Genomic DNA, 72,089 nt, shown 5'->3' on the forward strand with positions numbered 1-72,089 from the left:
ACAGTTCCATTTTTCTTCATATCCTAGGAACTTTCTTCCCTGGTCAGAGCTCCTAAGATATTTTCAGACAGGCAAGCAGAAGAGAGAAAAGGGTTTGGAGGCCGAAGAGAATCAACAGAGGAAAAATACAAGCAACTTGACTAAGATTTGACAGACATTTTCTTGCAACACACACACACACAAAGAAGTTATAATGACTGAAGACGGTAACTCCTGCTTATAATGTACACTTCCAGTTGTTAGCAAGATTTTGGCAACTGTACTTTACTGAGAAACAGCAAGAGGACATCGGAGAGGATTTTTTTGTCTCATTGGGGAGTGCTCTGAGACTCCAGACTTAATTCCAGGGGGTCCTGCTATACTACTTGGTATCTCCTTTTGTTCTCACTTTATTTTTGCCTTGCTCAAAACAAATATGTTTGATAAGCATATCTAAGTCCTAAGACTGATCATTAGGGAGGAATAAGCAAAAAGTGAGGACACTTCTGTCTGTCTTCCTAAAGTGTGAGTTTGCCAAGAGAGACCTCGCTTAGACTCATCCAGCCGACCATGAGTATAATGACTGTAATAAAAGCCCTACGGAGGGCTAGGGATCAAATCCTTGGGGATGCTGCATGAACCCAAAATGGGCACTTGAGCTCCCCAAGCTCCTGGAAGGGAATTATTCTCCAAGGAGTTGGTCCGCAGTCTCCTTCCAAGGAGTAATGATGTCATGTTTGCGGAGTACTTTGAACCCACACAGAAGAAAGGCAACACACAAACTTAAGACATTTTTCTCACGCTATGTAAGACATAGTTATCATAGTTCTGTTCTGCGCGTAGAAATAATCTGTCCCTCTTGCAAAGTCGGCTCTATAAAGTCACTACACGAAGAGACAGACGATCCTCCATGGCCCTCCTACATTGTTGAGGCCTTTGAATAGTCTCTCCTTCTTTTCCTCTCCCTTGTTCTCTCTATTCCAATCCCTCTGCTCTGTCCTTCCCTCTGCCTCTTTATTTCTGTATTTTGTTTGTTTGTTTGTTTGTTTGTTCATTTGCTTGTTTGCAAACCTTGGCAAAGGGGGATAAAAGAGCAGAAATACAAAGAAAATCAAACAATAGTCTACCCTCCTCATAGACACCCTCTGAAAGAGGGCTGTTCTAGAATTCACCAAAAGAACCTGATGAAACATCTCCCAGTACTTTTATTTGATATTACACAAACATGTATTTTAACCATAAGTTCTGGCCTCAGGGTATATATACTTTCACGGATAGCAAAGGAGTATGTTTTGATTGCAAGGAAATATTCTGATGATGTTAGGACAATATGATTGAAAGAATGAAAAGTGTCAGAAGAAAGAGACAAACCTTGAAAATGCTATATAGCCCAGGCTTGCCTAGAACTCAAGATCCAGCTTCTGCCTCCCAAGGGTTGGCATTATAAGGGTGAGCCACCACACCTAGGTTCTCTTTATGATTTAGCAAAAATAACCACATTATTGTGATGTCTGCTGAATGCATTATTCCTTTATGCTCTGAGAAATAATTTATTTTCTGTAGAGCTCATTGGAAAGATCTTTAAACCCCCAATGGAAGATCCAGCTCTTGCTAAAAGAGCTTCTTCCCTAGTTGTAAAGAAATCCACCCCCAACTCTTTGATCCATCTGTCTATTTGTTGCAGACTTCTGACTCGAAGAATCCTTAAGCGGTCTTTCCTTTCTCAGATGGCAAACCCTGTCATGCCTCATAATTGAGTGGGCACTCGATAAATGAATGCTATAGAGCTCTGCAAAATAATACACTTCCTATTGGCAGCAAATCCAAGAGAAACTTCCTTAGAAGAAAGGACTGTCAGTTACCACTTAACAAGCCGGAGTTGGCTCCCATAGAAAGAGCAAACAGAACAATAGCAACTGCTCCCCAGCAGCAGCCCCATGGCTATCTGGTTGCTGCCTCAGTCACCTGGCACGATGCTGGTCCCACAGAAGGAGCTCAACAAGTCCTTGTTGTTAGATTGATTCAGAAAGGCATGCGACTGGTGATACGTAATCCATCACCTGATAGGTGGACGCCAGCTGTGTTTCTCACAGCCTGGCTGTGCCCAGCTTTTGACCTCCTGTGGTCTTTGGCTCCCTTACAGCTGACAAATTTAGCTGAGTGTGAGATGCCAGGCCGGGAGCAGGATGCCCAGAGCAAGGACTGGAAGCCTGTTCTGGAACTCTGATGGCCGATTAGCTTTTGCAAGACCCTCATCCTCTCTATGGAAAGTGTCACCTTCAAACTTTATCCCAAGATGTTCTCTACAACACTCCCGGCCAGAGCTTCAGATTAAACAGGAGTAATTCAGAATTTGAACGTACACCAGACTTACCTGGGAAGCCTGAAGACGCTAGTGGGCAAACCCCACTTACAATTATTGCTATTCTTCCCCCCCCCCCCCTTTTTGATTTTTCCTGAGACAAGGTTTCTCTGTGTAACCTTGCTGTCCTGGAAACCCTCTGTAGACCACACTGACCTTGAACTCACAGACATCCATCTGTCTCTGCCTCCCAAGTGCCGGGATTAAAGGCATGCGCCACTATCGCCCACCAATTACTGCTATTCTTAAGAAAAACACCAACACTGAAATTTTCATAAACCAATCAAAAGGGCTAGTGTGCAGTATGGATCAAAAGCAATACCTTACATTTTTGCAAGGTCTGACTTCCCTCTGCCTCCCTTTTTACATTATCACAACAATAAACATCACTATTGTTGCCAATTGGAACCTTTTATTCATAACTTGCTATGTGCTGGATGCTGCTATGAGCAGTTGTTTGAATGTAATTGATCCTTGTAAGAAGTGGGTATGCTTGCTAACCCACTTCCAGGTCTGGGAGGGCTGATACAAAAAAGTTTAAATAATTGGGCTAAGTTCTTACAACCAGTAAGCATCAGAGTCAGGCTTTGTGCCACCAAAAGCCTGCCTCCATTCCCTCTCTTAACCACTGACCCACACTTCCTCTTCGTAGTCACTCAGTGGCAAAGACTTTCAGGCACCTAGATGCTGCGCTCTGGATCCTGTGCAAAGAAAATCACCTTCTGGATCATAGTTCTAAATATGTGTATCAGCTCACGCCAACTCTTGAGCCTAGATCTTTCATGGGGACCTAGAAGCTCTGAACAAACACTCAGAGAAGATACCAGCATCTTCCTTAATTCACCGATTTCTCGGGTACCTCCACTCGTTTTAAGTTAATCTGTTTTCCTATCACTCCAAACTACCTGCTGCTTCTAGGTCGGTCGAAGCAGTTTCAAAATTTGGGCCTCTTTTTTGGTCCCTAGACAAGCTGCTTGTGTTCAGGATATGAACTCCAGTAAAGACATTTATGAACCAATATAGACGTTTGGATAGTGCCCTCCCAAAGAGCCAGCTCGGGAGGGAGCACATGTCTCCTTCATGGAGTATTTACTACCTGTGATGTCACAGGAAGCACACACATAACCAACTAAGAAAACATTAGATCTATTGCTTCTACCCACACGCAAATCTCGTCAAAGTTCAAAACTGGAACTATCATGATGAAACTGCATGCATTTCAGGTCACCCCCAAGTCGGCTTCCTTCATACAGTCACCATGACAAGTTCTGACCTTAATCCCCTGCCACACTGGTTAGAAGCAAATGTCTTTCTAACCAAGAGAAAGCCTGGAACTAAGTTCTTGGGCCTCCCCACAACTCAGCTGATGGGGAAGGCGCTTAGGGCTTAAGCCTTGAATGGTGCACCTGGGGATGGCTCTGAATAATCACGCTCTTAAAGGAGGAAGTTCCACAGGTGGGTTCAGGGGTGATCCTCAATGGGCATTCCTTGACTAACAGGGTCAGTTTGCCTGGGGAGTATGTCAAAAACTCCAAATCCTCAGCAGTGCCCTGAAGCACAAACTCTGGGGGTGGAGCCAGGCACTCTACTGAGACTGGCCTTTCAAGTGGCTCTGATGTTAAAAATGTGTGACATCTTAGTTTACACCATCAGGCCTCGCGTGAGACCAGGAGAGAAGGCAAATCCTGGGGTTTCCGCTAGCCTCCCACACAATGAGAGAGGGGTAGAAGGGAGGCCTGGGTGTAAGCATCTCAGTCCATCAGAGAGGGTCAGCTCTGTTCACTCTGGCTTGCCGAGGCTTCAGCGATCAGCAGTACAAATTAGTCAGCTGGTTGGAAGAAGACTTCTAAGACCTATTTGTGTTCACCACAGGACTTGGAAGAAAGGGAGATGACAGAAGGGGATGAACTTTGTCATTTTCTGTGGTCCCTGCCCTGATGAAAGCGTCAAAGAAATTGGACAAATAAATTTACATCGTTTCCACAGAAAAAAACCCACCCACTTCTCAAATAAAACCACATTGGAGTCATTCTCTAAAAACAGCTTCTTTCATACATTTTTATATTTTAAATAATTTATTTCAGAGGGATTTTATGGATGTATACATTGAAATATGATCATCTCTGCCTCCCAAATCACAGGAATAAAATTATACATACAGACTTCTGAGGCAAGGATTTCCGAGGAAGAGGTCTGGGAGTCTGCGCTGAGAGCAACAATTCCTTCAGTTCTCTAATACACTCCACCACCCAGCGGCTCTAGGTTTCCCTCCTCTGATGTTATTCTGCCCTATCTCAGGCCACTTCAGAGTCACCTTTTGAAAAGAAACTGGATGCCAAACCCCTGATCAATTCTACCCCCAGGCCTCCCTGTGCTTTATGGTAAGCTCCAAAGCCTCTGGGTGACTCACCAAGCCCCACTAAACCTGTCCCTGCCTCATTCTTCAGGACAGCTTCCCACCTCTAGTCCCTTGAGCAATTCTAAATTCTCACACTGCCTTGAACACAAGCTGCTCTTGTGCCTTGGCTTCCTCAACTCTCTAAGCCCTTCCTTCCCTCTCTCAGTATAGCACTGGTCGAGTTACCCCCAGGCGACATTGTGCACAAACTCTCTGCAGGTTAAGTCAACATAGCTTGGTTCCTCTCTCTGTGTCAGTGGTCAGCAAGCCTTTTCCCTATCAGGACAAATGAGAATATTTTAGGCTTTGTGAGTAACATGGTCTATGATAGGTGAGTATATGGCTCCAAGCCTTTAAAGTGTATTTAGAGTCCTTCTCATGCACAGGCATCATGAAAGATGTGTGTACAGCGACTCACGCAGTCAATGAGAAACCTGAACAAACGGCACAGCCACTTCTTGAATGCTCCCTGTTGCCAGGAAGACAAAAAGAGAGAGTCTCACACAAAGCAACTCCATGGCCCAGTCTGGAAAGGATAGAACTTCTGTCCATTAATTAGTCAAAGTTAGTGTCTCACCCAACCAACAATAAAAGGTGGAGGCAGGATGTGACTTACTGGGTGAAAAATGCTGACTACATCAGCACAGGGGCAAGCATCTGAGAAAGTCTTTTCTTATGGCCTCCTCCTGCAACTAACCCGGCTGGTTTTTCCTTGTAATCTCATGCATGCATGCATTCATTCATTCATTCATTTTGCGATGCTTCAGATGGCATGCACAACCTTGTGCATGCTAGGCAAGCAACCCACTACAGAGCAACAGCCCCGGCCTCATCTCTGTACTTTATAGCATCTCAAACAACTCTGGATTATAATGCAGTATGTAACAGGCTGGAATTTTCAACATGTTTGTCTTACCTGGACTAGCTCCCATGGCCTCTTCAGATGAGCATCTATGTATGGCGGCCGCCTTGCCTAGCACCACCCTTCCAGCACGGCTCAGTGTGTGTTGTTTAGACAAACTGACTCAGGTGGCGGACCATGGGAGTAAATAGGACCACCGACACTGTTACCCGAAGGCTCCTGAATCCCTGCCGGTTGGCGCCCATCATCTACTCATGATCAGTTTATTCTGTGAGTTATTGGTTACTCTCCGTATTAATCATATGCATGCCTCCTTGTCACTTCTCTCTGATAAATAATGGACGCCAAAGACAGCTGATTCTTGGGCCACAGAAAACTTTATCACATGGGCTGTTGTTGTTCGCAGTCTACAGGTCAGAGGGCAGGCAAAGGAAAAGGAGTGGTTTGGATTCTGTAGTTTGAAGTTGCGTAGCCAATCAGAGGCAGAGTGAAAATGACCGACCAAAAAGCTGCAGGATGGAATACAGAGCCATAACTAAATCTACCAAGAGTTTATTCATGTTAAGAAGCAGAACACATGTTTGTCAAAGATAAGTCTTACTGTACCATATCAATGTTTCCCTTGTGGTGTACCTTTCCCTCTCAAGGAAAACATAAAAAAAAAAAAAAAACAAGCACGTGACGACTTCATCCTGAGTTTTTAAATATTGACTTCACCTTCATTCCCACCCATTCCATCAACTAACTGTAGAGTGACCATGAACTTTTCAAGTCCCAGGGATGCTGAAGATTCTGAAGGCCGAACGTTAGACCATCCCCCTCAACTTGGTCTGTGAGGTAAATAACGGCTGTGAACACCTCTACCGTGAAATGGCATGAATTTGGTTTGTCACGCAACATGTGTGTGGCTGGTGCAGTTTTCCTACTCCCCAGTTTATACGAAACAGCATTCACCCTGAGCTGCTTAGAAAGACTGCTTCTGTATGTGGGCTTATCAATCAAAATGAGGATAAATTATAGGGACCAAAATGTGTCCTGGCTGAGAATTACCCCGTCTCTGGGTACAGGAAGTTCTCAGATAAACATCCCCCCCCACAAGAAGCCTGCCATTGACAATTGCTCAGGAGAAGCAAGGCGAGCAGAGTACAAAGCCAGAAGAGAGCTAGAACAGGAAATCTGTCAACTTTATTTCTTTCAAGTTGTGGCAACTTATAAAAAGGAGAGTTCACACACTATATTAGCAGTGAATTAGCTCAGTGCACCCCTTTACTCTGCTTAGGCCGGAACAGAGAAGGCATCTCAACTGGGGGGAAGGTTTTCAAGAAAACTGAAGGACGGGAAGAGCAAATCTTAAGACTCGGATCCTGTCTGGCAAACCCCCAAAACTCCATCCTTTCTGGGAGGGTTGACTTTGCTTCTTCCTTCTTTGCCTCCACAAGGCTTATAATTGAATGTTACTAAGTATACCAAGAATAAATCTACCCGGGCCCCCATCCCCCAACCAAAAAAAAAAGGTTAAGCTTTTAATTACAGGCCCTCAAACTATCATTTTGTGCAATTAGCAATTAACTATAATCGTTGATGAGAGAATGCAGAGCTGCGCTGGCAATTTCCCTCCTCCCCGTCCCAGACTCGGTTATTTTAGTCCTTGTTCTATTACAGAGGAAAAGCCACAACCACGAGAGCTCTCTTGTTTTTTCTCTCTCTCACACACACTCTTACTTAAAGACACATTTAATTTTTAACAAAATGGCATCTCAATTTGCCTTTGAGACAGGACTCCGAACCCCACAGCAGAGCAGCGGAGATTCGCAGCCCTCCTCTTCATCACTTTCAGGCTGGAAAGAAGAGTCCCCGGGAAGATGCTACCTACCGACCTCACAATACCAGCCCTTCCTATGGGGCTCAGGAGAGGGGGGTAGAGGGTTTCTTGCGGCCCCCAGACCCTTCAACTGACAGCCCTGAGGCGGTGGCAACAGCAGCAATAGTTGCATCAGCGCTCTCGGCCCCGGCGCCAGGAGGGTACAGTAGCGACTGTAGGGAGCTAGGGAGCGCACAGCTGCTGCGGCCGCAGGTTCCCTGGATCAGGAAATTAGGACAGGCACCCGGGATTGGAGGTGAGGACGGTGTGCGAGCCAACCAGCGGCCGCCCCGGGTCCCCCGTGAGCCCCGGGCGGACGCGCGGAGCAGCCGGGCCCCTAGGGCCGTCCGGATGGCGGCGGCGACAGCCCCAGCCACAGCCACTCACGCACGCACGCTGCCACTTGCCCCCGCACCCTCCGCACCGCGCGCGGTAGAGCAGTGCGTGCGGGAGCTGCTGAGCTGAGCTCCCCCGCTGGGGTCCCTGCGCCGCTCTGCCGTGCTCCTACCGCCGCCCGAGTGGGTGCCCCGACCGCTAGCCTTCGCTGTCCCTGGCGAACGGGCTCCCCGCCCCCTCCTCCCGCGCCGTCCCCTCCCCTCTCCCTCCCCTCCTCTGCAACGCCTGCATTATTTTCCGCCCGCAGGGTCCGCGCTCACACCGCGGCCTCGGCGGGGGGAGTGACCGGGTGGGTGGCTGGGTGGGTGGCTGGCGGGGAGTAGAACGTTCAAGTTGCAGGGAAGGGGTACCCGCTCCTTCCGCGCTCTCCGTGCTCCGGGCTCCTCACTCCTTCCCCCTCCTCCTCGCCTCCTCCCTCCCCGCCCCCACCTCCTTCCTCCTCTCCGAAGGGCTGGTAACTTGTTGTGCGGAGCGAACGGCGACAACGACGGCGACGGCGGCGGCACCATCCGGGCGGGCAGCATGGGCACGTCCGCGCGCTGGGCGCTGTGGCTGCTGCTCGCGCTGTGCTGGGCGCCCCGGGAGAGCGGCGCCTCTGCAAGCGGTGAGTGGGGACGCGCCCCTCCGCACTCGGCCCGTAACAAGCCGGGGCGCCCGCGATCGCTGCGTTTTGGGGGGCCCTGAGGCTCCTCTTGCCAACCCCCTCCTAGGAGGCGCCTCTCCGCGCTCCTCTCCTGCCTCCCCTCCCCGCCCGGGTGGCGCCTCTGAGCTGTCAGAACCGAGGCTACTAAGAGCTGGGCCCCGGGGACGGTGGGGTTTAGGGTGTCCTAAAGCGTCCCTTGAACTTGTTGTCATCCCCTTATGTCCCCTTTCTTCCCAGAACCTCTGTTTTACACGGTTTTCATCTCCCTTGACAAGGGCTTGGGGATGTGAGCTTTGGAGGCACTGAACAATGGTTCTGCCTCCTCTGCCAGGCGGGCAGTTAGGACCGTGGCAGAGCACCGGGCCTGAAAGCCCGGGTGCGCCCCTCAGACTTAAGCAGGGTTGAGAGCGCTCAGTGGGTGAAGGTGGGCGTCTCCGAGGACACCGGGCGCCAGGTGCCGGCCGGGCAGGGAGTCCTCGCGCAGCCGTGAGCAAGCGCACGTTCGGTGGGCGGCAGCCTGGAGGCCGAGCCATGACAAGTGCGCAGCCTGCGCACCGGGACTGCGACTCCCCAGGCGCCGGGCCGTCTCTCAGGCTCCAAGAGTGGCTTTCAACTGGACTGTCCTCCGAGTGCTTTTCTTCCTTCCTTCCCCGGGGATTCCGCCGCTAATGCGGCGTTTGTATACCTCTGGGTCTCTGTGATAACTGAACGGGGGAGGGGAGTAGGACCCAGACTTAATCAGGTTACTTTGCCGAGCCTCTTTCTGGGTTACGTTTCCCCCCAAAGAAACTGAGTCCCAGTATAGTGACGGCAGTTAGCTTTTATTCTACACAATAGATCGAAGGTGTAGTGCTAGAGCTGGGGTGTGACTGTAGCTTGGGGAGGACGGGGGGTCACTATCGTACGTCCCCAGGGGTCAGCGCACTGACTTGGAGTCCCTGTGTGTTTTCAGTCTCCCATCTTGGTCGCACAACTTTCCAGAGCAGGCAATAAGACGCCTTCCCAACAAGATCCCGTTTGTTCCTTGGCAAGTCACTTAAGAGGTCTTAGAGGTCTTAAGAGGTGACACCAAAGAGCTTGCTTGCCAACCAGCTCTAGGTAATTAGGGCAGAATACTGTCCCAGCTCTAGAGAGTTCACAGTGCCCATCTCCCGTCGCCAGATAACTTAGAAGGCCGGCCTGTGTGCGGTCACGTGTGTCCTGGAGTGAGAGCGAACTTTCAAGTGTGTGGTCAAGCAGCCTGCCGACCCATGCTGGGGTGTTTAATCTCCCAGCGCCCCTGAGCCTTTGGCTCCGCTGTCCCGAGCGTGAGAAGCTGGGCAGGGCTTTTCTGCCCCGTGCGATTGGCTGGTTACTGGATTGCGTTTAGCTTGGTCACGTGTTTTCACGGACTTAATCGAGCTGCCCCAGCTGGGTTACCTTTAAGATCAGCCAGGCTCAGGGGGGCTGTTGCTTCTGGTGCTTTCTGCTGCTGCACTCTGAAAAGAGTCCAGGTGTAGTGAGGCTGGAGTACTGTGTGTGGCGAGCCAACAAGCCCAGAGAAGTCCCTGCTTCACAGAAATTTTCAGACGCTGACATTAATCATTAATGGATGAGTAACGCTAACTTATTAAACCATCTCTCAGAAAAAGTGACTTGGCTTGTGTTATATGTTTTGTAGTATTTCAAAACATGACTGTATAAAAATGTACTATTAACTGTGATCCATGGAGGTGGGAGAAAAAAAGAGTCACTTTAGCTGCAAGTCCCTTTTGTATTCTGGGAACTTTTGATGTGCTAACTTTCCATTAGGTGCTGCTTTTTACCCCAGGCTGCCGCAATGAGCTAGTCCAAAGTCAGAGCTGTTCAGTTGGGGTCTGTAAAGCGAGGCTATTTTTTTGCTCCTCCCCTACTACTGCAAGTGGAAGATAATGGTGCAGCAAAAAGTGGAAGGGAGAACCTGACGCACCTAAACCATCAGAGTAGGGGAATTCTTTCTGAACTGCCCAAACATGGAGTTGGTTGAAGCAGGTCTTGAACCCTTAAGTCAACCCAGACTGTCCATGTCTCAAGTTCAAAATACCAAGATATGTGGACTGATTTTTCTATCCCTAGCCTTCTATGCTCAAATTTTCCGTGTCACCTCTCTCCCTGTCCGACAATATCCATGCCCACTCAGAGCCTGCTCCAGACTACCCGACATGCGTCAGCGGGTTTCCTACAAGGAATTTAAGCGAAGCTAACAAGAGGTGTTACAAAGACTGATGACAAAATACACGGGGGGGGGGGGGGGGGGCCTCTGGGGCTCTTTCCTCCAGCCTAGGTATACGATGTGAGATGCTGTCTAGTCTTCAAAGCCAGAGTTCTGCAAGAGCTCTTCCAATATGACCAATGCTCTTATGTCTCTTACTCTGTGAGCAAGTGACTTACCAGCAGTGCTAGGAATCTGGAAGGCCAGGAGAAATAATGCCTGGCTTACCAGTGCACCAAGAGAAGAGAGAGACCGTAGCAATCTCGTCTACATCCAAGAAAGGCCTGTAGACGAGGGTGTTCTTTTTTTCCCCCTTTGGTTTTTTGAGACAGGGTTTCCCTGTGTATGAGTCCTAGCTGTCCTGGAACTAACTCTTGTAGACCAGGCTGGCCTCGAAGTCACAGGGATTTGCCTGCCTCCGCCTCCTGGGAGTGCTGGGATTAAAGGCGTGCACCACCACCGCCCAGCCAAGGGTGTTCTTTTTTAAAAGAGGGTCGTCATCCCAACTAGATGGGCAGTTCATTTCCTAAAGCCTGGAACAGCCTTTTTGGCGAGAATCATTCTCTTACCAGAAAGAAACTCTAGTGCTGGCCCTGTGATGTTTCAACTCCTTATGCTGGAGTCTCCAGACCTACAGCATGAATACAAAGGCCAAGCGCGGCAGAGCTGGCACAAGTTGAGACTCCAGGCCGACACTGTGTTTGCCAACACAGAGCAGAACTTGCAAAGGTGGTGGTCTCTACCTCCCAAACAATTACCAGCTGACCATTGGGCTTCTCTTTCTTATTTAAAAACTGAATAACCATAGACAGGATTGATCTCTAACACTTTTGTGATGGTTCTGGGAGAGCTAGCGTGGTGTTGTGATCCTCCTTCTGTTCCCTGAAACCTAATGTCCTAGAGCACAGCCTTAAGGTCAAGGGTGCAGCTAGGACCCTAGGCCTATGGCTTCAGGCTTAGATCCTCAAACCCTGCCACTTACCAAATAGCACAGAAAGAGAACGTGTATAGGAAATATTTCCTAGCCCCTCAGAGAGTGCAAAGTTGTTCTCAGTAAAGAAAACAGGATGGAGATGGGGCAGCTCCCTCTTCAGCCTCTGGTCCTGGCCCTGATTGGCGGCCCTGACCTTGCTTCGGAAAGCCGCTGTCACGCACGCGCTAGCCTATGAGACATTAAGCACATTACAGAGCCGAAATGGTGCTTGCCACACATATACCTGGCTAACACGGGTGAGTCTCACGGCAGGCTAAGGCAGCTGCCCTTCATACGTTAGGAGATAGATTCTTCTAACTTGAAATAATCTCAAGAGATCACCCAGACTACAGTGCAGTAGATGACTTTGAAGAAAAACAAAAGCCCTTCTTCGGAGGTTATGAGGCAAGTGTACATACTGAACAGGAGTAATCTAAGGCTGTCTTTCCTCCTCTCTGAGGAGGGGACAATCCGAGGACTGGTAGCTTGTTCTGAGGTCCCCACGGCATAATATAACCCAGTTCTTGAGAACCTGATTTTGTAAGTGAATACTGGCTCAATTTTTCTCTATATATTTGTTTTTGATAGAAATCAGTATCTCTCTGCTAAGCTCTAGTGTAAATTTACAATCAAGGCCCTGATAGTGGTAAATCCCAACAAGTTAGACGTGCTAACTAACTGCTGTTAACTAACTGAGAAAGCAGGTGCCACCTTAAACTGGGCCCAGTTTGCCTTCATGCAGAGAACCCTGGATGATTTGGGCCTGCCAGCCATTTTTTTAGGCTCTAAATTAAAAATGTAAGAGAGAATCTGCTATGCGTAGGGAGAGTAAGCACAGAGACCATCCAGAAATGTTTCAGCGTTTCTGCAGAGGGCATTTTGCCAGCTTCGTGTGGTAGAGTGGGGAGGGGAGAGAGTATGCCAGAGCCAGCATTTACGAAGTGCTTTTAGGGCAAGAAACTACAACTCAGAAAGGTTAGGCACTCACTAGAGTGGCCAGTCTTGCCACTAACTTGGGGCATCTGGGTTGGCAAGGTGGCCAGTTGTTGTGTGCCCAGAAATAGTATTGGCAGTGGAGGTGAGGGGGTAGGGGAACGTGCAGTTTGCCAGGAAATGATGATTGACATTTGAGAGTTTACACGTTTATAACTTAGCATTTCCGACACAGACGGTTAGTGTATACCATTCTGGTCTCCAGGCCTGCCGCTGATCTTCACCTTGCCTAAGGTCGTAGTTCTTAGCTGGCAGGGAGATTTAGCAGGCAGGCTAGAAACTAAAGCCAGTCCCCCTTGTCCATCTGCTCAGGACCACTTGATGGTCAGCCCAGAGAGCTGGCCTCTTTGTGCCATTTTGGTTTCTTTGTAGGAAGTCAAACCAGGAAATCCAAGATCCAAAGAGAGCTGAGCATAGAAACTGTGAATGGAGTGAGCAGAGGGGGGTTTCTTAGTCCTGAAAGCCACAGACATCAGCTGAAGATACCGTGAGAGTCCTCACATGCTGCTTTGATTATAGCTCAGGATGTCTCCCTAACATCACCAGCAACTCAGACTTCACGATGCCAGCGCCAGAAGCGGTTTTCTCTCTGCCAATGGTCCTGTGAAGGTGATGATTTAAACCACAGCGGGCGATTGTCAGCATTCCCGAAGAGCAATAGCAAGTCAGAAGTCAGTCTTGGGTCTGGCACAGCTAACTCCTCACCTTACTAGATCTTCCACGCGTGCTAGAACCTCTCTCGTGTGGAAATATGGCTGATACACTAATTATGGCAGGCAGATGTGCAAGTTATGTCGTTTTTCAGTGATTACTTGCCACCCAGAGGAGATGAAAGTACCCTCACTGGTACAGGAAGAGGGTACCTCTTAAACTTTATCTTTCAGAGGGTTCTAGCAGGAAAAACTTCATTTAGCAGGCCACACTTCCTTTCAAGTCCAGAAAAGCTGGAAAAATATTTTGACAAAAGTCTCTAATGCACAACAGACTTGCGGGTTAATTCATTAACCAACTAATACATTTCATGATATTTGGGTAGGACTTTGCAAATCTTTGGATGCTAGGTGACAAGCCCTAAGTGCACGGTGGCACTGGGACAGGTATGAAAAGTTTGGGAAAGAAGCCAGATCATATTTGTCTCTGGGGAAATGTTTAAGGGTCCATCGGACCTTAATGAGGAGGTGCTATCTGAACGTGCTCCCGTGGGGAAGACCACAGAAACCATACGGACAAACAGAAACAAAGCATTGATGAGGGCGGTCAAAGGCAGGGAAAGTAAGGGGAACCCCTTAGAGCTGTTAGCTCAGCTGTGGTAGCCTGAGCAGATGGTGGGTGATGAAAAAAAGGAAGAAGTCAAGGGAAGCTGGTAGGGAGCTGAGACTCAATCCTGGAGTCAGTGGGAAGCCAGGAAATGATCCTATCCTTGGCCCTTCTGGATATTCCGAGGGGCTTAAATCACTGTCTTAATTTGGAGAGAGAAGGAGACAGCCTGGAGGCAAACGGAAGGGTGATTTAAATTTAGATCAAGTGAGAGATGAGGGATTAGACGTGGCCAGGATTTGATGACCCAGTGTCAGGGGAAAAGAATCCGAGCTCCCTCTTGGGCTACTGATTTAGAGTAAGTGACAAGCCAACTAAAATGAAGTAAGACACGAGAAGAGGGTATGTTTGGGAACACGCCACTTTACTCTGCATGTCTGCTAAGGCATCTGGATGAATGTTACCTATACAGTGTCCCCAAAAGCTGTGTTCAGGCTGTCATCGACAGGTCTGTTATAAAACACTTCCATTTATCTCCTGTCTGCACACAGTGACAGTCATGAGGGCTTAGGGGGATTAACAGTATATTCAGGGCTACAACCTTGAAAACAGAGCCTCTTCCATGATTTGTTGCCTCTGTAACTTCTTGGTCTTCATTCTGGTGTCCCCTGAGCTGTTCTCTATCCCCAGGTAGATAAGGTGGGGATATGACTTGGTTAGTGCATCCCGCTCAAGAAAATCAAGAGACTCAGTTCTTCTAGAAAAAGCCACCACAGGAATTCTAGCAGCATATTTAAAGGCTACGATAAGAACAGGAAATAGGGCACTATCTCATCCATAAAACTGTACTGTAGAGTGTCTTTTTGAGAAGGGAAACCTTTTCACTCCTAATCAATACAAGCAGACCATACTAGCTAAATTCCAAGCAGATGGAATATTTCCAGAATTATATAGTCTCTAGTTGGTGAGTGCAGTTTGTGCTCTTGGTAGCATGGCATGTAGAGCCAGAATCTAACCTGGGTTCAAATCTTAGGTCAGCCCAGTGTAATCTTGGTCAAGTCACTGTTATGTTCCTTCTTTGTCCAAACTGTAAAGAGGAAAAGGGGAAAGGTCACATAGAACTAATGAGTTAAGACATGAGAAGTCAGTCTTAGGGCAGCAATTGGCCAACAACACAAAGCATTTGGATATGTCTTTGAATGTAAGATGCTCTCGGCCAGGTGTAAACGGAACAGCTTGTGACGGCTGAAGTGTGGAGTTCATTCCTCGGCGTCTCAGGATCTCTTCCAGGCCACCTTGCTGCGGCGTTTTCCTCTGACAGCCTCTCATTCCTGTAGGAAAACTTATTTTGCTGACTCAGAAATCTGCCTGTCCTAAAAGGAGTTTCAGCCTCTGAATAGAAGGCCTGGCATTAAATTAGCAAGCAGTAGAGATGAGGTAGACTAAAAATAAATGCCCTTGGAGGCCCTAGAAGTGCCAAAAGCAATGGACTGAAGAAATACCGGCGGATGATAACACCTTCATGTGTAGGCAAGTGAACTGAATGCTGAGTCTGGCAGAGTGTGGCAACATGAGATTTCCCCCACCAAGAGATTCAAGTTCTCTCTGAGCCTGATACTCTCGGCATCTCCTCAATATCCCAGGTATCCAAGCAGAGGACTCCTGCCTATGGGGAAATCCGTGGCCCATCCTGAAGGCCAGCTAGGCTATTCACTGTCAGGCCAGTGCAGGGTTTTACTGAAGCATACGTGCTGGTTTTCCAAGTTAACCCTCACAGAAGCAATTAGATAATGGCAAGCTGACATCTCTGTGCACTCAACCCCATGCCTCCTGGAGCCAGTGAACTGCTGGGTGTGGGTAGCAGGCACTGTTAACTATTTAGGTGAGCACAGCTCCTGGGGCATAAACACCTTCGAGTAAGCTTGAAGTCTGGTGACATGTACAAGTGACAACAAAAGCAGGACATTCCTTGACATTTTGGGACATCTATTATTAACTTTAACTGGGGGTAATGGTATACACCTTTAATCCCAGCACTCAGGAGACAGAGACAGGCAGATCTCTGTGAGTTCGAGGCCAGCCTGGTCTACAGAGCGAGTTCCAGGACAGCTAGGACTGCTACACAGAGAAACCCTTTTTCAAACACACACACACACACACACACACACACACACACACACACACAACTAACTCTAATAGCCACATAAGTGGGTAGATACAAGTGACCTCAAATCTCCTGGCTCAAAAAGGAGAGAGGTATTCTTGCTTAATATTAGAGCTGAAGCCAGGCGGTGGCGTGCACCTTTAATTCCAGCACTTGGGAGGCAGAGGCAGGAGAATCTCAGTGAGTTCAAGGCCAGCCTAGTCTACAGAATGAATTCCAGGACAGTCAGCACTGTTATACAGAAAAACTGTCTCAAAAAACTAGAAAAAAGAAAGAAAGAAAATAGAGCTTGCAGAAAACCTAGACAGTTTAATCTCTTGACAGAAGAGGACCCTTTTCATATTCCTAAACTAACACCAAGAGTCTTTCTGCCTTATGATGGAGGCAACTCCAGGGTCCCTGCCTCTCCCCCATCCCTTTAACCCCAGGGTATTTCCTGTCAACACTACAGTTTTAAGGAGCCCACTGAAAACTATATTTTACTTCATCATCCCACCTTTCAGAGCAGACAGATCTAGGGGTACAGAGTCCCCAGCATTTCCACCCCCAAGGTTATTTATGTCTTACTGTGACTTTAGCTCCGCTTAACAATGAAAAGAAACTCGGCTGTGGGTGATTTCATGCCCGCTCTGTTCCCTCTATGAACTCTAATAGCAAGTTGGAGATTTAACATTCATGGATGAAAATAGACTGCGGGTCTACAATCCTATAATCCCCAAAGCTCTGAGAACCAAAAGCTTCTTAATTCATGTGGTGCTTTCAGTCCTGGTCCTCTGAGCACCAGTGGTCTCAGAGGAACACCCAGATGGGAGCTAGAATCTCTTTGGAACCTGTAGGGAAAACCCACAATGTTCTGGGCGGGTGCCTGAGGTCTCTGCACTCTACTTAGTGGCTGAGCTCTTCAGGCTGCACATGAGACAGAGAACTAAACAGAAGCAGGCAGCACTGCTAAGAATCTGAGAGGCATGGCCGAAAAGCTTCCAGTCTTTTTGTTTCTCTTTAGAGGATCCTTTTATCGATCTGACTGGCTCTCCATCCTCTTTTCCTCCATCACCTTTTAGACAAGCAAGAAAATTTGGGTACCCACTGTCTTCCTTGTGTAAATGAGGGTCATGTGTGTCGTGGTTGACATGTCACTTCCCGATGAGCAGGCAGAAGCCTGGGTGGTGTGGGCACATGTGAGATATGAAAAGGTAGAAGTTCAACTCCTTTCTGCTTTAGGATATTGAAACGAGCAGACGGAAATGCTTATGCCTGTTAGAGCCCGCATCCTGAGCCTTACTGTTGAGAGTTTGTGCAATTACAGCTAAGTCCAGTCTCCAGAAGCACCGTGAACTGTGTATTAGCCCTAGCATGTTACTGTGCAGGGCTTTAGCCCCACGACAGCTTGAATGTCTACCGAATCCACCACACCGGCCTCATTTTTGAGGAAGTTCTCCCACAGGCCTCGTCCTAGAGTTCTGTTTTGCTTTTATCTTCTAAATCTCTCTCCAAGTCGGCTGCTCATCGTTCTCACTAGAGAGAGTTCAATGGTTTGACTCACCCTTCAGAATGAATGCCCTTAAGACATCAGACTTTTAGCCTTCCCTGCATCCTGACTGCAGTGGACCATTCTTTCTGTGTTTCCTCCTTTATTCTCTGACTGTAAACGCCTTTTTCTAATAAAGTCCTCAAAGTAGATGTCTGCCATCCCCACAGTCCTCAAAGCTGGAAGGACACAGTCGTAGCAAATGGCCCCTGGAGAGAATATGGAGAACATTCTGGAAACACAGTGGAAATGGGAGGGAGGAAAGGAGGACAGTCAGGTATCTCACACTTGGCTTGTTGGCATTAAAATCAAACAACCAATGCTCACCCGTGTGTGCTTTGTAACTCTCTAGTATGTTTTATTCAATAAAATATTTGTAGAATGAATACACATTATGAAATGTTGGTAGGAAATACTATCATGTTACACTGCTGTGTACCTAAGTTCTAACTTGCTAAATGTTTAAGAGCGGAAAGGTTCAGAGAGTTTTAAAAGCAATATTCACCGTACCTGAAGGTAGCCACACCATGTGGTAATCTTGGCTTGAGCCAAATTTTCATCTTTGGGAATTAGCCACAAAGCTCCCCGACAGCAGGGCAGAGCTGACACTAAGGAGACCAACTAGAGCATTGTGCCTTTCACACAAGAGTTCCAGTCTGTGCTTGCCTCTGCCCTGTCTCTTCCTATGCCAGCTTGCCCCAGCTGCAAATGCTGAGAGGTAGCAGGAAATCTGAAGGCTTTTTGCTGGCAACCACCCTCCCCCCCCCCCAGCAAATCTGCATGCACCCCAGGCTTCATGCTGGGTTTTGTAAGGCTGTGTGGTGTATTTAAGGGAGGCCTTTATGGGACAGGAGCTGCCCCTCTTATCCTCAAGCAATCTGGTCCTGCAGAAGGATGGAGATGCTAATGACAAAAGCACCGGAAATGTCCTGGCCGTGGAGGACCTCCATGAAGTCCTAGTTCACACCTCTGTAAATAGCATAACTATGACAAACCAAAGCAACTGAGCTCGGGAAAGCAGAACCGGATCTGTGGCTCCTTTTGTCTCATCACTGAGTTAAAAACACCACCCCACTGACTCCTGGCCATGCTTTCTGGATGCTTTTGACTTGTCTTTGGAACTGGTTTGTGAACACATATTTTCCAAAGGAAGCCTCAGGTTTTTTTTTTGTTTGTTTGTTTGTTTGTTTGTTTTGGTTTGGTTTGGCTTTGTTTTTGTTTTCCGAGATAGGGTGTCTCTGTGGAGCTTTGGAGCCTATCCTGGAACTCCCTCTGTAGACCAGGCTGGCCTCAATCTCATAGAGATCCACCTGCCTGCCTCTGCCTCCCAAGTGCTGGGATTAAAGGCGCTTGGAAGCCTCAGTTTTTAAGACATGGAACCATTATCAACCCTTCATTTGTACCCTCTCCTTGCCACCCTCACACATTTGCTCTGTTTGTGAAAGCAGTGTTACTCTTGAATAAAGCTGTGGATGGAGCCAGGAAGTGCTATTAAGGATTAGGGTTGTCTGCATGTTGTTGGTGACACACAGTTTATGCAAAGAAGAGTCCCGAGGCCTTGGGATGGTCCCTTGTGTCCCTGGCCTAGCTAGGTTCATTAACCCGGGGTTGAATCCAAGACCAAGACCTCTATTTCAGCCACCATGCCCAATTTTTTAGACATTAAAAGGGATATTATTACATTTATTTACTTATGTATTTTTGTGTGTATGTGTATGCACACGTGTTCCATAGCATGCCTAGGAGGTCAGGGGACAGCTTATGGGAATCACTTATTTCCTGTCCTATAGGTTCCAGGAATAAAACTTGTGTCTCAAGGTTAGCAGCAAGTGTACATTTCCTGCTGAGCCATCGCACCTCTGGGTCCTGGAAGTAAAAGGATTAAAGGGAAGGAAAACGAGTTCCCTGTTCTTTTAGAGCTATAGCCACGATGCTAGAGAGGAGTCCTAAGAATGACAGTGTTGAGCAATTCATCGCTCCTTTACTTAAACACGCGGTGATGCTGTCTTAGTTACTTTATTGCTGTGATGAGATACCATGACCAAAGCAACTTCTAAAAGACAGTTCTTAATGGGGGCTTGCTTACAGTTTCAGGGGGCTATTCTATGACCATCATGGTGGGCAGCATGGCATCTGGCAGACAGGCATGATGACACTGGACCCATAGCTGAGAACTCCCATCCTGATCCATCTGCAGGCATCAGGTAGAGAGAGGGTGGGCAAGACTGACGCTGGGCTTGGTGTGGGCTCTTTTTCTTTTCTTGTCTTCCTTCCTTCCTTCCTTCCTTCCTTCCTTCCTTCCTTCCTTCCTTCCTTCCTTCCTTCCTTCCTTTCTTTCTCTAAAATCAAGATAGGATTTCTCTGGCTATCCTGGAATTAGCTTCATAGACCAGGCTGGCCTTGAACTCAGAGAATCCAAAGAGCCACCTGCCTCTGCCTCCTGAGTGCTGGAATTAAAAGTGTGCACCACCACGTCTGGCTGGTGTGGACTTTTGAAAATTCCTAATCCTTTCCATCCTGTTCTACTAACTGGGAAGCAAACATTAGAATTTATGAGCCTGTGGGGGCCACTTTCATTTAACCACCACAGTGGGTTAGCAGACTTCCTACCTAGACAATGTCGGCTAGCCTGTTGATTCTAGGCTACCTGAATAGAGCAGGGTACTTGCACTAAATACTAAATGTAGGCAGCTATAACACAATGGCCAGTATGTGTGCATCCAAATATATCTAAACTTGGCAAAGGTACAGAAAAGTCTATCTATAAAAGGTTAACCGGTGCCTCTGTGTAATGGTGATAGATGGGCTTGCAGGGTTGGAACTTGCTCTGAGTGAGCCTGTGAGCGCATGATAAGTGGAAGCCAAGGCCGAGTACACTGCTGTCACTTTAGAAACGCTGTGTTCTCAGTGGACCTTCAACTTAGAAAAAGTTCATGAAACTAGTTCTGTCTTCAATGATGAATTATCCTTATTTTTCTTTTTAAACATTTAAAGATTTTATGTTTGTTTCCTTCCACCATGGGTTGCCAGGGCTTGAACCCAGAAAGTCAGGCTTGGCAGCAAGTACTTTACACACTGAGCCATCTCACTGGCCCACTGTTTAAAAATACAAACCCTGATAACAGCTTAAAACACATGCTGTACAGTTACACACACAAAAAAAAAAAACATTTTCTAATGTGGGAGTGATTTCTTATTAAAGAAACTGCCTAGGCCCCTTGATAGGCCAACCCTTAGGTAGGTGGAGTAAACAGAACAGAATGCTGGGAGAAAGAAGCTGAATGAGGGAGTCACTATGATTCTCTCACTCCAGGCAGACGCAGGTTAAGATCTTTCCTGGTAAGCCAGCTCATGGGCTACACAGATTATTAGAAATGGGTTAGATTAATATGTAAGAGCTAGCCAATAAGAGGCTACAGATAACGGGCCAGGCAGTGTTTAAAAGAATACAGTTTCCGTGTAATTATTTCAGGGCATAAGCTAGCCAGGCGGGCGGCCGGGTGCCGGAGACGCAGCCTCGCCGCTCCCTCAACAATTTTCTTTATATGCTTACTCTATAAGCTTTTCTCTATTGTTGTGGGGTGTGTGTGTGTGTGTGTGTGTGTGTGTGTGTGTGTGTGTTTGTGTATTTAAAGCTTGTCCTAAGAACTAACACATAAACATAAACACACACACCTTCTCTTAGGCCCATAGAGGGTCAGGCCCACATGTACCTTACCCTATGGGTACTAAGTCCTTCTGGGCTCTCTCGTGAAGGAGGGAACTGGAACTTTCTCTGGGTCAGGTTCTTCCTTCGTTCACATTTTTCAGAAATATGCCCATGGTGGCTTGGCTGCTCTGTATTTTCTTTTCAGTCAGACAGTTCTCTGTGAATAGCCCTCTAGGTCTGTGAGGACACCTTAGTACTGGGTATCCATGTCTTCCAGTGCATTCATCCCTGAGCTACTTGAAGTCTGAAATCTTTTCCTAACCCTTCCACCGTCAGTTTCCTCAGAGGCATTTCTTCTTCTGCAGTTTTCTTTAGCTGGTTCTTCAGCTGCGTGTTCTCTTGATGCTGGGGTTATTTTGCTCCGTTACAGTTTTATGGTCACCACTGGCGATTGGATACCTGTTAGCACACTGACTAAAACATCACTGGCCGGCATGTGATTGGACTTCTTAGAAGCTCTATAATCTACATTCCTTTTCTGTTTGCATTCCACTAGCTAGGACCTGGCATCTCAGCTGTGCCTCTCTGGGAGAAAGCCCGGAAATCTAGCGTTCCGTTTTAGTCTGTTGACCAGTGAAGGACTCTGCTGCTGTAGTTCACTGTAGGCGGAAGCATGTAAATCCACGAGAGCCCGAACAAAAGGATATCAAAGATTTATTAGGAACACTCACGAATACAAAGTTAGAGAGCCGCCTCCGTGGTCTTTTGTTCTGCCCTTGGGTGAATGGAAACAGCAATCCGGATCTCTGGCCACCACATGAGAGAGCGAGTACCTGACCCTCTCTCTCTTTTCTTTGTTCTTCCTTTTTTTTTTCTTTTTTTCCCCAAGACAGAGTTTCTCTATAGCTTTGGAGCCTGTCCTGGAACTGGCTCTTGCTTGTAGACCATGCTGACCCCAAATTCACAGAGATCCACCTGCCTCTGCCTCCTGAGTGCTGGGATTAAAGGCCTGTGCTACCTACCACCACTGGCTTCCCCACCACTCAGCCTGGCTCCCCCTTTTTCTTTTAAAGGAGTTATGTCAGCAAACTAAAAGCTCCGCCTCTCTTGGGTCAGAGAGCCCAAGGTCATAAGCATGGCAAATACTACAGTTCACTGCCCCCCAACCCATCCAAGCCTGACCCATAGCATGTGACAGCCGTGCTGAGTCTGAAGCTGTCCCTATCCATGGGCTTCGGGGGACTTATATCTCTCACTTACCTTCTATGCATGCATTGCTCAATGTTCCTTCCTCATCCTAGGGAAAAAAGGGAAATGTGATAATTCCCAATTCCAGTGCACAAATGGTCGCTGCATCACACTGCTGTGGAAATGCGACGGCGACGAGGACTGTGTCGATGGCAGCGATGAAAAAAACTGCGGTAAGTTTCACTTGTTACCAAGCAAGTTTCTTGGTTGTTACTCCTGCGTTTTGTTGAAATGCGCCAATGACTTTAGTTTCTACAAATGTATTGAAATTGTGTAAATAAAATCCGCTTTAAGGTATGACCATGAATTGGAGTCCAGTGAATCTCTACTGATCGGGAGGCGTATAATTGCGTATTTGACATGAGGTCATTGAAAGGCTTTCTTACCCTGATATTAAGTCTCTTCTCCAATGCAGTAAGCCAAATTGAGCCGAATTAAAAAGTAAAGGACCACGTTTAACCTGAGCAAAGCACTCCTGAGTGATTCTCTGAAAGGGAGCAGGAGAGAATTCGCGTGGCTGGTTTAGGGGCTTCTACGTAGGCCTTGTCTTGAGCTTGGGAAGAGGAGCCTGGATGTCTGGCTGTCTCTCTGAGGGGACAGGATTCAGAGAGGGAGGAAGGGGGGCTGAGGCAGAGTATTGTGGCAGAATTTCCAGCTGAACAGTAATCAACTTGAATATGGGATTTCCTTCACGTGATAAGACCTGGTTTATCTCACCTTAGACAAACACCGTGCTATAGGAAGCTGAGAAAGGAAAGAAAAGCCCGACGTAGAAGCAGAAAGAAGATTGCTCAAAAGTAACTTTATACGTTTATAAACTGGAGCAGGGGGATATATGGAGAAATGTCTTAGTGGTTAAGATTGTGTTCAGCTTTTCCAGAGGGCCTGAGTTCAACTCCTACTACCCATACTGGACAGCTCACAACTGCCGGTAACCCCAGCTCTAGGTATCCGATGCCCTTACCTGACATCCATGAGAATCCCCTGCACTTACACACACACACACACGCGCGCACACACACACACACACACGGCATGCAACTATGCAGACACACACATGTACACATAAACAAAATAAATAAATCTTTAAATTCACAAATGGCTCTGATTCAAGATGATAGCAAGCTATGGCCAGAACAAAATCCTGTAAAGTTTAGTTAGTTAACTAACTCTGGCATAGAAAGGACAAGCCAGCACACATCAAAGATCAGATAAGGAGTCTTCTAATTCTCTGCTCGCAATGCTTGCTTACTGGAAAGCATTAGGCAGGATAGAAGACCTTCTCTTCCCTAACGAATGTGACCATAACAGCATAGCCTTGATCAGAAATGATCCAAAGGTCCTTGTGCGAAATGCCTGTGTGAAAAGCCCCATAACCTCATGTCGCAAAGAACAGCAGAGAACCACATGTCAAGGTCACACAGACCTGGAATTCCTGTTGAGGTTTACCTTTTCATCCCTCTGGTCTCCATTATAAAAATCCCAGAGCAGTGTTGAGTGGGAAGATTAGCGTGACCACTGTCATTTGCCTTTAGAAAGATGGTCCATACGACACTGGGTGTGGAGGCACATGCCTATCCCAGAACTTGGAAAGCAAAGAAAAGAAAGGCTGTGTGCGGTTTCAGAGACTGCCAAGTTCATTATGCCACTACCTGCTCCTTTGTTTATCACCATTAAAATGCTGCAGACAGCATCCTCGGCAGCAATACCCCAGTGACAGCGGCGGCTCTGAAAGCCCATTCTGAAAAAAAAAAAAAAACGCTTACGAAGAATAGGTCTCCTGCGCTCTCCTTTTCCTCGTGTGCTTTTAATGTAAAGATTTCAGTCTGCTCCACAGAACACCGATTTCCCTATTTCTAGGTTGCCTAGGGAATATGGTTTTCTCAATCCGTATCTCACTAGGAGGACCTCTTCTCAGCCGTTCTCTGGTTGCAAGCGGCAAGGCTTCCGAGAAATCATGCATTGGGCAGAAACTATCCCCCACGTATTTTTATACTTCCTGTTATAGAAGGTCTTATCATCTAACTCAACAGAGACACCTGGGTCATCTTAGGAACAATGACTGGATTTTCTTAAGTCCTCTCTGCATAGATTCTCTTTACCAGCCCCTTGGGAGAAGGGCTTGGGAGAGGGGAAGAGAAAGATGAACAGCAAAGTGAATCAGGATCACCTGCGGTGCGGTAATTACACACATTGATGGGCAGGTTCGTTGCTGAGTCCCAGGTATGGAGGTAAACGGGAAGGTGCAAGCATACCCAAAGCGGTCTTAGATGCGTGTTTGAAATGGAAAAGCTATGTATTTACTTAGAACTTCCAAAGCCTCTTTCCAACTTCCCCATCTGACCTTTAACCCATGCTTAGTTGTAATTCTGGGGAGGGCTCACTTCTGAGCCTGACAACGAGTATAATCAATTTGAGTGTAGATTCCATGTCACTTGTTTCTGTGAGTTCCCAAAGTAAGTATCTGATGGCTTTCCTCCCCCGGGGAACACTTTCTATCTGCACGCCAGTGTGTGATTCAGATATCCTTCCTTTGCCCTTATAGTGTACCCTCAGAACCGAGAAAGACGATCTCTGGGAAGACACACCCCAACTTATCTTTGCTCAAACTGTCTGTTGCTTAGCTGATCTTTCATAACGTCATGACATTTTCCACTTGGCAAAGCCATCTGCTCTCTTTATGGCCATTCCCCTGTTCTCTCGTTCGCCACTTACAGAGGTGATCCCAGGGTGAATTACAGCAACAAGCCCCTTAGCCTGGCCTCTGTTTCCATACGGGCCCAGGAGATCACCAGCCTTGTGTAGTATTTGCCGTGTTAATGCTGTGTGATGGTGATTTAGAAACAGGGGTGAATTTATGAGCTGGCATGGCTTTCCTTGGTTCCTTAGCTCTGTAGTTCAAGGCTATGAATAATCCCTTAGGGATCATCATAATTTATCAGCCCATATTGAATGTTGCAAACTGACTATCTCCCAAGTTTAAAGGCTGAATGAGAGGGGGCTTAAGAGTAAGCCCTAGCCTCCAAGCCTCCCTACCTAGCTTAAACCCCTCATGCCAGGGGATCTCTTTTAAATTTACAACACACTGCAGGCTTTGGCTGATTTACAAACACAATATTGATTAGAGGGATGTTTTAGAACAGAAGTCTAAGCAGAAAGTATAGGCACAGAGATGTGGGAGAACCTAGTCTAAAAAGACAATCATGGGTTGTGGGTGTGTCTTCTCTGGCTGCTTTGGCAAGAGTTCCAGATTCCGGGACTCCTTCACGGGCACGGTGGCCAAGCTACCTGGTTTGTTTGTCTTTACTGTCCTGGTCTAATTAATGGATGACACATTATATTGTGACTCTAAGTTGGCCCTAGGAAGAATTAGTAATAGAATTGGTATTTTTTGCCTTAGGCTGTTTGAATGGGCGCTGTGAATTATGGGACTTAGTACCGGTAGCTTCAGTGACTTTGGGTTGGTTGGTGTTAAACCAAGCGTTGGCTGAAGGCCTGAAATCTCTTTGAATTCCAAGTCCTACCACTTGTTTTAAGTGTTGTAATTGGCTTTACGTTTGTCTAGTGGATGAGTTTCTCTGCCCCAGTAGACCCGTTAGAGTGGCAGTGTTCAGTGTGGAAGCATCAGCATATACATTGAGTGCATGTGTTGTGAAGAGTGTTCCTGCAGCAGGCTTAGTTTACACTGCTGTGACAAAAATACCGAGGTAGAGGGGCTTAAATGATAAAAACCTGATTTGGGGGTTCTGGGTATTAGGAAATCCCCAAACTAAGAAGCAGCAGATCCAGGGTCAGATGAAAGCCCTGAATTGCAGATGGCTCTTCCCTTCCCTCCCCTCCCCTCCCTTTCCTTACTTTGGTTTTTTGAGACAGGGTTTCTCTGTGTAACAGTCCTGGCTGTCTTGGAACTCTTTTTGTAGACCAGGCTGACCTCGAACTCACTGAGATCTGGCTTCCTTTGCCACCCAAGTGCTGGGATTAAAGACGTGCACCACCACCTGGCAATGACTGTTTTCTTAGTGTGTTCTCCCGTGATAAAGGAGAGGGAGAGAGAGAGAGAGAAAGAGAGAGAGAGAGAGCACAAACAAGTACTAATGTTTCTAATGAGGGCTCCAGTCCCACTTGGGCAGGTCCATCCATCCTCATGACCTAATCACCCCCCTCAAGTCCTCCTTCCTAGAACAGCGCTGTTCAGGGCACGACATTTATGAAGACACACATATGTACTCCACAGGAAATAGTTATCCCAAGGGCCAGTCATAAGATGCAGTGTTTGGTTGTTAAAATGACTTTTCTTTGGTGTGTCGCCCCTGGAGCTCACGCTGCAGTGTGATTTTGAATAGTATGTTGAGAGGTGGCAGGGCATTTACGAAGTGATTAGGTCTGTGAGAGGGAATGAATCCTTTCTCCCTGGGCAGGATGAATTACAAAGAGAGTGGGTTAAGAAGCAAGGCTCAAGGTCCTCACCCAAAGCTAAGCAGGTACTGAGGTGTGCACTTAGGATTCCCAGCATTCAGAACTCTGAGCTGAAATAAGTTTCTCTCCCTTGACCCACTCTAGAGAGTTCCATTTTAGGGACAGGAAATGGCCTTGGAAAAGAATACCTCAGGGTTTGTGAATGAGTTGGAAGAAATTCATTGGCTTTAACACTGTAAACCAACTTCGTTTTAAGATGCCCCCGGGTCATAAGACAGGATCTACTTGGATTCAGCCGTTGCCTTCCCTTGACTTTATTGTTCTCCAAGTCTCTCCAATGAATAACTCCCTCCTCTGAGGCCTGTGAGGAAAAAGATGAGTTTCCTATCGATTCCCTAAATGCCGACAGATAAATGTCAGTCAATCGGTGCATCATTCCTTTTAAAGGAAAACATACCCAAATATAGTTTCTACCCGAATAGGAAAGCTGAGTTCTGGGGTAATTGACTTCAATTCTAACTCTGAGAATAAACTCCTGTAGTGAAGAAGACGTGTGCTGAGTCTGACTTCGTGTGCAAAAACGGCCAGTGTGTTCCTAACAGATGGCAGTGCGATGGGGACCCTGATTGTGAAGATGGTTCTGATGAGAGCCCGGAACAGTGCCGTGAGTGTGCCTTGACTTGCTTTGGACCGGTCCTCTTTCGTGCTGTTCCGTCTCCGTTCTAAGTGATGCTTTATCGATTGCTTGGCATTCATTTTTCTTTGCCTGCCTTGAACTTGAGGCCAACTGACTTGAAGGTCATTCGAGCTATTAACAGTTATTCCGTCTCCTTTAAAGACTGCTCCCCCTAGTCTAACAAGACTGACATTCTCTTGGGTAGCTTCGCCTTTGAATACTTAAGACTGAAGCCAGCAGATTCAATTAAGAACTCCTTGACTAGGTGCATAGACTTCAGCTGTTTGACAATAACTGAGCAGATGGTTCCCTGATCATGGAAGTTAAGATGTCAAGGTTTTCTAAGGGCCACAAGTAAGCTTTGAAATGTACGGATTTTCGGGTTATGAAAACTTGCTGTTATTAAGACAGCAAGATGATTAGTAATAGGGTAATCTGGGGATTTTAACAAATGTATAACCTAATGCAGGGGCCATACAGTTCGTTAGTGAATAAGAAAAACTTCATAAAGGTGCAAATATGTCTCTTTGCCCATAGGCTGATATGTAGGGGAATGTCCCAAAATCACAGAGAAAGGTGTGTTGAAATCAAGTAAACCAGGATCATTTGGATGCTAAGATGCTGAAAGGCCTGAAGATTCATGGCAGTAGAGGCCTGCTGACACAGAAGAAATAGGATTGACAGGAACCAAGTTTAGGTTAAGGATATGACTATGAAAATAACCGAGGTGGAACTTTCATTTTCTAGACAAGAAGTGAACAATTTTGTTAGCGAGTTAGAAACCCAAGGGTCCTAGACTGAGCTACATGCATTCAGTCCCATGTTTCAGGGGTTAATGACATGGTCAAATCAAGACTCAGGCCATGTTCTTGCTTTACATGTATAAAGAAAGATGTGAATAGAGGCCGAGGAAGGCTACTATTCCATGGAAGCTCTCACAGGTATTAGCCCATCTGACCTTTAATAGACTCAGGATTAGGTGACCATATCTGGTGTGCCCACTGATATCCAAACATAGGTAATGGACTAGGAGCAGGCCAACAAATCAACTTAACGGTGCCAAGGAAAACAAAAGCCAGAACTGAGCATGCCGCAGAACCTTGAAGGAGTGGCATGGTCAAGGTTCTCGGGGATGCTGCCAGGTGGCCTTGCTTGGCACAGCTTCTAAGGACGGAGCTGGCGAAGGATCTGCCCGGCTTCCACTCGTCAGTGTGCCCCGTGTACCTGCCCACTGAGTCCCAGGTGTTGCAATTCCAGGCAGCACGGGAGCAGCAGCTTTGCACTGACCACTTTGGAGGCTCTTTTGAGACTGTATGTCATCAACAGATATGAGAACATGCCGCATAAATGAAATCAGCTGTGGCGCCCGGTCCACTCAGTGTATCCCAGTGTCCTGGCGATGTGATGGGGAAAATGATTGTGACAATGGCGAAGATGAAGAAAACTGTGGTAAGAAGACCAGTGTGCCGTGGCATACCCCAAAGACCCTTGTCCTAAAGAAAGGCGGGCAAGGGACGCTAACGTAAGCCCGAAGACACGGTGCCACTGAGTCGCTTTTCAGTGGCTTTGCTGTCTGCTCAGTGTTGGTCCTCCTAGGCACCATAAAACTCTGCGAGGCCTTTTCCTGGTAATTGGCCACTGCCTGGTATATCAGCCAGGCAGATCGAAGCAAGCAGAGAAGTCATCTTGGTGCTTACATTCAGCCTGGTGCATTTAGTATGGCTTAGTAAAGCAGCGGCTATGTGGGTCTTTTTCTTTTGACAGTAACTCATGGGCCTCCCTTACTTTGGCTCAATAAAGCTAGGAAGTGATGGGGCCAGCAGACACATTCCTAGGGTTCATTACATTAGCTTCCTGGGAGAAGTTACGTGAGTGTGATGTACGCATCTCCACCAACTAGACTCTATGGTTACCTTAGCAGAGAAGCATGACCTGACATGTTGCCAGCAGATACCTAAAGTCTGCCCAACCTTTGTGTCCTATGATGATTCCTGTCTCTAAATGCTAGCACCATTTCCTATTCTTTCACGCTTCTGTTCTTGGAGTGTCTAGAATAAAGTGTTACGTGTTAGAGGCGAGGCCCTGAGGACAATCTGTAGGCTGAAAAGCATGGTGAGTGGTCTTGCAATCTACCACCCCTTTACAGTGCTTGTCAGCCTGAGTCTCAGGAGCTTAACTTCAGGCTGTAGTAGTAGCCAAGGGAGTCCAGGGTCCTGGCAGGTGAAACACTAGTCTGGAGCTCAGGGTCCTTGAAGGTGAAACGCTAGTCTGGCTTGTACAAGTCTCTTTGTGGGGGGCAATACCACTGCACCTAGTCCAATGAGTTTCATGTTCAGTCATAGAATCAAGCTTCAAACATTGCTGTGGCAAGCCCCAGAGCTGCCAAACATTTCCCTCGCAAATATACACTTTGCTTCCCAAGAGAGTCGTGGTCTCCTTTTACCAATTACCGTCAAATTGTGACCTCAGTATGTTTGGTAGGAATTGAAGTCGAAACCTAAACTGGCGACTGTGACTACCTTGTCATCACTGGCATACAGACTGGCTAGGCTGTGATTCTGATCCTAGCAGTGACTTTAAAAAAAAAAAAAACCTGAAAATTATTAAGATGCTATTCCTAATATTTATTTAAAGGATCCAAAAGAAAGGAACCATGTAGAATGTTCTTTGGTTTGTTTCTTTTTGGATAAAGCCTGAATACCCTTTATACCTTGCCCATATATGGCTGATGTATAGTCTCAGCTAGTGATTTGGGCTGGCATACAGTAGGTTGGTCTAGGTATGACTCTGCCTTCCAAAATGAAGTCCCTGATGCCAGCTTACGCTATTGATCACTGTCCCTTTAAGTGTCAGTTGTGGTTCTCATCTTAAATTAGTTTCTATCCTTCTATTGTTTTCTCGGTCCTTTATTTCTGCTGTTATACATAGTATGGCTGCATCTTATTTTATACTGTGAAACCGTTTTGTCGTATCTCAGAAACTCGATCTCAATAGAACAGCACTATAGCCTTTAAGTTAGAGAGCTAAAATGCATCATCAAAGATCAATATATTGGATGTGGTGATGAGAGTCTTGTATTAAAAAAAAGATGCTGATGCACTTCCAATGGGACGTCTTCCTCTAACAGGCAACATAACCTGTAGCGCTGATGAGTTCACTTGCTCCAGCGGCCGCTGCGTCTCCAGGAACTTTGTGTGCAATGGCCAGGATGACTGTGACGACGGCAGTGATGAACTGGACTGCGCACCGCCGACCTGCGGGGCCCACGAGTTCCAGTGCAGCACCTCTTCCTGCATCCCCCTCAGCTGGGTGTGCGATGATGACGCGGACTGCTCCGACCAGTCAGACGAGTCTCTCGAACAGTGCGGCCGGCAGCCCGCGATGCATGCGAAATGTCCTGCCAGCGAGATCCAGTGTGGCTCTGGCGAATGCATTCACAAAAAATGGCGGTGTGACGGAGATCCCGACTGCAAGGATGGCAGTGACGAGGTCAACTGCCGTAAGTAACTTCCCAGTTCTCTCCCATGTCCCGACTGGGGGACCATTTTGGCTGGCTTCATTCCATTGCCTTACCTCCTTCCATAGCTTCTCGAACCTGCAGACCTGACCAATTTGAATGTGAAGATGGTAGCTGTATCCATGGCAGCAGGCAGTGCAATGGCATCCGGGACTGTGTGGATGGCTCTGATGAAGTCAACTGCAAAAACGGTGAGGTTCTCTGCATGGCGTGCGGGTAGAACCATTGGTGCCCTGGTCAGCCCAACCATGGAACTTCTCTCCTGTGTTTGGCCTTATAGTCAATCAGTGCTTGGGCCCTGGGAAGTTCAAGTGCAGAAGTGGCGAATGCATAGACATCAGCAAAGTGTGTGACCAGGAGCAGGACTGCAGGGACTGGAGCGATGAACCCCTGAAGGAGTGCAGTAAGTGAGGGGCTTGCTTGAGGCCAGAGCTGGGGCCTTCCATTCAGTCTGTCAGAGTCAATGCTGTTTAGACCCTGCTTGATGCCCCGTTGAACTCAGAATGAACTAAAATTTCATATAAGCTTGACAATAAAGTGTTATGATGTGGGATTCTAGCCAATGACAAACTGATTTGGAGTTTAGAGAGATGACTAAAAGTAATAGCAAACTGGGTAAATCCTGCATAACTAGCTGGTAGCCTACCATCCGACCTGAAATGTTTATCTACGAAGCAAATACTCAGATCTTAGCAAGGCCATCAGCAGTGGGCTGAGTTTACAAGTGAGTAAGATAAATATCAGTTAAGAATAAGATGTCATTCGAATTTGGATTCTGGGTTATGAAACAGAAAAGAAAACAAGCAATTGAAACTGGGAGGAAGATGTTTGTGCAGCATCTTAGAGCATTGGATGGCGTATGGGATGAGAGATATGATCAAAATGCATTGTCTCTGTATGTGGAAGTCTCAAAGACTTCCATAAATAGAATTAGCTTCCAGGTGACTTTTGCTCCCCTTTTATTCCAGATGTCAATGAATGCTTGGTCAATAACGGTGGCTGCTCTCATATCTGCAAAGACCTAGTCATAGGCTATGAATGTGACTGTGCTGCTGGGTTTGAACTGATAGATAGGAAAACCTGTGGAGGTGAGTTTGAAGCCAAGAGTCTGGTCCCCGGAGGACATGGGAAAGGGCAACATGCACCGGGTGAGGCCCCAGAACAGCAAGGCTAATTCTGATTTCCCTCCTAGATATCGACGAATGCCAAAATCCAGGGATCTGCAGCCAAATTTGTATCAACTTAAAAGGCGGCTACAAGTGTGAATGTAGTCGTGGCTATCAAATGGATCTTGCCACTGGCGTGTGCAAGGCAGTAGGTAAATGGACGCGGGCTGGTGTTGCTCTGGGATGGTTATGAGTTAGTGATTCCACAAGGGACGTCCGGTGACTGGGACAGTCGACCTAGACCTAAAGTCATACCCCAGATCAGTGCTACCAAATGCTGCGTGCAGCAGGCTCACCTTCCCATGCATGTACCTTGATCTTTCCTTTTGCACAGGATACTAGGACTAGTTGCCATATTTGCTTCCTTTCTGCTTCTGAAACTGCATATTGTAGGCAAATGACTCGCTTACCAGCCACCCTACTGCTGGATGCTGTAACCCCAAAACTGCCTTCCTAAATAAGACAGAAGTACTTACAGCTACAAGGGGCTTGAACTCCAGGCTGAGGACTACTGAGATGCTCAGCAGGATCTTTAGACATGGTCCTCTGTGGAGAGGAGATGACTTAGGAGATCTTGCTTTACAGCAAAACTAAATCAACCTGGCTTATATCTTATAGGCAAAGAGCCAAGTCTGATCTTCACTAATCGAAGAGACATCAGGAAGATTGGCCTAGAGAGGAAGGAATACATCCAGCTTGTAGAACAACTAAGAAACACGGTGGCTCTCGATGCTGACATTGCAGCTCAGAAGCTATTTTGGGCTGATCTCAGCCAAAAGGCCATCTTCAGGTAACTTTCACTTGCATTCCTGCCATCTGGACACACAAGTCACTGTCACTGGGCCTGTGGAAAGGATTGGGGTGGGGGTGGGGCTTCTCCTGTCTCTAGCTCCCATCTACCATCTAGTTAGTTGGGATTATAAACCCCACACTGTTATTAAGTTACCATAAACTGTTATTTAGGGATGAATCATTGGCCATGAAGGAAAAGGATCTGAATTCCTCATATTTTCTCCACCTATAGTTGTGAACTGTCTTCTCTTGCTACAAATAGAAATGATGGTAGTAGCTTTTGCTCACTGGAAACTGTAGAGCTGGGGTGATGGCTGGTGAATCAAATGGTTTTCTTCTAATTTTGCTGGGCTTACACCTAGAATACATCGCCACAACTAGATAGGCTACAATTTTCCATCCCCAAGCAACATGGCTGAATAACTTCAGCGGTGAGCTATGGGGTTCCTAGAGTCTTCCCGAGTAAAGTTCTAGATCCATTTTATAAGCAGAAAGTCCAATCTTCAGGGTCCAATGGTGACAACTTTTAAATTTCTTGTGACCTATTCTGTTTCAGTGCCTCAATTGATGACAAGGTTGGTAGACATTTTAAAATGATCGACAATGTCTATAATCCTGCAGCCATTGCTGTTGATTGGGTGTACAAGACCATCTACTGGACTGATGCGGCTTCTAAGACTATTTCCGTAGCTACCCTAGACGGAGCCAAGAGGAAGTTCCTGTTTAACACTGACTTGCGAGAGCCTGCCTCCATAGCTGTGGACCCGTTGTCTGGGTTCGTATTCTATGTTTTCCTTCGCTTAATCTTTTGAGTGCTAGAGCTTTTCTAGCATCCTAAGAGTGCCCAGGAACAGAATTCTCTGGTTCAACACATCAATGCCAATATTTGTTGTTCAGTCCCTCCCACTTTTCCCTTAATTCCGACAGCTAATTCCCTTATCTCATGTCTCCATTCTCTCTCTCTCTCTCTCTCTCTCTCTCTCTCTCTCTCTCTCTCACACACACACACACACACACACACACACACACGAACAAACAATTTATTACATTTATAAAATCTAGGATCTACAAGTAGGAAAAAAATGTGATATTTGTTGTTGGAGTCTTACTGTACCTAATATGATCACCTCCAGTCGCCTCCATTTTCCTGAAAATGACATAATTTCCTTCTTCTTTACGACTAAATAAAACTCCATTGTATACATGATGAACTTGAATGAAAATACCTTCGTGAATTCAATCACAATACATAATGTATACTAATAAAAAGAAAAATGTTGTGAGTGACCAAATACAGAGCAGTCCTGGGGCAGCCCGTGTGCATGATGTGCCTCCCAATCTCACTCCCGATTGTCCAGCTGCACGACAGCACTAGTGATACTTTAGATTCATGTATGACATACAGCAAAAAGTGATGTCTAAGTCCTTTGCCCATCCAGCTTCTGCACAAATGAGTGTGTGTGTGTGTGTGTGAGAGAGAGAGAGAGAGAGACAGAGAGAGAGAGAGACAGAGAGAACAGTTTGCTGGGTTGGTTAGGCCTGGGTAATCAGATCTCGGACTCAAGGAAAATACTGGTGTTGGCATAACCCTGTTCCCTCAAGTTTCCATCTAAAACTGCCAACTGTATGAAAGTTCAACTGAAAGGACCAGACTTTTGTCAAAACATTTCCCTGGGGCAGGCAGCTTAGAAAAAGTCGACTGTAGTCATCACAGCTGATCCCTGTGAAATATCATTAGAGCATCATCACCGAGCGCCTCCTGTAGAGCTTACAGAAAATACCTCCTTCATGGATCCAAATAAATGTGCCTTTAGGAAGGAATATTCAACCTTGGGACTTTGGGCTGAGACTTACATATCAGCTCAACACAGACTAACACAGTTAAAACTTGGAGATGATATTATTATCTCCTGGAGTCCTGAGGACCCGAGCCTCACACAGGATAAGGCAAGTATTCCTCCACTGAGCTATAGCTCCACTCCTTCTGCATCCTCGCCGTTCAGTTCCATATACTCAGAACAGAATTAGAGCCTCAAGCACCAGCATTTATCTTGAGAGCCTCAAGTTCAAGAGTTTGCTGTGCCCTCTTTAAGTTTTGGATTTAAGCCGCAGCTTTCTTTCTTCTCAGTCACTAAGGCGCATTTCTGATTTAACTCTTCCCAGCTTTGTTTACTGGTCTGACTGGGGCGAACCAGCTAAAATAGAAAAAGCGGGGATGAATGGCTTTGATAGGCGTCCACTTGTGACTGATGACATCCAATGGCCTAATGGAATTACACTCGGTAGGTGTGACCTTCCTCCTCCCTCACTAGCTAACTCCATTCATTGAGTTTAAACGGATGTCCACTCTAAGTTTGAGGTGATACTTCTAGTTCTATCCATAGCCAGAGAGAGGGGCTGAAAAAAACATGGTGGACTTCACAAATTACGGGTGCCAGAATGGCTGTCTTATCATCTAGTTGGTCTAATATGCAATGGCAACTCAGTGAATCTTGGATCTTTGGGGTTTTTCATATGGAACACAAGAGGCATGGGTGCCTTAGCCTTTTCTGGGTGGTAACTTGTAACCATTTCCTTCTGAGTTATCTGGGAAGAAGTGCAAATACAGAGCCTTTTTTCAAAAACACTTTCTATAACATATCTTGTGTCAATGACTTTGAGAGTCTTAGAAATCCCATTGACCCCTGTAGAGGGAATACAGTTACAGGTTCCTTTGCTGGCTTCACAAGTATTATGGTGTCCCCATTAAGAACTTCTGATGGAGAAAAAATAAAAATAAAAAACAGAATAGGTTCTTTGGATTTTGTTTGTTTGTTTTGTTTTTCCAAGACATGGTTTCTCTGTAGCTTTGGAGCCTATCCTGGAGATAGCTCTTGTAGACCAGGCTGGCCTCGAACTCAGAGATCTGCCTGCCTCTGCCTCCCAAGTGCTGGGATTAAAGGCACGCGCCACCACAGCTCATATCATGTCAATTATTTTCTTGCTAGACCTTGTCAAAAGCCGCCTCTACTGGCTCGATTCCAAGTTGCACATGCTGTCTAGTGTGGACTTGGATGGCCAAGATCGTAGGATAGTGCTCAAGTCTCTGGAATTCCTAGCTCATCCTCTTGCGCTCACCATATTTGAGGTAAGACATGTGCCTAACATGTAAGCAAACACTATTAGAACAGGTTGTGGGAAGAGGAAGGAACAGTAGACAACTGAAAATTTTCTACCTAAAGACTGGTACACATTAGATACTAAGCCCTCAAAGAACTTTAAGAAACTTGAACTTAAGCCGGGCGATGGTGGCGCACGCCTTTAATCCCAGCACTTGGGAGGCAGAGGCAGGCGGATCTCTGTGAGTTCGAGACCAGCCTGGTCTACAGAGCTAGTTCCAGGACAGGCTCCAAAGCCACAGAGAAACCCTGTCTCGAAAAACCAAAAACAAAGAAAAAGAAACTTGAACTTGCTTCGCTTACCCTTTGTACTCAATATCCTGGAGAATCATTCAATAACCTCATCCCATCAAATGACGAGTAAAACATATTAGAACTTGATTTGTGTCAATATTGGATGTACATGCTAATTGTTGGGGTTCTGTTTTAGGATCGTGTCTACTGGATAGATGGAGAAAATGAAGCAGTGTATGGTGCCAATAAATTCACTGGGTCAGAGCTGGCTACCCTAGTCAACAACCTCAATGATGCCCAAGACATCATTGTCTACCATGAACTTGTTCAGCCAGCAGGTAACATGAACAAACCCACTCCTTAATGACCACGCCAAAGGAGTAGTATGATCTAGAACCTACTACCTACTGGCTCCTTAGCTACTCAACTTCCTTTAAAATGGAGCCTTTGTCCTCGTGAGTCCTGACCAAATTCTGCACTTGATGTCTGATATCTCATTCCAGCCATCTTGGAGAAATGGCTTCAGAGTCAGCTCTTAGCTCTTTTCAGTCCTCAGTGTCAACATCTTTCATCTTGATTTCTTCTGGGTCCCCCTTGCTAAGCCTAAGGCAGCAGCTTCTTCAGTGGCTTTCAAGCCATAGCTATATCTTAGGGATAGTTTTCTAGGTAGCAAAGCACCGCAAATCAAGTGCCTTAAACAACAGAAACTTATACCTATCACAGTTCTGGAAACTAAAAGTCCAAAGTCAAGGTGTTGGCAAGTTGGTTCCTTTTAAGACTTGAGGGAAGGCTCTATGCCAGACCTCTCTTCTTGGCTTATAGATGGCCATTTCCCTGTGTCTAGTCACACCTTTTTTTGATACATGATTGTGCCCATATTTCATCTTCTGAGGACACTTGACACTTGGGGTTAAGACCTACCCTAACAACCTCACCTAACTTGATTACCTCTGTCAATACCATATCTGCAAATTAGAGCGCTTTCTAAGAATTAGCAGTTAGGAATTCAGTGTGAAAATTTTATAGGGAGACATAACCTGTCATACCTATTCTCCCCCATGACATATCTTATACAGGATTCAACAAATCACCAAAAATATCTAGTCATCTTTTCTCTTGCCCAGGACACTGGCTCATCCATCTAACAAGAACCTCGCACCTCCCTGTGGCTGAGTTCCCTTTCACTTTGTAGGAGTTAGTCAGTATAAAGCCAGGAAAATGTGACTTGCCTCCCTCCTTCTGACCCTTCAGTCTGAGATTTGAACAAACAGTGTGAGCCAGGCCTGATTCCTCACCTCCCTTCACACCGACCTATGGAAGATATAAGTCTTACTCCACTTCCAAGAAACCTCTGACTCTGGTATCTTCAGAGTGTGCTTCCAGTACAATGATTGACACCCATTCAACATCAGCGATACACATTCTTCACCGATGTTACTCTCACTTGAGGGACTAACAGAATGGGCAAATTTAGCTCCATGGGGAGTGTAGATGGTTAACACTGCAATGCCTATTTTCAAGAACCTTTCTCCTTCCTGACTAGGTAAAAACTGGTGTGAAGAAGATACGGAGAATGGAGGATGCGAATACCTCTGCCTGCCAGCACCACAGATCAGTGACCACTCTCCGAAATATACCTGTTCCTGTCCCAATGGGTACAGTCTCGGGGAAAATGGACGAGAGTGCCAAAGTAAGGCTTTCTGCGTTTCAACTACAACCAGGACATAAAACAAACACTATAAGCCACCAGCTATGACAATTTGTCGGCATTTGAGAAATTCAGGTGTAGCTAACTTTTTTTTTTTTTTCGAGACAGGGTTTCTCTGTAGCTTTGGTGCCTGTCCCGGAACCCGCCTACCTCTGCCTCCCGAGTGCTGGGATTAAAGGCGTATGCCACCACCGCCAGGCCTGTAGCTAACTTTTGAAATAGATTACAGAATACTAGGTGTTATTGTTGTGTGGCAGGCATTCACTATCAGTACTTTGAGCTGACATTTCAAAATCAGATGAGTTTGTCAGTGACTGGTGTCAATGTGCCACACACTAACTAGTTTGTACCCGTTGCTCTGTAACCTGAGCTAGTCAGTTTTCAGGTAAAGTCCTCCACAGAGGGCAGAATGAATGCAATGTAGACATTTGAGGAAGGAGGCCGCAGGTGCAGGATACTTACTGACCTCAGTTGATGACATAAGTTTAAGCTCTCAGATAGTCTGAGCTTGAATTTTAATATTTTCTTCTCAGCTTCTGATTAATCAGGGAGCTGATTGCAAGCAAGGCACTCACATAGTGATTTCTTAGCATCATTCTGCGCCATACTGGGCACCTACTCAGTTTGCTGAGAAAATAGGTGCAGGCCCACGGGATCTGCATAGCATACCAGAGCATTTTTGAGAATATCTGTGGCCATTCAGGAGCCTGGGGTTGGCTGAAAGGCATTTCATATGGCTGTGAATCTTTATGAATTGTCAACTCCCACATGCTGATTGCTCTGCCCAGAGTTTCATACGTCTCTGGGTTTTGCTTGGAACTGGCTATCTCTCTCCATGCAGATACATCCACTTCATAGTTGAGCTCTGCAGTGGGTTGTCTCTTTCACCTGGAGTTAAAATAACCTTTCATCACAATGTGTCTGGACTATGCGGCCAGCCACGCAGGAACCTTAGCCTTAACCAGGTTCTTGATTTTTATAATCCAGGTCCTTCAACTCCTGTGACTTACAGTGAGACAAAAGATATCAACACAACAGACATTCTGCGTACTAGTGGACTGGTTCCTGGAGGTATTGGATCCAGTACTGCAAACTGTTAATCTCAACTAACTGCCGCTTAAATAATCAATGCAACAGTTAACTGCTGGTTCTGTCCCAACTGGCTACTTGTGCCTAAAGTCCAAAGATTTCAGAACCTGTGTATCCTGGATTTCTCTGACTTAATTAAGCCTGTTGGTGAAATGGCCACGTAACTCAAATAATTCTAATCCCAAATTCTTCTGGTTTGGAATTATAGTGGATACTAGACCTCAATATTAGCTACAAAGGCATAAGGATCTCTACCTAAGGGGTAGATTTCTAAGTCTTAATTCAAGTCCTGACAGACTGATTCCTTGTATGTCCTTGTAGAGATCAACGTGACCACGGCAGTATCAGAGGTCAGTGTTCCTCCGAAAGGAACTTCAGCTGCCTGGGCCATCCTCCCTCTCTGTAAGTAAATTTGCTTCTTCTATAGACCCGATAGACAGTTCTAGGTCGTCTACAGCCACCTCCCTGTGGCCTCGTACGCTGTCATAACACAGGGGACACTGAATTGCATTCACTTCCTCATCTGACTGGTACCCACTCTTCGGCAGTATCTTTCACATGCAATGGACTCCGTGAATATTCACCAGATGTCTCAAAGGTCTTACTGCTTCCTGTGCTGAGCTTGCTAGCCTTGCTTACCCCTGCACAAAGCAAGTCACGTTAGCAAGAGTTTTGTTCTAACCCCATTAGTTGTATTCAGAAGCAGGAAAGCAAAGAGACAGATACATTTTTGAAAAAGATGTAAAATTTAAAAAAAAAAAGTAAGTTGGAGGGGTTGTTGGTTGGTGTGTATGTGTGTGTGTGTGCACACACGCTCACTGCGTGCACTTGCGTGCGTGCACACATGTGTGTTTTCAAGACAAAGTTTCTTTGTGTAGCCCTGGAATTAGCTCTGTAGACCAGGCTGGCTTCGAATTCACAGAGATTTACCTGCCTCTGCCTCTGAGTGCTGGGATTAAAGGTGTGCACCACCACTGTCCAGCCATAAAGGATAAATTTATAGTGATTAAAGATTTTTAAACTCAGGGGAAAGGACCTCTAAAGCCACCTTCAGGCATGTAAATTGTAAGGCATTTATTTTGTTTGACTTAGCTTACTGGTTTCCCAGGACCACTTGACTAACACTTTAAAGTGTTCTATAATTTTCCTTGTTTGGGCCTAGGTTTGGGATTCAGGACTCAGCATTTGCCTGGGTGTGGAATAAAAAAAAAAAATATTCACAGAACCACTGGGCTGAACGTATTTGAAAATTTTGTCTCATCTGTATTCCAACTTCCAGTTATCCAAGCTCCTGAAAATGGAACTTTTATTAATGTCAATTCCTATAGATCCATGACTATTAGACTTCTGATTTTTTCTTCAGTGCTCTTGGTGATGGCAGCAGTCGGGGGCTACTTGATGTGGCGGAATTGGCAACATAAGAACATGAAAAGCATGAACTTTGACAATCCTGTGTACTTAAAGACCACTGAAGAGGACCTCTCAATAGACATTGGTAGACACAGTGCTTCTGTCGGACACACGTACCCAGCAGTAAGTCTGCTTTGTCTGTAATCACTGTGTCTTGACATGAGTCTCTTCAAAGGAGACCAGAACCTCTCACTATGGGTACCTGGGCTGAGAAGGATCATGGCATCCCCAGATGATCCTTTATCCACTCGCTGCGTGTTAGACGCTGGGTATCTGGCCCGCTAACACAGTCAGTTGGTAAGCATCTGGCCCACAGAGGAAGGCAGGTGAGTCCTATTTGCCATTATTTTAGATTACAAAAATGACATGGAAAGAGCAGTAGGAACCAACTGGCTTGTTTTTGAACTTCAGTTCCTTGCCTAGTGGATAGCTAAAGATAAATCAGTGTGGGCATGTGAGGATTGTGTATAGGGAGTTGACCGAAAGTCAATAGCGTAAGATTCAATTAGCTGAAAGTACTAAAAATGCATGCCTTAGAGAGTTGCTCCATCCCACCCCGGAGAGCCAGCTTTCCGCGGGAGCAGCAACTGCAATCATGTGTTCCTCCCCTCGGAACCTAAGTACATATCCAGCCTCCACTTCAGGACCATGCTGAATAAAACATGCTGAACGGGAACACTGCCCTTGCGAGTTCCACAGCGGAACTTGGAACAGTGTGCATTTCACATTATGCGTCTTTTTACGTTTGCTTCCAAGGTTTGCACTTCTTAAACAGAGTCAATCACAGTTTGCTTGTTTGCTTCTCCTAGCAAGCAGGTATAGGTTATGTAGCCCTTATATGAAATACTTGGTGCCAGAAGTGTTCAGGGTTGGGGATTTATTTTTAGGGAGCATGGAATTTGGAGATTTTACATACACAAAAAGTCTGAACACAAAATCCATTCATTTCATGTGTTCTTATACACATATTCTAAGTTACTTTACATAATATTTTAATGTGTGTTCATTTTGACCACAACCAGTACCATTAAGGTGAGGTGTGGAATTTTCTAGAGTATCATGGTGGTACTCAGAAAATTCCAGATTTAGGAGCCCTTTGGGGTTCCAGATTTTCAGGTTGGGAACACAAATCCAATTCATGCGTCTGGCCTCCATTTCTTTGGGTCTGTGAATGGTCAGCTCAAAGTCCACTCCGTAGAGATGCTCACAGTGAGTAACCACCAAGCCGAGCTCACCTTAACCTTTTTCTCCTCCGCAGATATCAGTTGTAAGCACAGATGATGATCTGGCTTGACCGCTGAGGTCTAAACCAATAACACCCCACTCCAGAATGGTAACCGAGCCAGCGCTGAAGTCTCCTTTCTTCCTCCCATCCGGAAGAACATCAAGATATCTTTCTGGGAATCAAGTTTGTGTACTTGGTCATTTTTATATTACTTTTGTAAATATTCCTGGCCACATACTACTTCAGCTTTGGATGTGGTTACCAAGTATGTGTAACCCTTGAATCTCTAGACAGTATTGCCATCTCTGGCCACATATGCACTTTCCCGAGAAAGCCATATTCCAGCAACGAACCTTGTGCGGTAGCAACACCCACCTGTACATATATTGTATAGGCCACCTGTACATATCCCAGAGAACAATCACTATTCTTAAGCACTTTTAAGATATTTCTATGTAAATTATTGTAAACTTTTTCAATGGTTGGGACAATGGCAATAGGATAAAACGGGTTACAAAGATGAAATTGCCAAAAAAAAATTTGTAAACTAATTTTGTACGTATGAATGAAATCTTTGACCTCTGTGGAGGTTTGCAAAGACTGACTTCAAACTACTGTATATTATTTTTCAAGTGCTAAAAAAAAATTAAACCACACAGCTTAACCATGGTTTTGATTATTCCTCTAAGATGGTCTAGGAACAGCCTGTGTATCACCAAATGTTCTAGACATCTAAGCTATAGCTCTGGGTGTTGGACACCCAGAACTGGGCTAGTATCGTTTATAACCAAGTCCTAACTGAAGAAATAGGTACCATTTGATATTTGTTCCTCCAAATTTATCACCCACCCTTCCTTCCTTCCCTCTTTCCTTCCTTCTGTCCGTCCTTCCTTCCTTCTTCGCTGGACTCAAGACTGCAATTCTCCTGCCTCAGCTTCCCGACTTCTAATATTACATGTCTCATGTTTGGACCACTACACCCAGCCAACATATTTATTTCCTAAAAAACACTGTCTTCCCAGAATTCCTTTTGCTCACAGAAGATTCCTTTTCCCCCTCCTTTTCACATTGATCTAGCAACATATGCTAAGATTTCCACAAGTTCTCATGTTTTGTTGTCCATGTTCTGTCATAATTTGTAGGTCAGTCAAAGACAAGTGCCTTCTACGGCATAGGGAAGGGTTTGTTCTTACAAGAGTCTGACTTGTCCTACTGTGAAGATGGGTAGGAAGGATGCTAGGCAGCGTTGTTGTTGAACAATCTAGGTTGTGGTTCTCAGCATGCCCCTGGAACAGCCATAGTGGCTACTAGGAACTTAGCAGAAATGAATCTTCTCGGGACCCATCCGAAACCTACTTAATCAAAAGTTCCAGTAATGGGGACCAGGAAACTGAGTCTTCACAAACTCTTCATGTAGTTCTGATACAACCGCAAGTTGGATAAAAAACTATTCTAATGTGGCTTTATGGAGAATATAGTTGTAACGTAGTCAACACTACGTTGTCAGTCTATGGCATCGCACATATAGGGATGTTCTTCCTATAGGGCATTTGTGGAACTTTGTGTGGATAATAGATAAGGAGCTGGAGGTGGGAAAGTGGCACTGTGTCAAGGGAGGAGTTTTGTGAGTTTGCCATCATATTGGCTATCATGTCCTTACTCTAAAGTCTCCAGATGCCTAAAAGTGAAAGAAGATGCGTGGCTTAAAGCCCAGACAAGATGCTTTGATAACGCCACTGTGAAGTGGGCACTGTAGAAAGGGCACTGATTCCTTGGGGATGAAATGGCTGAACAAGCATCTAAAACAAACAAGGTCATTTCATTTTTATAAACCCAACATTAGCTAGAACTCACTGTTTTAAAAGGCATTTCATTTTAAAAAAATGAAGTGCTTAAATATTGATAGAGCATTGTTCAGTATTGCTAGGGTAGTTAGTCATCTGGCGAGACTGCTAATTGGGTCAGAGGACAGTAGTTCACAAGGGATGAGAACCCCAACCTTTACCGCCCAAACAAGATCTTAAGAACTGTATGCGAGCTGGGTTGACCTAAGCTGGCTGCACCTCTAGAGTTTAATGTAGTGGATAATTAATTAGGAGGTGAAATCTGAAACATCAAATTCTTAGAAAGGATATTTATAATTAAACCAGCCTGTCACATGAGGCTGCAGTGAGTGGAACCTCAAGGGACTTGAGGAATATCTGCAAAGGATAGACAAATCAACAGATTTGTGGACCCCAGTTAAAAAAAAAAGTCCAGTCAAGTCTCAGAGTCCAAAATTTTAAGAGGTTGTTGCAAGCTACATGCTTTTTGGGCAGAAGCAGACCTAGAAGATTAGCAGTTCCCTTAGGATATTCTAATAGCTACTTTGAAAATTTGGCATCAAATCTAAGCCTTTGGATCTGGATAAATAGGGGCAAAAATAATTCTTTGAGGCTTCAACTCGGGCACTTACCTTGGTTCCAGACATCCCTTTTAAGAAATGAGCAGGCGGGTTTTAAACAGCACAGTTGCTGGCCAGTTAAAGGAGTCGCTTTTCAGCTGGGAACACTGCAGAAAGCCGAGACCCGCCTACTGTCTAGCTTTTAAGTTCACCTTAACCCAAAGATGCTGGTGGGCTTCCCATGTATCATGTAGTTGAACAGAATTGATTTCCTAGCGTGCTTACCTAGCAAAGTCTCTCCTCCTGGAACAGTATATCCCCTTAAGCCCAAATGAATGTCATGCTTCTTTCTTTCACTTGTGGCAAAACAAACAAATTTATAAAAAAAAAATAAATCATAGACCCCTTTGCTTCCTTAGGTTCAAGAACAAAACAAAATGCTACTCCTGATCCAGAACTTTGAGCCTTTTGTTTCTAAAGCCAGTGTTTCACCCTCTTTGGAGAGACTGAAAAAAAATGTGTCCCCTGTATCAGTTATATTCTAGATCCTTAAACTGGGCAAATTCCTAAAATGGAGAAAGGTCTGCAAAGGTGTCTCAATTTCAAGGAGAAAGGAGATGGCTTGGAAGATGGGGCGGCCATTGTTGGGGCGTTTCCTGCTGTGACTTGTTTGTTCACAGAGGCTCCAGCTCACACGAGCTTCATGGAAGGATAACAACCACCATTTCCGCATGGATCTCACTCCCATCCACCTTCAGCAATGAAAAGCTGAATGTAAGTTAGTAAGGAGACCTGGATGGAGGTTTGTGATCACGTGTGCCATCTCATACGGTGTCACTCCGGTCTGTAATCGTGTTTCTGAGCCTGGTTCGTCCGCGAAACGGGAATGAAGTGGGACCGGAGACCTCGAGGCCATTTCAGCCTCCCTATGTGTGTGTGTGTGTGTGTGAACCCTGGGACCAGAGTGAGACAGGGAGCCTGGGGGATGTGGGCTTGACAGGAGCTCTGGGATATCTCCAGAATAGCTTTCTTCTTGGCTGTGCTAAGTGAGATGGTGGCTGGGTGGCTATGTATAGGGCTCTCTCCACATTATGTCAATAGCACACACTTCTCTGTCCCGGGTGTGCTGGCCTGGGCAAGTCACTAAGCATCTCTGTGATGTGGAAATGACAGGGACATGCTGGGACAAGGGGATGCATACAGCAGCGGAGCCTGAGAGCTCAGCATCATGCCTGGCATCTGGTGTCCTTTGGCAAACACCCAGACTATCACTGTCAGTATGTGTTGGTCCACAGCCTGAGAACTGGTAAGGGACTTTACCCAGTGAGCCTTTCGGACAGCTTCACTCATGGAGTAACAAGAGCCTTTCACCTGGAATAGTTCTTCCCCATCACACCAAAGTCTGAAGTTCAGGAAGGATTTCATCTCCGACAGGTGAAAAGCCTTAAAGGACAATATGGTGTCAAGCTCAGACTCATAGCTGGTTTGGGTCTGCCTCGGCCTTTGACTGCTTCTCCTAGGACATGGAACACATATTGGCACCTGCGGAGTCTTTAAGTGGCTGTCTAAGTGTTTTTAATGACCCTTCAGTTCCTACCATGCTTAATGTTGTGCTAAGCAAGTGTTTTCTCATCTTATTAGATCCTCACAGTAACCCTAATAGGCAAGTATCTTCATTTTGCAGATGTGAAAGCTAAGGTCATAAACCATGTTCCAAACTAAATAAGCTTGCAGCCATGGTCGCGGGGGAGGGTGGTGTCCTGTGCAAATGTTAAGCTGGATATCACAATGTATGTTTGCTGAGTCTCCCTTCCTACAGATGTCTTCATTTTCTCAGTTGCTTTAGACTTCCCATTCAGCACGATAGTGCACAGAACTATAAAGCTGGCATGGTACCATGTATATAAGTCGATTAAGACACACCTTCAAGATGCTAGACTTGGTAGTAGCCATCAAGAGATAGCTTTGAAGGAAAAGATCCAGATTCCCTACAGGAACTCGGAGATGTCATGTCCTTCTCTAGCGGAGAATACTAGGACAAACAAGCTACCACCCAGGAATTCTCAGTTTCTGAGGCAGCCAAGTGGAGAGCACACCAGAGAAGACGGGAGGGAATGGGGTTTGTTCACAGAATGCTGGTGCTTTGACTTCCCAACTGCTCCCAAGTGTTCTAGAATCTGCCCGAACACCCGGCTCTTTCTCAATTTACATGTACCCTTGGGGAGAAGAGAATGTTTTTGAACAAAATGACTGGCTTTCACAAAACTGTCTCGCCTTTTTTCAACATCACACTTGATACTAAAAATATGATTTAGGAGCGTGTGACGCCTCGGGAGGCCCATGCGCACGACCTGACCACTGCCTTAGGATGGTCACTGTTGCCGAGGGCACATACTGGAACGCATCCAGTCCCTGCTGACCTGTAGATAATTATTTTTCTCTAAATGAACTGTACATTTATCGTCAATAAAAATTTATTTTTGAGATAATTGTTGCAAGTCCATTTTTTCTAGAGATCTTTTCAGAAAATATTTGCTTAAATATTCCTTCTTGCTCAGCTGAATAACTAAGAATGCCTCACTGCCCTTTAAGGAAAACACTCAGAATCATCCAGACCTGAAATGGTCAGGCTAGATGACCCCTCTCTTGCCACACTGAGAAGGACAGTAGGGCCTCAATACAAGTGACAGTGTGTTAGGTACCTCCTCACACCCCCCATCCCTGTCCCTCGTTCCATGAAAGAAACAAAGTCAAAGCCATGTTCCAAAATAATAACGAACAGCCCTTCCCTCTGAGGCTGGCTAGACCAGGCTGCATGTGCCTACAGGGACGATGCTCCAGGATGGCGGATAAAACAGGCATTGACAAGCAGGGGAAACCATTCTTGCCTCCTCGACTTTTCTGAGGTCTGCTAAAATAGATTCATGATCAGGTTAAATCTTCATGAGCCTTAGAATTTTTCCACATGAATCTTTTCTAAGAAATGGGCCTCCAGTGTTTGAATTATATGGGCTGAAAAATCTTGAAACTGACTCTGGGAGCAGAGAGGTAAACTGAAAGATAGAGAAACTCAAAAAGGAAAGACAGGAAGGGGGAAGAAAGGGAGGGAGAGAGAAAAGAGAAAAGGGAGGGATGGGGAAGGAAAGGCAGGGAAAGAAGGGCAGGGAGGGGAGGGATGGAATCTTGGAAACATTGAGGGTCACACACTATAGAGCCCTTAATCCATGTAAAGAGGCACAGCACATGGGACTGGCCTCCCACCCCTTGGCTCTCTGTGTGCACAGACATGCCTACCATCTCAGCTCTTCCAAAACTACCACACCCACCCTCAAAGGTACCTCGGAAGCGCGGGCCAAGTGGATCATTCAGGTGATGCCTGCTCTTCTTGCACTGTCCCTAAATCATCACTATAATTTTCTCCCATGTAGAAATATTTTAAAATTTATTTTATGTGTATCAATATGAGGGTATCAGATGCCCTGGAACTGGAGTTACAGACAGTTGTGAGCCACCACGCAGGTGCTGGGAATTGAACCCAGATCCTCTGGAAGAGCACTGAGTCATCGCTCCAGCCGGTCACTATTATTTTTTAGTAAAGTTAAAATCTTTGCTCATGAACACTTAGGGATCGGGTTTCTGATCTACCATCTTGTATTAATCTCGCATTTACAAGTGTTCCTCCTTAATTCTCTCCTTGAAACACTGGCATCGGTGACCTTTTCTACACTCCTAAAAAACAAAATTAATAGTCCTGCACTTTTTGGCTTTGCGGGAAGCCTCACACGTGACTTCCTGCTGACTAAAGAATGCCAGTGGTTGCCTAGGATCCACCAGTTACACAGTGAGGTCTTTTTCATCAGTGGGGGACAGCAGGCTATGCCTCACTCCACTCAGGAAGGTGACGTTAGTGCACCCTCTAGATTAACTGTGCTCGGTAGACAGATCTGGTTTATAATCTAGGAGATGAGAGTTCAGATCTGAATAACCAGCTGAGTGTGGAGTGTTTAATTCTGGGACAGGACGTTAAGCCTTTAGTCATTATATTTGTTTTCTTTAGTTAAAAAAGATGATTCTGAATTATGTGTAGGTGTACATGTCTTGTGTGGATACGTCTACGTAAGTGCAAGTGCCCGTCAGAGCCAGGGGTGTTGGATTCTACTGAAGCTGGAATTACAGTTGAGAGTCACCCAACATGGGTGATGGGAACCAAACACAGGTCCTCTGCAATAACAGTTTAATTGCTATTAAAGAATTTGAAAGTTATTTAAAAAAAAAAAGTTTTTAACTGCTGAGTCATCACTCCAGCCCCCGTATTTGTTTTCATCCATTCATATGTGACATTTTCTGAGGATTAGTTCCTTAATATTGAAAGGAAATCTACTTTTCAGCCTGATGCCAAATGAATAGGCCTGTGGTTTTCCAAGAGAAACTTCTCAGTGGAGGACAGAGTAGGGTAGGAAGCCCAGTGTTCTTCCCTTGGGCCTCAGAGGAATTGTGATGCTGGTCTTAGAACATCTAGAGCAATTCTGAGATGGGAAGATTCTAGATGGAACATCAATTAGGGCAAAATGCAAACTCTTTGAATGAAACTAAATCGGGATGTATGGGCCTAGCCTTCCTCAGTTACTCCTCTCTCTCTCTCTCTCTCTCTCTCTCTCTCTCTCTCTCTCTCTCTCTCACACACACACACACACACACACACACACACACACACCACATCACATCATGTATTGTCCTTATTTCATTTGCTTAGCATGCCCTATTATGAGTCAGGCATTGTTCTTGCTGCTGGGGAGTCAGTAAGACTATGACAGACAAAGCCACACCCTTCATGATGCTCATTTGAGCTGGGAGCCAGGAACTGAGCAGACATTAAGCCAGGTGGAGACAAGAACTAAGACAGAAAATAAAAATTAGATAACCTGTCAAGGATACCCTCCAGGAAAATGACTAGATCAGAAAAACCAAAGTACAGGGCAAGCCCATTAGGGGAGGAGCAAGGTCCTGAGTGAAAAGTATGCATGACTCATTGTAGACAAAGCAAGGTGGTTGTAGCTACAGGAGGCAAAAGAAGGAAAGAAGGCAGCAAGGACCAAATGTGGGCAACTTCAAGAGTCATGGTTAGAACTCAGGCATGTCGAAGTGATGGGATAACATTGGGGGGAGGGTGGGGGTGGTAGCAGAAACACACCCAGTTTTAAAAGGTTTGCATGGGATGCTTTGCTTAGAGTACATTTCACGGATGCAAACACAAAAAAGGGGTGTACATTAGAGGATTATGGCAGTAGTTCTGGAAGATGCCCATAGCTGGGGTAGGGCTGGCAGAAAGCTACGCTTCACCTGAATTGCATGAGGCAGGTATGTGTACACGCTGCCTCCCGCAAAGGATGATGTGTGAGCCACATGTCCCTTCATCCAGGCTCCTGTCTCAGCTGCATTCTACCTGAAGACACCAAGGAAGATACCAGCTAGACAGCCCCTGACTGACGAAGGATGCTGGGCACAAACCACATCGATGGAAACCCTGACAGTGCGGCATGCAATGTAAGAAGAAAGTTAATGGTGCTGCTCCCAAGCCAAAGGAAGTCAGACTCTAGAAGAATCTAGCAGCACCTGGAGCACAAACTTTCACCTGTGGCACAAGGCTTCAACATGCCGGTCCGTCCTTTTCTATATTCCAGGAGAAGTTCTTCTAGGAACACGTTTGGATGGGGTCATCAGAGGACAAAGCCCCAGGCCAGGTCTCAGACACCCACCTCTGGAGATAGGCTTCCTATGGGTATTTTCTCTTTTATAACACAGAGGCCTTAGATGGTGTTTTCTGTCTACCCAGCCGCTTCTCCTGTCCCTGGTAGCCATTTGGCTCTTAAGAGCTTCAGGGAGCCATCCAAATTGCTTTCTCTAGGAAATTCTGGGATCCTGGCATTTCAGAGATAAGGGCACCGAGCCTGATACCAGGTGGAGAAAGACGTGACTGTTCTGGTGGAGCAAAGAACCCACTCATAGGACTGGCTTCAAGGCCCACAGTGTAGCAATAACTCTTATCATAGCCCACAAATTTCCTGACAGCGCATGCCCTTCTGATAGAAAGAGAGAGAGAGAGAGGGAGAGAGAGAGAGAGAGAGAGAGAGAGAGAGAGAGAGAGAGAGAGAGAGAGAGAGAGAGAGAGAGAGAGAGAGAGNCAGTGTAGCAATAACTCTTATCATAGCCCACAAATTTCCTGACAGCGCATGCCCTTCTGATAGAAAGAGAGAGAGAGAGAGGGAGAGAGAGTTTGAGGCCAATTTGGTCTACAGAGCAAGTTTCAGGACAGGCAAAAAGAGAGAGAGAGAAAGAGAGAGAGAGAGAGAGAAAGAGAGAGAGAGAGAGAGAGAGAGAGAGAGAGAGAGAGAGAGAGAGAGAGAGAAGAAGGAAAGAAAGGAAAATTGTCTAGGAAAATAAGGTCTCCCTAGGATCTAAAATTTGAAGGATTTTATTTAATGTGCTAAGACTAAGACATGAACTGGTGGAGTTTCCAAACTGCCACCTGCATGTCACAGAACAGGATTCAAATGTTAACAAGTAGCCTATGAAAACAGAAAGCCACTTCCCACACATCAGCCCCAGCACCGGCTTCTGCTCAGAAGAGCAAGTCTGCCTCTTGATATCTCAGGATCTGGTGACCTCCAGGAAGGACAGTGCTGAGAATAGAGACTACGTGCAGCTCTCCTCGCAGCCCTTCCCCAGCAGCAGACACAACGTTCCCAACACTCTATGAACTGTCTCCATTGGGAAACAGATAAAGATTTCAATGGGCCTAATTAATAGCATCAATTCACCAGAAGTGGCATACTAGTTTGCCTTGCAATCTCAGGCTCTCAGGAACCCAGGGAAATTGAGATGGAACGGTATCTGCTTTTGCCTTGGCAGAAGGCCTGAGAACATAATGTCCCTGGGAAAGGCAATTTCTATATTGCTGTAGGGATGGGAAATCTTTATATTTACTGGAGAAGGTCTCTGAGCTGAGACTGGGTAATGGGCTTATTCACAGATCCAAATTTCACATAGAATTAGATAAGGTGGGAAGAAGGTGGAGCCAAAGTGCAGGGAGTGGAAGCTTGCATCCTGAGTAAACAGACAAGACCAACGTGAAATACACAATTTTGGATTTCTCTCTCTCTCTCTCTCTCTCTCTCTCTCTCTCTCTCTCTCTCTCTCTCTGTGTGTGTGTGTGTGTTAGATGAATCCTACCATCTCCACCTCCATGGTCCTACAATAAAATTTATTTGAATGGCTTTTGATGAAATTGATAGCTAGGCCACAGTCCTAGACCCGAGTAGACATGTCAACAGAGCAGTGAGGGACTTACCAGGCAACCCAATAACTGAATAAATGGAGTCACTAGAGAAGCACAGAGCCCAAGAGACTGAACACTTCTGGGAGTTGTGTTCATTCATGGTTCAAGTGCCCTTATACACATGGCTTGAAGGTGACCTTTAATATAAAGAGTTTGATCATTGTGTATATGAAACAAGGTTCATGGTGTAAAGTTTTCGCCTTCTGATGTCATGTTCGAGCTAAAGAGTTGCTATTTGGTGTTTTGGGGTTATGGATGCACAACCTATAATCTTGACATGACTTAAAGTACAGGGGAGGATGGGTATAGGTTATATGCAAGTACTACCATTTAAGGAAACAGATGAGAAACTCGTCCATCCATGAAGTTTGGTATTGATGGGGATCCTGGGATGGATCCCTGGTGGATACTGAGACACGACTGAAACACAAAACCTCACTTTTAGTGTCAGTGACCCGGGATCTTCTGCTGCCTACTTATGGAGTCTAAAGATGTATATAGCTCAGCCTAGAATTTTCCAGTTCACACATCTCAATAACTCCAAATTTTCTATTACTGCTTTCTCATTCCCAAGACCCAATATTTAAGTCCTAAGATGCCACTAAAATGGACAGAGCCAACCAATGTAAAAGCAAAATATAGGATACCTTTATACAATTGTAACAATTCAAAATTTCACAAAACACCCAATTCTACATTGAAGACAACATGCTTTGGCTAGAGGACACAGAAGCTGGAGCTGAGCTGTAGGTGTCCTCCCTGCCGGTCATTGTACCTAAAGCCAGAAAGTGCTATGCGGGACTGCTGGAAGAGAGTTGTTACCAATGGTCTTACCGAGCTTTGAACCATGAGTACCCTAACATCAACCTGCCAGACAAGATTTGCCTACCTGTGCAATGGTAGTATGGCTGTTTTGTGGCGGGGGCTGGGGAAGAGGTAACCAACTCCTTTCTGACTGGATTGAAATCCTACTCCATAGAGGGAATGTGTTCCTGCTATACACAGTAAACCCAGCCAAAAGCCTACGACCGGTGAAAGAAATGTAATAATCCAACTCCAGGAGTGTAATTTTGACTTTAACTGTGGCTTGGGGAAAGGGGCGTGTTCTGATCTTTCAAACTGAACTCTTGACTCTCATATCTGTGCTTTCACTCTGGAGAAAGCCCCACAACGGTAAGACCATGAGAGCCCGGGCTGGAAGCGATGGGTTCTGGTCCTACTTGTTTCCTACTTGCCTTAGTCCTGGCAAATTCCCTGCTATCCCCACATCTCCATTTCTTCACCTTACAACAAGCCAACGATAAACTCTGACTCAGTCACTCCACGCAGCTGTTAGGTGGACCAGATGGGAAAACAGATGCGCACCATTCAAATGGGAGCTCTCTCCCCTCCCGGAGCTGTTTGAACAAAAGGTATTTGCCATGTGCATTTGGCAAGTTCACAGCCCAGATAGAGGCTGTGCTAAAGTTTGACACCACAGACTTGGGGTTTACAGGAAGAGCCACTGTGCAGGGGGTTCTGTGGTTAAGATAATGACAAAAGTAAGTCACTCCACTGAGGCCAGAGAGCCCTATTCCCTAATCCACTACACCTTCCAGAGTCCTTGACTGTGCCTCCCTCCTGACAACAGTTCTTGATATTAGCAAGGTATGCATGCTTTACTAACGCACAGGCTTTGTTGGACTTAAAGGGCAGAAAGAAATCCCGAAATATACTCTTAGAAACCCTGTGTCTTAGGAGATATTTTCATGAGCTGTAACGGATTTACAGACTACAGTGGTTTTGACCTTCAGATAAGCTTGCGTCACCGTTCTTACAGTCGAACTTACTCAGTGTTTCTTTGGCCCTGGCCTATCGTGGAAGCTGATGCAATGCAGGGCAATTCGGTGTGAGCAGCTGTGGCAGTCCGGTCCCACTGCAATGCTGTTCTCTTAAACACAACGAGCAGTATAAAAGGAAGTACCCTGGACACCACGTCCAGAAGAGAAGACCGAGTCCAGATTGTACTTGTTCATATGACACGCCTTCAGAGACGTGGGCAGCCAGCACCTTCACAGAGCGCTGTCAGGACGAGTTCCTTTGGACTTCTGTTTCTTTTATGACTGTTTAAACATACAAAGAAAAGGAAATCCAAAATAGTCTTTGAAAATGTTCTGGTCTAATTTCATCCCTGACACTTCCTAACACGTGTGAGAAGCCAGGCTGGATTTGCTTAGCTACATGAGGACACCAGGCAGGAGGACTCACTCCTCAGTGGCTATGGTGACAACCTTCTTCTAGCTTTTCCGTGAAGAAGACATTTCTTGCTGTTTTCATCAGAAAGGGTCACTTTCTCTCTGGTATTAACAAATCTCCCTGAGCCTTCCGAAAGTAACTCAAAACTTTATCTCTGGAATGTTGCCAATCAGAATATGTTTTTCTTGGTGCTTGTGCTAAGCCCTCTCACTACCTACAACTGCCAGATCCAGTTTCTCAAGCTAACTGTGTAGATATTGTCTTTTTATACCAAAGGTACGCTCATGAGACTGGTGTTCAAAACCCTACTCACCAAGTATTTAAGAGAGCCATAACACTGTAGTTATCGAATGTATTCTAAAAAATTGAAGGCCATTGAATATTTCTTAAATTATTTCTAGATACAAATGTTATTGTGATACAAAACTAGATGAACTATTACAAGAAAATAGGTCAATGCACCGCATGATCAAAGAAACAACAATTCCTCAGGTATAACTGTTCACTGATTTAATACATTACTAAGAAAGAAACATTGAAATCTCTTATTATAAATATATATCATCTACTGCATTTTAATTAGAGTGAAAATAATCCTACCCTGTCCCTAACATTGACCGATTTCATGTATGCATATACAACCACATCCACACAAATTTACATATTCCCACTAACCTGTGGATCATTTTCACTTATGAAGGCAAATGGAAAAAAGTCCCAAAGAAAATGCTAGCAAATTCAATTTGAAGTATTATAAAGTGCGAAATCTGCCATGACCAAACCATAATTCTTGAGCTAAACTAGAAATATTAAATATTAAGCAATGTAATGACGTATCAATGAACCAAGTAAGAAAAAGCTTATGGAAGGCATTCTGTAAAATTCAACTGACAGACTTAAACAAAAGCCCTTGGAAACCCAAGTCTGTAAGGAAACTTCATTAAGATGGTAAAGAGAGAGGGGAGGGGAGAGAACACACACTCTTGAGAGTCAACAGCCCATTTTCAAACTGACTGACATGTGACTAACATTGTTTCCAGGACTCTCAATAAACTGAAAATACAGTGTTTGCCACGGATGCTTGCTTACTCTCGCTCCCCATGCCGGTCCCAGGACCCTTGAGTTTCTCTAATTTAACCACAGGTAGTGGCTATGAGCTACTGGGTCACTTGGTGTCACAGAGCTTGGATTGTATTTCACCTCCTATTTTAGCCAAATACCCATGAGTCACACAGATGACAAGAGGCAGGGAAAAAGCCAGAGCAACTGAGCATGTAATCTACATCGTCAAAGGAGAAAGCTTTCTGAAAAGACAAGTCTTCAGTTCTATATTTAAAGAGTCATATTGCCTCATTTATCTTGTTAATACAGCTTTTGTCTTGTTACTCAAAATATTTAAGCATGACAATAATTTCACAGTTCATTTTTTATTTATTTATTTTTTTGTAAATATATTGCCAGGAAGTGGTGGCATGTGCTGTTAATCCCAGCACTCAGGAGGCAGAGACAGGCAGATTTCTGTGAATTCAAGGCCAGCCTGGTCTACAGAGTGAGTTCCGGGACAACAGTGATGGTTACACAGGAGATATATTGATCAGGAAAATAGTGATTTTTATTTGCCTGTAAGTATTAGTTCTCCATTTAGGCTCACTGTTGGTGGGAGGTCTAAGTTTGATAGACTAGCTAGAATTCATCTTGTGGCTATTAGTGGAAAAACTATTTGTAATTCTCGAGCTATGATTATTGTTTGGCTATGAGTACATCATTAATAATACTTGCTAGACAGAAAAGTAGGGAAGAGGATGATGTGAGTTTCCTGGAGGAAGAGCCACAAGTTCCAGATGGCTGGGGACTACTGACTACCCCACCCAGTAACAAGGCTGGACATCTCAACACTCAGAAAACCAAACCTAGTCAGATCAAATAATAGGCAAAGCAACAAGTCACCACTGGACGTCTCAAACATACAACTGGATAACACAGTAACAGCCCTAAGATTTGGTACTCATAAATCCTTAAGAATTCTATGCCCCATCAAACTATCAACCAGATGGAATGAAAGACAGAAACACTTTTTCGGATACAATATCTTAGAAAGATTTATCAGAAAAATTCAGTTAGAAGATTATAAAGGACATTAAAAGTGGTTATGCAATAATTACAACATGCATGATGCAGTTGAGGACAAGACTTACATTGTTACAAAAAAGTAAATATCAGCAATTAATATAACCTAGTGTTGCTTAATAAAAAGATGTAAGGAGGAAGAATGCGGGCTAGAGAGCTGAGAGAAATTTTAAGTGAGAAAATTCTCATATTTAATTGTAACGAGTTAATTGATAATATCTAACTCAATAAAAAATAAGGCAGAACAGTAAAATTATATAATTTGGAAAATGGAATATAATAAATACTAACAATAAAAGCAGTAATAGTTGATGATACTTGTCTCTGCATGGTTAAGTTCAGGAGGAAGGATGAACAAGAAAGAAAATGCTGGGTTTTGCTATAATTGCTTTAGAAACTTTTGATGTGTAAAGCTGCCTGCTTTAAAAATAGGAACTTTACAAAGGAAAGCCCTGAGCACACAGGAGGAGGCTCCTTTGGGCTTCAGTGCAAGGAAGGTAAAACTGACATTCTAAGAAACTGATTGGCTCTAACTCTGCAGTGATGGAGAGACCATGGCTGCATCGGCAATACTGGAGGCACAGAGGGGCAACTTTGAGTCCCAGCTGAAGCAGCTGCACAGCCTTCCAAACATACACCTGATTCACAGACTGTTACCTCCATAGTATCTGCTGGGTCAGCCAGGGACGACACCCTCTATCAATGACGTAGTCTTGGATCAGGGGGTCAAACGCTTGCGAAACAGAAACAGCAGGTTTTGCAATTATGCATTATCTTTTTAAACTATGGCAGGACACACATATCAGAAATTTTTGCCATTTTAACTATTTCAAAGAATGCAGTTCAGAGAGATTGTTTTAGTTAGGTTTCTATTGCCACAATAAAACACCATGACCAAAAGCAACTTGGGGGAAAAAAGGGTTTATCTCATTTTACAGCTTGTAGTCAATCATGTCAGGAAGTCAGGGCAGGAATTGAAGCAGGGCAGAAACCTAGAGGCAGAAACTCAAGACAAGAACCAGGAGGCAGCAACTGAAGCAGAGACCATGGAGGATGCTGCTCACTGACTTGCTCCCCATAGTTTGCTCAGCATCCTTTCGTAGACAACCCAGGACCACCTGCTCAGGAGGTGGACTGGTCCCTCTCCCATCAATCACTAATCAAATTGAAAAGGCCCTATAGGTTGTGTATAGCCCAGTCTGACAGAAGCAATTCTTCTGTTGACAGGTTTGTGTCAAGTTGGCAGAAAAAAAGAATTACCAATGCAGGAGTGGAGTGTAATCACATTGCTATGACAGTCCCCACTACCCATTTCCAGAACTTTGCCAACATCCCAACTGTCAATAACTTTCCAGCTCCTGCAAATTCTGTTTTGCTTTCTACTTCGACGGACTTCTCTGTTCTCTTTTCCTCATAGAACTAGAACCATGGGGTATATGTCTACTTGTATCTGACTTACTAAGCATGATGTTTTCAAGGTTCAACCACATCACAGCACACACTCAAACTTTAATTCCTTTTCAAAGCTAAATAATGTTCCATAGTAGCTACATAACACATTCACTTTGCCATAAACCTGCTAGACATGAGGTTGCTTCCATAATTTGGCTGATGTGAACTTTAGAGTATGTATATATGGTCAATGTTTGCTTTTAATATTTTAGACTATTTTTATTTACATTTAAATTTCTCCTTGAACAAAATATTTTAAAAATCACCAAGATTTTCCAGCTCCCTCCCCCACTTGTTACTCTATCCACACTCCATAACTCAAAGCTCTTTGAGTTGTTATTGTTTCGTTTGTTTGGTTTGAGGTAGGGTAGAATCTACATAGCACAGTCTCATCTTGAACTCTGATTCTTCCTGCCTCGGTCTTTGAAGTGTTACCATTATAGGGGTTCATCATACCCCCGGCTCATATTTCCCACTTCTTCAACCCATCAGGGAAGAATAGAAAGAAAAACATTGTTCCCAAGTAGTTCCTTACATGCTTTTATGAACCTTTTCAATTAATAACAAACACACTTGGATCTTTGTTTATTCATTATTTTACTTAAATATTTTGGGACTTTTTAATGTCTGATACTAAGTTTTGGGGATATATAAATTAACAAAATATTTATTCACATACAAAAGAAGTGTATGTGTATATGAAAGAAACTTATTTGTACTCTACTTCATTGTTCTGACCCAACTTTATGAGAATCTTCCCAGGGCCCAGAAAGATTTTCTGTAGGACAGGACAAAGTAAATAATATTAGTCATTCCAGAATGCAATTTGTATATTTGAGGAATGGGTGGAGATGATGGGGAAACTCTGTCAATCAATCACATCTAATTAAGGTGTGGCGACCTGGACCCCAGGGAGTAAAACTGGGAGAACCCAGATGCACTCTCTCTCTCTGCGTGGTCACTGGACAGATAGGAAGTCAGACCTCCCACTCTTGTAGCATGAGTTTCCCCTTTGTAACCATTAAAATATAACTGTTATTCTTGAGCTGGCCTGGTTATTTATCGTACCAACCTAATTCACTACATGGAGATTTGACCCTTCTGAAAAAATCTGACCCTTCAGAAGGGCATGCATGATAATTTGATCCTTTCTCCCCCAGTAAGGAAAAAATGAACACAGGCAAGCTGAGGATGGCTGCCCATTATCACAGACTCTGGCTGCAGTAGGGGAATGGACCCTACATGGCCCTTGGCTGCAACTTCCACATCCTATAATCCAAACTACATCGAGGGTGACTCCAGGAGCACTGAGGCTGTGGGTTACTGTTATGTTCACGGTTATATACAGAATGAGATAATGATAATGTTAATACATCCTGGCCTTGGTCTTAATTAAATAACTTTTAGTTTCGCCATAGAACGATCTGTCTGTACAACCAAGTGACTTATACACATTCAAACTTCATCTTGATACACAGAGCTCTTAATTGTGAAATTCCTGGAGACTTCTGTCTCCATCCCCATCACTTCTACCATCGCTCCATTCAGCTAAGCAACATGGCCTCTGAGGTCACCTCCCATGCTGTAATATAACTCGGTGACATTTGTATGTGGTTTCCTTTAGTATGAACTGCCCTTGTCCTAAGTGTCCTTTTCTCTAATTTTTCAAACACATTGACGGGGACATCATTATTAAGAAACCTACTCTGTCCTCTGACAATAGGCTACCTTCACCTCCCATGGTGGTTCTCATCGAGAATCACCAATTGCCCACACATCTGCCTTCCTTGGGGTAAGCCCCTTAGGATCAGGTACTTTGTCATACTCCACTTTTAATTTTCCGCCTACCATCTCCCTAGAACAGAGGAACACGCAATAGACTTCTTATGTCTTCTCTCAATTCTCACAAGCTCTTACTCCCCTTAGGAAATTAAGGCTTCTCTTGTATGGGCTAATTATCTTGCTTGTGAGATGTGATTACTAATAGGCAGAAATTCTTGAACCCGGGTTGCCTTGAGTATAAACTCCATTCTCTCTGCAACACACCAATCTTCTGCCACATGGGTCCAACCTCAGCAATGGATACACAGCATGTAATTAACCCCCTGAGACTCAACCTCCCTTAAAAGGATTCTGGACCCTGAGAATGGAGTATGCCGCACCTGCTACCTCTAACCAGCGCCTTTACAATTGAAGCAGGTCTTCAATTGCAGACAACTGAAAGTTCACTTTTGTCCTCATAATACGGAATGTCCGCCCATCATAGCTACAAGAAACAACTGGAGCGCCAACGTGACGAAGAGGTGAGAAGGAGAAAAAAAGAGCAAAATCAAATAGACAATAATAGCTATGAGCAATAATAAAAGACCTAAGACCGCTTGTGAGTGAGAACGCCAAGAGCCCAGAATGAAGTGTAAAAGTTCACTTAATTGCTCCGAACGGTGGCACCTGGCAGTCAGGTATCAGAGAACTCACCTTCGAGCACAGTCACCCACTTGCTCCATTTTCCTGTTGCAATGGCTTTGGACTCCTCACTTGGAGTTCTGTGGTAACTTATAAAAACAAGGATCGCCCTGGAATCAAAGCCTACAAGCAGGTCACTAGAACTGCACAAAAATTCAATGTAGCTGAAAACTGACTTCGTCTTTTAAACAAGTGCTTACTTAAGTATCAAGTGTGTGTGCACACGCGTGCACACGGGCACAGGTGTGCTGCAGACTGCATTTCAGGTCTTGAGGGAGATCCTGTCCTGAAGCAGAGATAAGCTGTAAGAAACAGTATTATCCAGCAATTAATGAATATTGACAGGTCTAATAATAGTTCATCCTCAGCTAATCCTGTAATTTGCTCCTATAATGCGATGGCTAATCACGTGGAGGCCTGAACCTCCAGCAAGCATCCCTCAGCACCCAGATTCCTGTTGGAGTGGATACCAAGTGAATGCTAAACCAACGTATCTCTCCTATAAAGATTCCAACACAGAAGTATGGGCTTCATCTGCACTTTGACGTGATTATTATTGACAGAATTTTGCTCTTGCCATGGATTTTTTTACAAACAATTACAACATGTTGTTGTTTGCTTGGTTGGTTGTTTTGCTAATTAGCAAGGAAAAAAAATAAAATTTAAGTCTGCATAACAAATTTCAAGGTTATTGTATTTTAAAGTAGAAAATTCTACCATACCCATTTTCATAAATTATTTTTAAAACTACCCCAATGGGTATCAACATAGTTAATAAAATTTACAACAGTACTTCCTCCCCGCCCCCAAAAAGAGTGATGCTGTATTCTTCCCTATCTTAGTAGTTTTTGTTTCTTAAGAATTATTCATAGCAGAAGAAAGAACATAAAAATAAACTGTGCTAATCTTACTGATCCATAAGCATGGGGGATCTTTCCTGCTTACGACATCTTCTTTGACTACTTTCTTCAAGTACTGGTGAAGTACTGGTCACACAGGTCTTTCACTTGCTTGATCAGAGCTACACCAAGATATTTTCTATTATTTGAGACTATTGTGAAGGGTGTTGATTCCCTGAGTTCTTTCTCAGCCCACTTATCATTTGTATATATGGGGACTACTGACTTCTTTGAGTTAATCATGCATCCAGACACTTGAGTAAAAGCATTTATCAGCTGTAGGAGTTCTTTGGTAGAATTTTTGGGGTCGCTTATGCATACTATCATATCATCTGTGAATAATGATCTTAACTTCTTTCTTTCCAATTTGTATCTCTTGATTTCTTAGTAAGTTCCACAGTAAAGATGCCCATCTTACCAAAAGCAATCTACAGATTCAATGAAATCTCCATTAAAATATCAACACAATTCTTTACAGACCTTGAAAAAACAATACTCAACTTTATATGGAAATACAAAAAATCCAGGGTAGCTCAAACAGTCCTGTAGTCCTGTACAATAAAAAAAAACTGGAGGTATCACCATCCCTGATTTCAAGCTCTACTAGAGCTATAGTAATAAAAACTACATGGTATTGGAATAAAAACAGACAGGTGAATTAATGTAATCAAACTGAAGACCCAGACATACATCTACACACCTATGGACAAAAGATTTTCAACAAAGAGGCCAAAATTATACAATGAGAAAAAAGAAAGCATCTCAACAAATGGTGCTGGTCTAACTGGATGCCAGCATGTAGAAGAATGAAAATATATATCACCCTGTAAAGGCCTAAACATAAATCCAGATACACTGAACAGGACAGAAGAGAAACTGGGAAATAACTACAAACGCATTGGCACAGGAGACAGTTTGCTGAACAGAACACCAATAGCACAGGCACTAAGATTGGTAATTAATAAATGGGGCCTCATGAAATGGAAAAGGTTCTATAAGGCAAAGGGCACCAACAATATGTCAAAATGGAAGCCTATTGAATAGGAAAAGATCTTCACCAACCCTACATTTTACAGAGGACTGATTTCCAAAATATATGAAGAACTCAAGAAACCAGATATCAACAAATTAAATAATCCAATTTTTTAAATGGGGTACAGATTTAAACAGAGAATTCTCAACAGAAGAATCTCAACTGGCCACGAAACACTTAAGAAGATGTTCAACAGCCTTAGCCATCAGGGAAATACAAATCAAAATGACTCCAAGACTCCATCTTACACCTGTCAGAATGGCTAAGACCAAAAACACAAGCTACAGCTCATGCTGGAGAGGATGTGGAGCAAGGGGAACACTCCTCTGTTGCTTGCGAAAACCTGTACAGCCGCTTTGGATGTCAGTGTGATGGTTTCTCAGAAAATTGTGAATCAGCCTACCACAAGACCCAGCTATCCTGCTCTTGGGCATATATCGAAAGGATGCTCAATCATACAACAAGGGGACTTACTCAGCTATCTTCTTAGCAGTTTTATCTGTAATAGTTAGAACCTAGAAGCAACCTTGTTGTCCCTCAACCAAGGAATTTAACCTCAAGCATGAAGCAGAGAAAGCAAGTCAAAGGTCACCCGTGTGAGACTTTAAAAAGCTCAAAACCTATCCCCAGTGATATACTTCTAGCAAGGCTTCATTTCCTATAATCTTTCCAAACAGCACAAGCAATTGAGGACCAAGTGCTCAAATGCTTGACCATATTGGGAGAACATTTTCATTCAAATCACCGCACCATCACCATATGGGACATTTTTTGATTGCTCACATTCTGCTAGAAGCTAGAAGGAACCTTTGATATCAAATACCATAACATTCTCATTTTTAAAGTGAGGAGGCAGAAGCCTGGAATATAAAGTCATTTGGTAGACAGGTTATACCTGATGGTTTTTTTTTTATTACTTGTCATTTGCATTTTCATGGAACCAATTTTTTCTAGGCGCAAAATATTTTATGCATATAAACAGAGTTTGTCATATGCCAACCTACGATATGTCTGTGTTGAGTGAAGGAGGTCACCCAGCATGTCTTATGTTTTTAGAGAGAATAATTACAGAATTATTTTCTACAGGGTTCACTTAAATGGCATTAAGATAAAAATCTTTCTAAAATTTGTCCATTATCTCTTTTAGAATAGATCACTTGTAAGTCGTGAAAATGCAAGAGTCATGCTCTTATACCCCATCCCAGACCCTATCCCTCCCAGTCAGCTCTTTGGGTGGTTAGGGAGCCTCAGTCTGGATGATAGCGAGGCAGCTAGACTCTTTAGTGTTATAAACCCTCTGCTATGCATTGAAATATGAAGTGTGGTTTTATGCCATCTGACACAATCCCAGAGTCATTTGGGAAGAGAGAACCTCAATTAGGAAAATGTCTTCACCAGACTGTCCTGTAGACAAACTGTGATGCATTTTCTTAATCAGTGATTGATGTAGGAGGACCCACATTATAGGTGGCACTACCCCTGGACAGATGTTCCTGGACCAGGGGGTGGGGCATAAGAAAGCAGGCTGAGCTAGCCTTGGGGAGCAACCGGTAATTAGTACCTCTCCATAGCTTCTGCCTCAGTTGCTGCCTCCAAGTTCCTGCCTTGAGCTCCTGCCCTAACTTCCTTTGAAGGGGAACTGAGACTTGCCAGTTGTAAACCGGAATAAACCCTTTGCTCCCCAATTGCTTTCATTCATGATCTTGTATCATAGCAATAAAGGCCCTAACTAAGATACAAGGAAATGCCTGCTTGTACAAGTTTTGTCTCCTGACTCTGGGATCTCTATTAGTGGAGGATTTCTGGAAAGACACAGAGCCACCTAGCATTTTCATATAGTCTGGACAAGAAAAATGCCGTGGATATAGTCTACTCTATGGTCAGAAACATCACGCTATTTGTACCAAATCCATCACTCTTTTATGAATTTTTCTACAGATATTCATAGAGGTTCATGAACAAAAACGTGCAAAGTTTTCTGTAGCTGCATCACTTAATTGAAAACAGATTTCTGCATTTTAGACAGTTCTTAGTGCCCACTATATCACAGCATGTTCCTAAATATCATAGGAGGAACAGAAAGGGAGAATTCTATGAATAGAAACCTTAATATAAATGTCCCAGTGCAGAACAATATGACGTAGAGCTGTGTATAAAGAAATAGAACGAAGGGCTGGAGAGATGGCTCAGAAGTTAAGTTTTAGTCTGCTGCTCTGCCACAGCCCCAGAGTTTAGTTCCCAGTACCTACACCAGGAGGCTCATAACTGCCTGCGACTCCAGCTCCAAGGGATCTGACACCCCTTCTGACCTCTGTGGGCACCCATGCACAAGTGGCACACTCATACAGATGCACTGTTTGAGTCAGGGTTTCTATTGCTGTGAAGAGACACCATGGCCACGACAATTGGGGTGGCTTCCTTACAGTTTCAGAGGCTCAGTCCATTATCATCATGGCAGGACATGGCAGCTACAGGTAGACGTGATGCTGGCTACATCTTGATCAGAAGATAACAGGAAATGGTCTCAGATACTGGGCAAAGCTTAAGCAAAAGAGACCTCAAAGCCTGTCCCCCACAGTGATACACTTCCTTTAACAAAGCCACGCCTACTTCAACAAGCCCACACCTCCCAATAGTGCCACTCCCTATAAGCTTATGAGGGCCAATTACATTCAAACTACCACACACATATAAGCACATAAAAACAAAAAAACCTGCCAGCCATGGTGGTGCATGCCTTTAATTTCAGTACTCTGGAGGCAGAGACAGGTAAATCTCTGTGGGTTCAGGGACAGCCTTGTCTGCATAATGAGCTTCAGAACAGTCAAGAATATATCAAGAAACCCTGTCTTAAAAAGTCAAAATAAAATAAAATAAACCTTTTAAAAATAGAAGGAATATACATTGAAAAGTGATTGAATATGCAAAGATCTTTAGCTAGGGTCAGCAAACTACATACAGTCTAAGGGTCAAATCCAGCCCCATTCCTGTATTTATATACTATGAAAATTGTGTGTATGTGTGTGTGTGTGTGTGTAGTCACTTATCCATCTACAAAGACAGATATATATATATATATATATATATATCATATATATATATGTAGAGAGAGAGAGAGATAAATAGATAGAAAATAGATATAGATAACCAGATTACAAATATGCTGTAGGACAATGGTCTTGTACCCTGTCACTAATATTGTGTTGTTTTAATAAAATGTTGATTGGCTAGTAGCCAGGGAGGAAGTATAGATGGGGCGACCAGGCAGGAAGAAGAGGTGAAACAACCAGGCAGGAAGTAGACATGGGGCAATGAGAACAGGAGAATTCTGGAGTCAGTCTGCAGTCATCACAGAGGAAGCCAGACACAGAGCAACAAGAATGCCTCACTGATAAAAAGGTACCAAGCCACGTGGCTAACAGACAAGAATAATGGGCTAGTTTAAGATGTAAGAATTAGTTAACAAGAAGCCTGAGTTAATAGGCCAACCAGTTTATAATTAATGTAGACCTCTGTGTGCTTCTTTGGGACTGAATGGCTACAGACCTGGAGGGACAGAAATCTCTGTCAACACACATGTATGCAAGTGTATGAGTATATATATAATACACAGATATTACTTATAGTTGTATCTATGTTTTTATGACAATGAGACACGTGTCTACATTAACTGTTTTTATTGTGAAGTTAAAAATTATATTGCTAACCATATAACAAGTTTAGCTCATTTTCTCTGAACTTTAAAAAGTCTTACATTGTTAATTGACAATTCATCATATATATATGTATGAGGTAAAATATGCTGTTTTGATAGATGTATATACACTGTAGAATGGTGAAATGGGGGCAATTAACTTGTCTGTCATCTCAAATATTTATCATTTCCTCAGGGATTTATCGTCTGAAGTATTTTATATCTTTTCTTTCTTAGCTGTTGAGAAACACGCAGACACTCTTGGGTACGGTTACCTTGATATGCTTGCTCTGTGTCCCATCTATTTCTACCATTATATCACCTTGTGGTTGGGGGAAAAAATCAATAGAACAAGCTCAGAAGAATAACACAATTTCACGAAAGTTCATGGAATTCCAATTTCATTGCCTGTAAGTTTTCTCAGAACACAGCTATACTCTATATTTTTCAGGTGCTTCTATGAATCTCTCTGGTCGAGATGAGGGGTTGGGATAGAGACTTAGTGGTCTATGCACTGTAGCAGATCTATCAACTGGCTCTCTGCAAAACAAGGCCACTGATCACAGCAGGCGGAGCTCACAGAGTACGAATGACTGCAGGGTTCTTAAGGGAGGCCCAGACAGATGAAGACAAGGCAAGAAGGCTTGTGGCTTTCCTGCTAGCCTGTGGTGTGTTTCTGAATTTTGTGAAAATGGGCAATTATTACCAAATCTAAGAACGTGAATAACTGATTCATTAATAGTTTTCTTAGATTGTTTAACTAACAATGCAATAAACCTCTGAGCTGTCTGCTCGGGATAAGAACTCAGGTGTCCTGATGTGGGGCTCTCTCGCTGGCACACCTTTCCCAGCACCACCCAGGAGAGGGTCAAGAGTTAGGGAGCTAGGCAAGCATGGGCCTGGTATTTTTCTTATTTTATACCCAATTTGGAAAGTCACCTGTGTCTTGAAGCATATAAAAAACAGCATGCTGAGTGTCATTCTTTCTTCTAATAGGGAAACACAAATACCCAACAACTTCTTGTTTTACACAGCAACTCAGTACTTCTTGGTCAATGCTGAACTGGTATCCTCAGATCCAGGATTAAGAACCTTCTCTCTAATGGAACATCTTAAAATGTTGCTTTAGAATAACTAGGAAGCATTAAAATATATTTAGAAAAATGCAAAAAAAAAAAAAGAATAACTAGGAAGAAGTCAAGGGACAAAATAAAATCGACCACTCCTGATCATGACTGTCATCAGTAGACAGCCTCAGAAAGAAGCCTGTGGCCTTAAAACTAGTTTGCAGTGTTCTAATGCTGCGACTTTTTCACACAGTCCCTCATGTTGTGCTGACCCCCAACCATAAAATTATTTTCGCTGCTACTTCACAACTGTAATTTTGCTACTGTTCTGAATCATAATGTAAATATCTGATGTGCAGCCTACTTGATAGGCGAACTTTGTGAAAGGGGCCATGGCCCACAGATTGAGAGTCACTGTCTTAATGAAAACACTCTAACTTGAAGTCTTGAGTGAACAGGGAACACTGTAAATGCAGCTCAGTGTCTGCAGGTGGCCAGTTTACCCTCCCTACCTCGCCCCATAACCCCCCCAAATTCTCATAGAAATTCTTTTAATATGACTTTCACATTATAGGAATATAAAATATAAAAAATGCCTTTCCCATTATAGGAACGAGTGCCCTGGGTAAAATATAAAAAGTAAGTGTTGAAAACACGGCAGAAGAGAAACCACGCACTAACGCACCCACCTTTTCTACACAGCCTCAGTTTCACCTCGCTGACCCCAGGCGTAGTCCCAGTTCGGATACCGGACAAACAGCTTCCGAGTGTGGAGCCTGTGTTAGTTGCTTTTCTGTTGCCGTGGTAAAACACCAAGAGTGAGGTGACTGATAGAAGGAAGGGTTTATTTTGCTTACCGTTCCGAGGGGTAAGAGTTCTTCAAGGTGGGAAACACGGCCGCAAGCAACAGACGTGGCCGCTGGAGCGGAAGTTGAGAGCTCACATCTCTTATCGAAAACAGGAAGCAGAGAATGTACACTTAGAATGGGAGGAGACTTTTAAACCTGGAGGTCCAGCCCAGTGACCCACTTCCTTCATCAAGGCCACACCTCCTAAACCTTCCCAAACAGCATTACCGAGGGAATGAGGTATTCAAATGCTGGAGAATATGGGGCATAGCTCATTCTAACCATTACAGTACTTAACCGTAGGCCAAGAGGAAGCTAGAGGGGGAAGAGGGAGGAGATGAGCAGAACACAGTCTGTAGGCAAGGATCTGAAGACCTTGGGAAGAGCCTAATAGGATCAATGAGCAGCAGACGGAAAGCTGGTTGGAGTTGGCCTAAGTGTTCCCAAATCTTAGCCAGGGCCTAAGGCCAAAGGAACAGAGGGAGGGAGGAAAGACAGGACTGTGGGCTCACCCGAGGCTGAGTGAACTCCCTTTGTTCCTCTTGCTTCCTGATGACCATAGGAAACTCATAACTTCCCATTGCCACCCATCCAGCTGTCAGGGTCACCCCACATCTGTCACCCTCACCACACCACCCACTTTATACCAGTGAAGCGGCTGAACTCCAACATGCTCAAAGGAAAATGACCAGATCCCAGAGGGGCTTCCCAGTCACAAAGAGTGAAAATAAACAAGGAGTAGGACATGTTCCTGATCAAAGAAAGCTGAGGAGAGCAGGGAAGCACAACCTATTAAAAAATAAACAGTAGTCCCGACTTATCCACAAGTGACAAGTCCCAAAACAGTCCTCAAATACCCGAAACCATGGGTAGCATCAATTCTGTATACACAGATTATTTGGCTTTTCATAAATATGAAAAATATATATGGATATATATGGTATATCATATAGCACATATATGATAAATTTCATTTTAAAATTAGGAATAATAAGATATTGATAATATTTGCTAATAAATAGAATAACTATAATGACATATATTATTTGTGTGTGTTGTTGACGTTTCGTGCATCTAAGCTAGTGTTCTACCTCTGAGTTATATCCCCAGCTGCCTCCCTTAACAATGTCCTATAATAAATTTTATTTTAAATATATGAACTTTTTATATTTGAGATTGTGGTACCACAAATGGCCTTGGGTAACTAAAATATCTGGTGTGCAATTGTGCACTAGAGGGACGAAGAGTAACAATTGAAAAGCCAAATAAGTCATGCTCAGCACAAGACAAAAGATTCCCCTAGAAAGATTTCAATTAAAAAGAAAATCGGCAGGTGAGTTCAAGGAGCAGATCAGTGTTGATACTCAAACCCCATGGCCTGGAGACTGCAACATCAGCTGAGGGAAAACGCAAGACAGACAGCGGACAGCAAAAGAACACAGTGGACCCACAAACTAACATCAGGTCCCGCAAGACAAAGAAAAGACAAAGGGAAAGAAATGGTCAGAAACCAAGGTAAAACCCACCTTGAAAAGGGATCTGAAGGTTTGTGTCAAAAAACCTTCTCAAGGACATTAGATGATATTACCGAAAGATAAAGTAGATTTGTCTATGCACTGGAATTAACTTCCAAACACCGTGAACGAAGAGGAAAATCTCACAAGCTTCTAGCTGAAGGAAAAGTGAGCTACAAAGAGAAGGGAATTTTACAAGCCAGAAAAATATTACAGTGGAAAAAGAGAACATTGCATTTCTATGAGATGTGCAACTGAATTGGAAAATTGATATGAGATTTCATACAGCCATTAATAAAAAAGACACTAAAAGGGCACACTTAAGGGCAATCGCCATGCCCAACAGTAGATTACCAACACAAAATTAACTCAATGGTAGTTTGGGAGGGTTTTTCTGGTTTTGGGGGTTTTTGTCCCATAATACTTTATCTGAACATGTTTTTAACTTTACAGGTCTATTGCATATATGTTACGACTTCTAGTTTTGTGCTTTTGGGGCTTTCTGTGTTTGCGAATCTGTGTCTTTCTGTATCTATATGTGTTTCTTCTTTTTCTTTGTTTTTCCCCCCCATTTGTTTTGTCCTGTCTGCTTTGTTTGGTTTTATTTTAGCTTATTGTATTTATTTTTAGATGCCAGTTTTCAATGAGAGAGAGAGCAAGAAAGGGTGTGGATTTGGATGGGTGGGGAGGTGGGGAAGATCTAGGAGGAGTTGGGGGAGGGGAACCATAATAAGAATATACCACATTAAAAAAATCCACTTTCAATAAAGAGAAAAGACATTAAAATGATTCTATAGTTATAATAAAAGCATAGGTATAAAGTAAAACAGCACATCAAGAAGTAAAATTGGATGGTGCATTATGACTGAAACAGCTTTACAGTGTACATATAAAAGCTGGAATACGCAGGTGAACGAACAATAGTTTACGACAGTGATGGGGTCGTTTCTACAGTATCGCAGGGGTGATTGTTTTTAAGTAAGAGTTCATGTGAAATTAAGAAGGTGTGGCGCTCATCACATGGATAAAAATCAGAGGACAACTTGGGGAAGTTGGTCCTCTCCTTCTACCATTTGAATTCAGGGGACAGAACTCAGTTTGGCAAGTGCCTTTACCCACCGAGTTATCACTGGCCACTATCAGGTGGGCTTTATAAGAGATCTTTCTTTTTCAGTGAGTAACATGAGACAGCCATGGGTATAACTTGTAGGCACAGAGGGATGTTCACACAAGGCACATTCTTTGCAACAGGACCAGATGACTCAGCTCCAGGATTAACATGGTGGTTATCATTTTGAAGACAGATACTGGCCAGGGCAAAGATTTTCCCTAAAACTTTTGAGGTATTAAATTATCATTGCATGGAATGAAAAAGGTCTTGATGCCCCTTGTTGTCTGAGTGTTTGAGAAGATTCAGAGCCAAGTTGTACTGAAAGCAGGCCCGCTTTCTCATTATACTGTGGGAGCACATCCTAGTCACTCTTCAAAGAAGAGTCCCCAGAAGTCAGCGCCAGCTTAGCCCTCACAAGCAGGTCTTGCTTGCCATTACTAGGAAGCAACATCAGGTCACTGTAATGAAGTGACCCAAAATAAGCCCGTCATACAATCGTGTCTGAGTACACACAAAAATAACGTCATCATTATAACCACCAGCTTCTCTCCCTATGCTTGAGAGTTTCCTAACAATCACAGCGTTAGCCATGAGCCATCCTTTCTGTCTTCTGAAACAACAATGCAGACACACAATCAGAACTGTCCAAGTTCCCAATGGGAACCAATTCAGAGCAACTCTCTCCAAATTGTTCCACATACAGTAAGACCCTGTCCTATGAACTCTTTATACCTTGTTCCTATTCTTCCCACACGTTCATCCCCTTCAAGGTACCAAGACAGGGACCCAACTCATCTCAACTCCAAGTGTGTTCCTGGCCTTGGACTTTGAAGCACTGACAAATGGAATGGTGTCTTCGTTATTGGCTATGTACACCTTGAGAGCAACCAAGTAAGACTCAGCTGGTGATCCAGAACGGCATGCTGCCTGCTGCCATTACTGAACCCATTGCTTATTGTTACACTGTCATCGCTTGCTCTCCAGTAATGACAAATCCCAATGGAAACAACACAAAAGTTACATTCATAACCCTCCCCCCCTCAAAGTCCAACCAAACTCATTCTCCAGCCAAAGAAACCAGCAGAGACTTCAGCACTTCAGCTCTACCGTGTGGCAACTGCTACAGTTTGATGAGGTACACACGTGCGCACACACATGCACACATACAACACACACACACACACACACACACGTACATATGCACAACATACGCACATGCACACACGCACCCCTCGGCACAAGGCTCATGTATTGAGATATGGCTCCCAGTGTTGCAGTTTGATGAGGTACACACACACACACAACACACAAGCAAGCATGCACCCCTCGGCACAAGGCTCATGTATTGAGGTATAGTGTTGCAGTTATGGATCTGGGAGGTAACAGGGCCAGGAAGGCTCTGAACAGACTAGCAATTAGTTCCCTGATGCTTTAATACAAGGGTATATCAAGAGGTGGTAGAAAGCAGGAAGTGAGGCCCATTTGGAGGAAGTAGGTCATTGGGGTGTTCCCTATAAAGATTTACCTTGACCCTGGGCCTTTGTCCTCTCTCTCCTCCATCTGCCAGTAGATGAAGGACTCTGTCCACCACTCCCCAGTCGCCATACTGTGTGCCTCGCTTACATGCCCAGAAACAATGGTGCCACCAAGAATGGCCTAAAATCTGACACCATGAAGAAAGATATACCATCCCTCCTTGACAGTGTTTCCCTTAGGTGTTTGCCACAGCAGTGACAAGACAACTAACAACACCTGTGCCGTGGCCCTTGCTAAATTAGACTTTCATTTAACTGTGACTACGGGCATCGAATCTCATTACCGGTCCCGCACTGCCGATGCTCCTCCTTAAGTTAAGCAGTTCTAGAGCTCTTAGGAGAGACGGATTTCTCTGGCAATCCCGAGGACAATTATCCTTCTGAGCAATCGGTCTGTTTCCATCCTGCAGGCAGCGTGAGTCTCAGAACTGTAAAGTCTCCCTTCTCAGATAGCTTCT

The 72,089-nt window shown here is 44.6% G+C and overlaps 1 protein-coding gene across 2 annotated transcripts; it reads left to right on the forward strand.

Moving 5' to 3' along the window:
- The first annotated feature begins 7,550 nt into the window (after window positions 1-7,550).
- Window positions 7,551-42,598, forward strand: Vldlr (very low density lipoprotein receptor). 2 transcript variants are annotated; one of them, XM_050159119.1, is made up of 19 exons: window positions 7,551-8,462; window positions 22,597-22,716; window positions 27,501-27,623; window positions 28,962-29,084; window positions 30,763-31,134; window positions 31,221-31,343; window positions 31,433-31,555; window positions 32,121-32,240; window positions 32,345-32,470; window positions 32,937-33,108; window positions 33,667-33,885; window positions 35,274-35,392; window positions 36,098-36,237; window positions 36,699-36,840; window positions 38,046-38,192; window positions 39,198-39,281; window positions 39,621-39,701; window positions 40,663-40,832; window positions 41,968-42,598. In XM_050159119.1, exons 1-19 carry the CDS (start codon window positions 8,381-8,383, stop codon window positions 42,001-42,003), a joined length of 2,622 nt encoding a protein of 873 aa, XP_050015076.1. In that variant the 5' UTR covers window positions 7,551-8,380; the 3' UTR covers window positions 42,004-42,598. The 2 variants fall into 2 exon arrangements, with proteins under 2 accessions (XP_050015076.1, XP_050015083.1); XM_050159126.1 differs by lacking the exon at window positions 39,198-39,281 and having other exon boundaries at window positions 7,556-8,462.
- Window positions 42,599-72,089: the final 29,491 nt, after the last annotated feature.

The sequence above is a fragment of the Alexandromys fortis genome, unplaced genomic scaffold (assembly GCF_014885135.2).
Source record: "Alexandromys fortis isolate MF-2015 unplaced genomic scaffold, M_Fortis_MF-2015_v1.1 scaffold_10, whole genome shotgun sequence".
Taxonomy (NCBI): Eukaryota; Metazoa; Chordata; class Mammalia; order Rodentia; family Cricetidae; genus Alexandromys; species Alexandromys fortis.

What these genes read in the sequence shown, in the direction of transcription:
- Vldlr (XM_050159119.1), top strand. Translation starts at nt 8,381, where the DNA reads ATGGGCACGTCCGCGCGCTGGGCGCTGTGGCTGCTGCTCGCGCTGTGC. An exon ending in CGAAGATGAAGAAAACTGTG is followed by an intron (nt 29,085 to 30,762) that starts GTAAGAAGACCA and finishes TTCCTCTAACAG; the next exon opens with GCAACATAACCTGTAGCGCT. An exon ending in TGAACCCCTGAAGGAGTGCA is followed by an intron (nt 31,556 to 32,120) that starts GTAAGTGAGGGG and finishes CTTTTATTCCAG; the next exon opens with ATGTCAATGAATGCTTGGTC.